Genomic DNA, 72,089 nt, shown 5'->3' on the forward strand with positions numbered 1-72,089 from the left:
CCAGATTCAAGCCTTACGTACCTGGATGAATCCAGACTCTAAAGTACTTGGAGGTCAATAGAGGCAGGGCTGGCCAGCCCAGTCAGATTGCAGGACTTACTTTTCTCAGGCAAAGAACACAAAAATCTCACACAGAGATTTGGCTGTATTATAATCAACAGCCTTAAGGTGTGGAAAGAGGCTGAAAGAATCATGGGAGGTTCCTTTCGATTTCGACACCCCTTTATGGAATAATTTAAACCAAACGTCTGGTAACAAACCATTTACGCAGGTAACATGGAGCTCTCGTGGTGTAAACACTATTTACATTCCAACACCTTCAAACTAAGTTTGTTCTTCCAGCATTCTCAATTTCTTTAAATTTACAACTGAGATCTGCTCTAAAGGCATACGGAGTGCCATGGAGCTCTCCACTTCCGACCCACTCTATGACACATTGGATTGAACCCACTCAAACCTCACGTGGATGCGTATCCAAAATTTACCGTAAACTATTGGAGGCGATCAAAAAACCAATTGCAGTAGAGGCCAAATGGAGTCGAGAGCTTGGTGAATTAGGTTTCCACCCAAATTGGAGTACAGTCTTACTAATTTCAAAGTCATCCACTGGGTCTATGCCACACCCTATCGAAGGTACCAAATGAAGTTACAACCCAATTACTACTGTCAATTTTGCAATGCTAATACTCCGGGCTCATTCCTCCACATGTTTTGGGATTGTCCATCTGTGAAAATCTTTTGGGAACATGTCAACTTGTTTATTTTTTTCGAAAAAAAACACAAAAAAAAGGGAAGGAAGTCCATATAAGGAGTGGGCAGGCGGAGACACGAAATGGGACACAGCTGAAACAAATGGATGACAGTAAATGGAGCAGAAAACAGACGACGGCGTAAGGTTAATTTTCTTAATTGATTCTTAATGTATTCTTAATTGACAATGTGTGTTATCATAAAGACAATCACGTGATTAAAAAATTACCCTTTAGTTTGAATCCTTATTACTATTTGACCACTTTCTGAGTTAAGTGCTTACTAGGAGTCTTTCTCTGTCTCTCACCCAGCAGACAGACAGCCTTTGACCTTAATGTCTCTGCTTTTCCTAGAAGGGGGTAGCTAGCTCTGCTTCTCCTAGAACAGGGGTCGGCAACCCTGGTCCTGGAGAGCCGTAGGGTGTGCTGGCTTTCGTTGTTACTCAGCACTTAATTGATCAATTAATGCAATCGATTGCACAGTTAACTCGCCTCACTTGTTTTCTTGGGTCTGAATTGGTTGAAAAATAAAAACCAGCACACCCTCCGGCTGTCTTACAGCAAGGTCAACAGGGGGTAATCAGAAGAAAAAATACTGATATGCTAGTGGCCAGCTTCATGTGTTTTTGTTTTGGTAAAGCCCCCCTTCTGGGAGAAAGTACTGAAAACTGTATATAAGTCTTACTATGTCTGATTGGTCACAATCAGACATAGTAAGACTTATATACAGTTTTCAGTGGTCACATTGGTAACAAGGAAAAAAAACACTGGGGACTTAGACATAAAACATATAACAGAAAAACACAGAACCCGTTTAAACAGGTCATTTTTAAGAAAGACAATGAAATTCCTGTGTTTATAGAATGCAGTGTACCCCCCCCCCCCCCCCCCCCCCCCCCGCTTAATTTTGCTGAATGCATTAGCTAGCTAACATGGCCACTGTTGTTACCTTGTGGATGTCACAGATTTCTGCAATTTCTCATCTCTAGCTAATGACTGTATGTCTCCAAACACAATTTCTAAATAAATGCTGTTATTCCCCCAGATGAGTCACTGTAGGGAAAATTGCTGACCAATCAGCCCATTTCAGTAAATGGATCCTTAAAGTGGTTAAAAGCAGGCGACTGAAGCCTACCAGTTTTTTGTGCAGGATAAGTACCGTGAACCAGGGATATAACATATACACTCACCGAGCACTTTATTAGGAACATTTTTACTTTATTACACCTACTTATTCATGCGATTATCTAATCAGTGTGGCAGCAGTGCAATGCATACAATCATGTAGATACATTACATTATTGGCATTTGGCAGACGCTCTTATCCAGAGCGACGTACAACAAAGTGCATACCCATAACCAGGGATAAGTTCACTGAAAGACCCTAGAGGGAAGTACAATTTCAACTGCTACCTGTACAACAAAGATAAGGACATGGGCCATTTTTTTTTTTTTTTTTTTTTTTTTTTTGAACAAACAAACAAACAAACAAACAGAGCAAAAGTGACCAAAGTTAAACTATCCAAACACTGCTTACCTAGCCAACTAAAAATACCGATACACAAAGCAAGTCACAGAGACAACAATTAAGGTTCACAGGGAGGTAGGGAGGGATGGGGAGAGGTGCTGCTTGAAGAGGTGTGTCTTCAGCTTGCGCTTGAAGGTGGGGAGAGATTCTATAGTTCTGACCTCAACGGGGAGTTCGTTCCACCACCGTGGAGCCAGAACAGACAGTAGTCGTGAGCGTGAGGTGGAGGTTCTGAGAGGGGGAGGTGCCAAGCGGCCTGTGGAGGCTGAACGAAGAGGTCTGGCAGGGGTGTAGGGTCTGATGATTTTTTGCAGATAAGCTGGGGAAGACCCTTTAACTGCTTGGAAGGCTAGCAACAATGATACAGGTCAGAAGCTTCAGTTAATGTTCACATCACATTGATCTAAGTGACTTTGACCATGGAATGATTGGTGGCAGACAGTGTGGTTTGAATATCTCAGAAACTGCTGATCTCCTGGGATTTTCATGCACTCTAGTCTCTAGAGTTTGCAAAGAATGGTGCAAAAAAAATACAAAAATCAAGAGATCAGAAGTTCTGCTGACAGAAACAACTTGTTAAAGAGAAAGATCAGAGGAGAATGACCAGACTGGTCAAAGCCGACAGGAAGGTGACAGTAATGCAAATAACCACACATTACAACAGTGGTATGCAGAAGAGTATCTCTGAACACACAACACATCAAGTGGATAGGAAAAGTTTAAAAAAATAAGTCTAATAAATACCTAATAAAGTGCTCACTGAATGTACATTTATTGGAAAAGGAATGTTACATTTCTGCATTTTCCAGTTAGCAGAATAGCTAACTTAGCTGGTAATAGCTCTATAGATCAGTGAGTCGCAGTAATCAACCTACATTTATAGCTAACTGAAGGCCTTGGTGTCTGAAGTGAATGCTGACTTCCTATTAGGCAGTACATATTACAAAACCACAAGCCACTTCGGCCCAAAATGGTTCAGTGAATTCCTGTGGTTAACATTCTGCGTAAAAAGTTAAAGAGAGAGCAGTTCAATTTCGCTTTGAGTGCCTCCCGTAGGAAGTGACAGAATGGCCTTTTAAAAACAGTAACCATGGTACAAACACTTGCCAGGCAGGAAATGCCCATCCGTGGCCGCAATGACACATGTCACTTGAAAACCTGAATTTGTAGAACCATATAACATGTAGCTATCGTATCCTATTTCTGTGATTATCGTATTGTATTCTGAACTCTTTATATTGGTGTTAAAGAGCTCCACCTGCTGGCGAGTGTAAATTCATAAGGTTGATTGGTTGAAAGGTTGAAAGGTTGGTTGGGAACGCACATAATTATTGTAGTTAGCTAACGTTAGCAAAGTAAAAATAATAATAATTCTCAACTCCTAACTTTTTCGCAAACCATGATACTTTTGAAGACTTGTATGATGACAAGTTCCCATCCATCCATCCATTATCTGAACCCGCTTATCCTGATCAGGGTCGCAGGGGGGCTGGAGCCTATCCCAGCATACATTGGGCGAAAGGCAGGAATACACCCTGGACAGGTTGCCAGTCTATCTCAGGGCACACACACCATTCACTCACACACTCATACCTATGGGCAATTTAGACTCTCCAATCAGCCTAACATGCATGTCTTTGGACTGTGGGAGGAAACTGGAGTACCCGGAGGAAAGCCACGCAGACACGGGGAGAACATGCAAACTCCGCACAGAGAGGCCCCGGCCGACGGGGATTCGAACCCAGGACCTCCTTGCTGTGAGGCGGCAGTGCTACCCACTGCACCATCCATGCCGTGCCGCCAATGATGTTTTTTTTTTAATATATATATTTTATATATATATGATTATTTGTGGCGGCACGGATGGTGCAGTGGGTAGCACTGCTGCCTCACAGCAAGGAGGTCCTGGGTTCGAATCCCCGTCGGCCGGGGCCTCTCTGTGCGGAGTTTGCATGTTCTCCCCGTGTTTGCGTGGGTTTCCTCCGGGTACTCCGGTTTCCTCCCACAGTCCAAAGACATGCACGTTAGGCTGATTGGAGACTCTAAATTGCCCGTAGGTATGAGTGTGTGAGTGAATGGTGTGTGTGCCCTGCGATAGACTGGCGACCTGTCCAGGGTGTATTCCTGCCTTTCGCCCAATGTACGCTGAGATAGGCTCCAGCCCCCCTGCGACCCTGATCAGGATAAGCGGGTTCAGATAATGGATGGATGGATGGATGGATGATTATTTGTGAGCTTATGTTTTTTTCCAGATGTTGAATACAAAGTAGTCCGAAAATGGGAACGTAAATTACATCACTCCAAGATGACGTATATGGGGGCGTGTCAGCACCAGTAAAATCTGGGTCATTCCGGCACCTATGCTTCCAGATCATAAAGCTACAGCATAGTCCGTAAGTATTTAGACAGTGGAAATATTAGTATTTTTTGGCTCTGTACTCCAGCACATTTCAATTAAAGCAATGAATATGCATATTGCATATTTTTAGGTTTAATTTCAGTGTTTTTACATCCATATTGTGTGAACAATGTCAAAATTGAAGCCATTTTAGGGTACAAAAGTACTTACAAAATTGGCTGCTCAAATGTTTGACAGACAGGTCTGTTAAGTTTTATTGTTAGTTCATGCATAAAATAACTAGGAAAAGGTCTGTCAATGCCAGTAAAGCAGGCCATTAGACTGAAAAATCTAAATAAATCAATCAGAGACATAGCCATGAAATGAGGGGTGTAAAAATCAACTGTTTGTTACACTGTTAAGAAATAAGAACACACTCGTGAGCTCAGCAATGGCAAATGTGTAGTGTATGATAGAAGAATCCTTTGAATGGTGAAGAACAATCATTTTGTTACTGTTTAACATTCTCCAGGATGTAGGCCTAGGCATAGATGTGTCAAAGATGACCATCAAGAGAAGACTACGCTAGCCCAACCTCAGAGGGTTCCCCACAAGATTCAAACCCCTGGCAAGTGTCAGGAATAGAATGGCCAGGTTACAGTTAGCAAATATTTACATTAAAAAAACCTGTAGAGTTCTGCAACAACATGTCTGCTCTGATCCATGTAAACGCTTCACTGTGCAGTGGGACAATGATCCAAAATATACAACCAAAGCAACCAAGGAGTTTTTTCGGCCAAAAAGTGGAATGTTCTTGACTGGACAAGTCATTCACCTGAACTCAGTCCAGATGAGTATGCTGAAGACCAGACTGAAAGCAAATAGCCCCCAAAACAAGCAGAAGCTGAAGAGGTCTTCAGTTTGTGTTAATTTTTCCAATTACTTTTGGTCCCCTAACATTGAGGGTACTATGTATAAAAAGGGCTGTAATTCGTACACGCGTTCACCCAATGTGGTTGTAAAAGTCTAATTAAAGCCTGCACTTTAACCACATATTGAGCACACAGCGAAAACAATTACAATTGTGTCATTGTCCAAATACTTACAGACTATGTTGTAAAAAGGGTTTCTTTCCTTCCTGTTTTCTGTCCTGAAGCAAATTTCACTGGTGTTGTTTTCACAAGCCACATAATACCACTGCAGAAAATTGAAAGCAGCTGAGCCTGTATGCTGAAAACCAGGTACAGATACGATATCCCTATAATTAAAGCAGACTGAGAAAATGAAACAATCAATAAAAAAAACAAACACGTGCTCAGCCCTCTGTCCAAGCTCCTTAAAATGACATGTACAGGAAGCAGGCAAAGAACAGCAGTACTGACTGCCAATGGGGTCATAACATCAAACACCCCGGCAACCTTCTGACAAAGAACACACTGTGGACTGTGTCAGTAACTACGGAAACCAGCACAGGTGATGGTGAACTGAGTCACCCAGCTTCATCACACTCCTTTGCAGCTGTAAATGCTGTGTGTAGGTATTTTCATTTGCATTACCTACAGGAGGAGGATGAGGTCACATAACATTTTTTTACAATATATACAACCAAGCTTGTTTCTTCAAAGGTTGAACATTCATACAAGGCGTGACAAATACAGTCTTGTAAGTGACCTTAACTGGCCTGCAGTCTTAAAATCCTGGTTTTAATTTCCTTTTCTAATTTCTGAAGACGTCTCACTCACAAAACTGAAGGTTATTCAGTTCTTATTCCAGTTAAATACATTATATCTCTCTGCAGTCAAAAGTCCTGGCAATATTTGCAGTTCATTGAGTGCTCTCAAGATGATGGCTGCCATTACAAATGAGATTCAAAATTTTCTGTTTTTCTGCCACTGCAGGAGCAGGATGGGGCTCCAGATCAGGGCTGCAGAGACTCGTTACCTGACAGTAGCAGTGTATGAGTGTAGAAGGGTCTCTGACATGCATAAACACATGCCATCTTGTGCAACAGTGTGGCACCCATGTGATTCCCCTAAGGGAAAAACCATTAGACATGCACAGTAAAGATCAAAACATGGTGACTTCCCTTTTAAATTTATATAGGTTTTGGTGCCATCCGATCATTAGATATTTTTAGGTACAGAACCTGCTAGTGATTACTGTGTGGTGGCAAGAGCTTTTTCATTTAGACTAAATGCATCGTGAAAGCTTTGAGTAAACCACTGAGATGGTCATACACTACTTGTAACTGAGCCACAAAACTGTTTCATATGAATAACATTAGGTCCCACTGTTGTCTTACCAATGGAGTGGCAGAGTTCTGTAGACTCGTTAAAAACATATCCAGTATCTCTGTTTGCCTTATTTAAGGTCTAAGGTACCGTGGACCCTTGATGAGGATGGCATGACTGCCTAATTGATAGGTGTCACAAAATTGTCTGCATCCGCCTATCCTGATCAAGGCTGGGAATGGGATAAAAAGTCATCACAGCAAAGTTTCTGGGTTCAGACTAACTCTGAATCCAGAATACATTTTATATATTTCTGATGACTGCTGTTCATGTAAATAAACAACATTTTCATCAAGTGCTAGGGTAAAACAAAGCAAATTAGTATAAGTATTTGTATTAGCGATTTTAATTGCATCCATCACTGCCTAATGAAGTATGTATTAATAAATAAATGTCCAAGTTTCTATAAAGCAACTATGTCACATATGGTATGGCCGGTACAGTTCTTTACTTTAAACACACAAAAAAAGGTTTTGGGTTTCCAAATAAAGTAATAGCTCACTGGTAATTTCAAGTGAAGTCATGCTTTTCAAATCTCAGAGCTTGTCTTGGAAAGATCAGGATGGAAAATTGGTCTGGCTGTGAAAGATATTGTGGAAATGTAATGTTTCTGTATTTGTTCTGTATGTTTTCATGTTTATTCTTGTTTATGATTCATTTCCCATAGTACCTGGTTTATGTTTTCCCATTACAGTTCTCTATTGTCCTCCCCTGTTATGTCTACGTCTGAATGTTTATCAGTCTAGTCACTCCCCTGTCTGCGTGCCCCACTATTCGGGTGGTTACGGTAGTTTTTCGGGGTTCAACATTTGTTCTATAACTCCGCCTCCCTATGCTATCCCTGATTACTCGTTTAATTTCAGTGAAGTGTTCGCACCTGTCTCTAACTATCACTACGTCTTCTAACTATGCAAATGTCTACTCCCTAATCCGGAGCCGTATGTTTTGCATGTTTTGTTTCGTGCATCCAGTCCGCGTTTTCGTCTCCCTCCCGTTATTATGTTATTACCCTATTATGTTTCCCCACCTGTTGTCCATTTGTTTAGCCCACCTTTTCCTCTGCCCCGCCTAGATTGTCACCTTCCCTCTTGTATTTAAACATCAGTCTCAGTATGCTTCGTTGTCAGAACGTTGATCTTGATAAGTGCCGATTGTTTGTAAGCCTTGTTATAGAGATTCTTGAAAGACACCCCTTTGCCTTGACTTCGACTTTGCTTTTGCCCTGCTGTACCTTCGCCCTGTGATTTTCTGGATTTTGACCTCTCGCTTGTTTTTTCGACTATTCTTTTGCTTTTCGTTTTTGGCTGTGTTTTGGATCTCTTGGCTTGTGACTACTGACATTAAAACTACTCTTTTGGATTATCCTGTGGTCTGCGTCTGGGTTCCCTGGACCGTACATAATAGGAAATGCACTGATTGTGAAATCAGTGCATTTGTGGGTCAGTCTTGAGGTGCCGTTCTCACCACATGATCAAGATGGAATTACAACATCTGGGTCACCATCTCTTGACACACTTGATGTTTGTCAGAACATGGTGGGATTGGCCCAGAACTTGGCCCACACCCCATCACCTGTACACTCAAATCTGACACTAGAGGGTCTGGCCCCTACCTTATATTATACTCTGGTTTAACATGACAAAAGCATTATTCACTATCCTGCTTTATAAACATAGTGTTTCTTAATTGATTGTTAGAGTGTAACTAATACATATGTGCTTTTGATGGCTATATGGTCTTTGAATTTCAAATCTATTAAATCTAATCTAGGAATTGCAGCAACAAACATGCTCAAACCACAACACTTCTCTGTGAACGTGCTGACCTTGAAACGCCATTGGCTGTGGCAGTTAGAACCAATTTTCAACAAATGAGCTTGAATTATTGTACAGCTATACAATGTTTTGGTATAGCTGTGCCGACCTGTCAACTGCATATTTTGAAACCTGAATTTAAGGACTATAATCACAGGCAGAGGGTGAGTCAACATGTCAGTGAGCCTTTTTCAATGATAGGAAGGGATTGGTTTTGTAACAATATTTTAACACAAAAATCTTACCTATTGTACCTTTAAATCCTAGTAGTAAATTGATTTGCTGAGCCAGTTATGAAAATGGTTGCTTCGTTATGGTATTGGTTAAATATGGGTACTGTATGCCATTTTTGGATACTAGTGAGTGTTTCTTATAACCATATAAAAATCTTTTGGCAGTCCAAAGTTGCTTTTTTAGGGTGTTCGTGTTATTATTCAGTTAATGGTCGACATCAGGCCGGGCCTATCAACACAATGTTGGAAAAAAAAACAGATGGCCCCTATTATAATAAACTGCAGCATAAATATAAGTCAAAAAACAAATATCAGGAAGACCACATGGAAAATAAAAGATAAACAGGTGGGCGTTGCCCACCCAGAGATAAGCTTTGTCCACCCATCCAATGAAATCACTGTTATAGGTATTTTTTAATGTTCATAGTATTCTGTAATTTTGTCATTGGTCAACAAAAAATGTACTGCTTTGTTATTGGCCATTTTTAAGGTATGAGTTTTATTTATTTAGAAGTTTATTTCAGGGACAACGTACAAAAAAACATTAGTCTCCGAAGAGAAAAGCTGCATTGCACTAGATTATAGCTTTTGCTATTTTACATCTCCAGTCCCTTGTACATACAATATAAAACAATACAATAAAAACATACTATATAAAACAATACAATATAAACATACAATAACATATTAAAAGAAAACCCTACGGTCAATGAGCCTACTTACACAGCTGCACCTCCTCATCTCTTCTGGCAGACTGTTCCAATAAGTTATTGCTTTTACAGAAAAAGATGACTGTCCAAACACAGTGTAGCGGAACGGTTTAACGCAATCAAGTGCTGACACTGTTCTTGTAGCTCTGATGGAATTTGTAGGACGAATGTGTACAAAGTCGCACAGTGGAGGAGGTGCCAACCCATTAATGATTTTGTAGACCATACATGAGTCTGCTAGTTGTCTAAGGTGTTCAAAGCTCAGTAGCCTGTGTTTCTCGAGTATCTTACAATGGTGGAAGTGCATAGGCTTTTTGTCTAAAGTGTGCTTACTCAGTGCTCCTTCTTTACATTATCATGAAACCATGACACGTCTTCACACATGTGGTACAGACATGGTTAAGTAAACTAACTAACATCCTATAGTGGTTAAGGTACATGACTGGGAGCCACAATAATATCCACACAGCCGTTGAGCAAGGTCCTTAACCCTGCATTGCTCCAGGGGAGGATTTTCTCCTGCTTAGTCTAATCAACTGTAAGTCGCTTTGGATAAAATGTAATGTAATGTAATGAAGCTGGCGGTCGGTAACACACTCCAATGTTAAGACCCTCATCTTCCTCCCCAATGGAGGGCAGCTTGTAGCGTAGTGGTTAAGGTACATGACTGGGAGCCAGTGGTTCAAATCCCGGTCGAGCCACAATAAATGATCCGCACAGCCGTTGGGCCCTTGAGCAAGGCGCTTAACCCCACATTGCTCCCCGGGCACTGCACTGTGGCTGCCCACTGCTCCTAATAACTAGGATGGGTCAAATGCAGAGGCCAAATTACCCCACGGGGTTCAATAAAAGGTATATTATTATTATTATTATTAATAATTTCTGTTACATGAACAGCCACACCCCCACCTCTCTTACTAGATCCGTCCTTGCTAATAAGTTTATACCCCTCTATGTTATATTAATCCCTATCTTCATCCCCAAGCCATGTCTCTGTAATCCCTACAATTTCATAGTCCTCACTAATAATAATTGCCTCAAGTTCCAAAAACCTGTTTTTTGTGCTTCTAGCATTTAAACAAATACATTTCAGTTTGTTGCTTACACATCCTTTCCTGGAGGTGACATTGGCTCAGGAGGTAAGAGCAGTTGTCTGGCAGTCGGAGGGTTGCTGGTTCGATCCCACCCTGAGTGTGTCAGAGTGTCCCTGAGCGAGACACCTAACCCCCAATTGCTCCTGATGAGCTGGTTGGTGCCTTGCATGGCAGCCAATTGCTGCTGGTATGTGTGTGTATATGAATGGGTGAATGAGATGCATCAGTTATACAGTTATACAGCGCTTTGGATAAAGGCAATATATAAATGCCAATCATTTACCATTTACATCCTTTCCTGTTCCCTCACTCCCTGCTGTCCCAAGCCACCATTTTTGCCCTGAAAAGATTTTGTTATCGCTCTCACCATTACATGTAGCCTTTGCCATTTCAGTCCGGGCAGTTTGTACCTCCCTGCCCATTACACTCTCTATCCTCCCTGCCCCCAAAGTCCCTACTTTAAATAATTCTGTGCTACCCTAAGCATATGCTGACCCAGTGGAAAGGTTCCCCTTCGGTTCAGGTGCAGCCTGTAATGGTTGTATAGCTCACCCCTGTCCCAAAAGGAGTCCCAATGCCCCATAAACCTGTACCCCTCTCTCCTACAAAAATGTTGTAGCCACGTGTTAAACCTCCAGATAAAATTCTGCTTCCCTCTGCTTGCATGTGGTACCGGTAGAATTCCGGAATGGACTACCGTGGAGGTTCTGCTCCTAATCTTTTCTGATAATTCCACAAATTTGTCCTACAGAACCTCAAACCAGGCCTTACCTATGTCATTGGTCCCAACATGGACCATGACAACTGGATTCCTCCCTGTTCTGGCCAGGAGCTGGTCTGTGCACTCCAGGATGTCTCCTACCTGGGCACCAGGCAGGCAACACACCGTACGAGACTCCTTTTCGTGGGCACAGATTATGCTGTCTCCACCTCTAATAATTGAGTTCCCCACTATCACTAACTCCCTTTTCCTGGAGGATGTGGCCATCGGGGTGCCCTGAGGCTCATCAATCCTCCCACTCTCAGAGACAGGGGCCGGGTCCAATTCCTGCAAGGGCTGGAATAGGTTGGACACCACCACCTCTGGAGATACAGCTACAGAGTAGTGTGCACGCCTTTTCCCTCCTTGTGCCCTACTGTCACCCAAATCTCTCATCCTGCCTGGTCTGAAGTCTTCCCCCTGCCAGCTGTGGCGTGCACACTAGTTCCCTAAAGGACATACTATGTAGTTCCTGGAACTCTTCCAGTTCAGAGCTATGCAATCGGCCCACAAGCCAGCCCTCCAGATGAAGAATCTTGCTCTGGAGATGCTCAATGAGCAGACAATGGTGACAGGCGAACGACTGAAGGCAATTGCTTTCCTGCAGAGCGATCATTCTGCACCCATCGCATAGCTTTGGGTGCAACGGTAACTTACAGTTTGAGAAAAATAAAGGTTTTGCTAAACACACATGATTGAAGACATAACGAGATAAAAGGAACGTGCAGCTGCCCGAATTGAACTTCAGACAAGCAAATCTGAATCTCTGTATAGTATTGCTTATTATTCAAGTGAAGAATATATCGGTATCATATCTAGTTATGAAACGATACCAGTTTGTTATCGGTAGCAACAAGCAAATTAGTTAGCTTGCCGAATTTACAAATATCCGTTGCTACTGATAGCGAACTGGTATTGTTTTATAACTAGATATGTAGTCTCTGATTGCAATCGTATACAGTTTCAGTGATAGCTTGTCTGGAGTGCAATTTCGGCAGCTACACGCAAACAATGAGAATAAGACCCAACGCCATTGGCTGCGGTAGTTAGAACCAATTTACAAAACAATGAGCTTGAATTATATGTTTTGATACAGAGTGACGGCCTGTCAACTGTATATTTTTAAACCCGAATTTAAGGACTATAAACACAGGCAGAGGGTGAGTCAACATGTCAGTTAGACTTTTTCAACAATAGGAAGGGATTTACAATGGTCTTGTAACTATGTTTTAAGATTTTTAAAATCTTACCTATTGTACCTTTAAACCGGGGGTGCCAATAATTGTGGTACCTGTTTTTTGATGATTTTTAAAAAATTATTATTTGAAAAATGTAAGACTTTGTTTGATTCCATTGAATCATTATTAAAGCACACTACTTTATGCATGTTGTAAAAAAAAGCTTTTGTCAATAATTGTATTACTTTTTAGTTTCCAACACTTTTCGTGCATATTTTTCAATTGTGCCAATAATTCTGGAGCCCACTGCAGATGCTGACTGCTTTGCTTTGGGACTCAATCAAATCCACTCAAACACAAGAGCACTATGAAGTCGGAGCAATGGGGAATCCTCCCAACTGATTTTCCTACAAGTACCTAATAAGCAAGCACCTATCAGAATACAGTCTGTGCCAGTTGTTGGTCCACCAATGTTTCGCAAATTGGCAGGACCGTTTTCAATTAATTTTGCATTCTTTGAACAGCTGATTCTCATCTGGAATGACTTGCCAAAGGGACAACTGTAGTCCCAATTTGCAAAATGCTGGTAGACCAACAGTGTTTTCAGAATAGGGTGACTAAAGTTGATACCTTTGCAGATGTCACCTTATGAAATTCTTTAAAAGTAAAATAGTGAGTTATATAATTGTGTATCTGGAAACCAAAAAAATCTAAAGCGTGATGGTGCCCAGTGGGGCAATACTCAAGGGGAATCTGCATATACATCTGCATGCACATGCTCGCTGTCGGTGTAGGAACCTTGCCTCGCCAGGCAAACAGCTTGCTTTTTTATAAGTCCCATTTCACAGTTATTGTGCAACTGGAAGGAAAGAGGGTTTACCATCAGCAGACACCTAATGAGTTTGGGGTTAAGGAATGACGCAGAAGGAGTAGGAGGCATAAGACCAAAGCAGGTAATGAAGACAATGTGGTTATGCCAAAGGCACTGGAACATTAATGACATGCAGAGCTGCTACACCTCTTCATTCTTACAGAGTCAGTACACACTGTGCCACCAAATTGAATATAAACAGGCCAATTTGACACAAAACACAAAACCAGCTGACACATTGTATACTCGGTGAGTGTAATTACTGCTGACGTACTGGTTATGGACTGGCTATAACATTTCTGGACTTTTCTTAAGCCGTGTGTGGGATGTAGGGATGAGGAAGCCAATTGCACACCCAGGACAACATTTAGAATACACTCACTGATAGTGAGTGGTTCAGGAGGTCAGTATGGGCACTGGGCATTCCCTTGTAGTGAAGACATGCCTTCTACTCATTGTGGAGGAACAGGCCTCAATTCCCCACTGCTCAAATGACAGGATCTGGGAAACCTATTCATTGAAATGGTTTTGCATAACACACATGCAGATATGCACACACAAGCCCATGTGCATCCACACTTGCACACACACCTGCAATACAAACACAAATGCTCTCCACATCGGCATTTCACAGATTTTGCAGATTTTGATCACCTTGGCCCAGTATTTCAAAACTTTTTTGGATAGGATTTCTGTAATCGAATAGGATTAAATGTCAAAATTGGGTACTTAAAAACTAGAAGAAAGAACTAGAAGAAAAATTGGGGTAAGGATTAGAAATCTAATCCTATCTATAATCTATATCAAATGTTTTTGGTTATTTCCAAATTTTAAGGTGAAGACTAGGATCGTTTTCAGAATGAAAATCAGGATAATCTTGATCCCACTAAAAGGGTGGATTCAGGATGGATTCAAAATTGTCCAGTGATTGCACATTTCGCAAACAGAAACCCTTCCCAAACAATATCCATTGTAAATGGACAACATATTTCAAGAAGAATCCCACAAAACTAGTCTAAAGAAACTGGTCTAAAGAAAATGGCGTTTGAAAATATATTCAATCATCTATTCTAAAATAATTGCCGAATGCATAGCTGCAAAAAATAAAAGAAAATGCTAGGCCAGCATCCAGATGGACCAGTTGGGCAGTCAATGAGACACACTGTATTGAACCATTATGTTAACCGGGTGCTGCTCTTTTTTACATCATCAATCTGGTTGCTATTCAAACAATGACTTTACAAGTCAGAGAGTAGGGCAGATTTTATCATGGACATGTGAACTGTGTGAAATTAACATTACATGTTCAGTCCCTGCTTCCTTGCAAATTACGAAAGCTGTGCATTCTCTATTGAGAAGAGAGGTGATGCAAGAAGAGTGCTAAAGCACACTGCAAATAGTACAGTTTTGTACAATTCTTCTCAATGTACACATAATTCACTCACCGTTAGCATAAAAAAACAGCAATACTTTAGAAATAAACATTTAATTCCAGCGTTTCTCCCACAGAGGCAGCACAGCACCACTGCTTGAATTGTCTATGCTGTGCTGTGAGGCAAATTAATACATTTGTTGAAAACATTTGCCTATATTGTCCTGCAAAACATTCTTCCTTTACACTACTATCAGGCTTGTTTGCCATATTATTCATTCATGTCGTTGCGCCGTAGGGTTACTTTTGCTTCACATTAAATAGGCAACGTGAGTGTTATTCGTTCCAGGGAGCGTTATGGGAGTCTCTTACGGTATTGTTCACTAACCAAACTATTCGATACCGATTGGATGACTGGCTTTATTGTACATGTGAATGAGGTGCAACCATGAATATCTGTGAATCAGCTCTATTCAAATTCCAGGAATCAGCTGTGTGTGCATGCGTGCAACAATGACTTGCACCATATTTGTATCCTAAAACCTGGGCGCCGCTGCTGGAAGAAAATCCTAGGGAAAACACCATTCAGGTGTGTCCTTTATTTATTAGAACATAAGTTTACAGCATATGATTTCATAATATTTATTATTGGTCACTAAGGGTACAGACATTGCTATAATGTTGGACCAACATCATATCACTAATAAGAGGTAAAAAAAAAAACTGCATTTCTAGTATTAACTAGATAATAATACCTCTTAAACCTCCCACCTAAACCTCATGCATACATTATACAGCTCGTTCACAACCCCAGACCTGTTGTCCTGCCCACCTACTCAACTACTCAGACCTCTTCACAGCAGTGGCTGATGGGCCAATTCTCATGCCTTGGTCACTTTAAGAATCTGTGACAAACGCTCACAAAACTTTGAAACAAATTTCTCAAAATCCTAATTTTGTAGCTCTGATCTTCTAGTTTCACATTAAAAATAGAGATCTGCGCCATGATATTCTCTTTATCACGTCACACTAAGTCACATACACTCACCGAACACTTCATTAGAAACATTTTACTTTATTACACCTACTGATAAAGTATAATAACATCATGTGATTATCTAATCAGCCAATTGTGTGGCAACAGTGCAATGCATACAATGTACAGTTTAGAAGATTTTTGAAGGGACTGTATATCAGCTGTAAAGAGAACCAATATGTGGCAGCATGCTGGCTCCACCCTGTGCCCATATTAGGACTTCCTCCTCAACGAGCTACCCCCAGAGAGAATCACAGAACCATAACTGTGCTGTGTTTTTCTTTGTGAATTGTGTTTCGATCATCATCTGCATAGGGGAACCCTTATTATGTACTGAACCTCAATTGGCTGCTTACCCCCCTGGCTCCACCCTGTGCCCATATTAGGACTTCCTCCTCAACGAGCTACCCCCAGAGAGAATCACAGAACCATAACTGTGCTGTGTTTTTCTTTGTGAATTGTGTTTCGATCATCATCTGTATAGGGGAACCCTTATTATGTACTGAACCTCAATTGGCTGCTTACCCCCCTGGGCGACCCAACCTGGACTGTTTGAGAGTCCGCTTTCGAGTACCGAATCTGGCTTAAGACCCACAATGATTCTTTTTGATTATGGACTCATGGAAAACTCGCCTTGGCTCTCTCCCCCTCCCCCTTGAGTGTAAACATATGGAAAGAACCAACAACCATGCTTTAGAAAGTGCCCATAGTGATACATGGCTAGGTAACACATTTTTTCTAACTGCAACCATCCGGTGATAAGCAGGGAGCATGTACTGGATGTAGGCAGTGAAGAGGTGCGATTGTGATACATAAGACAGCATTGTTTGTACATAATTACCAAATGGTATTTCAAAGTGATCTTAAATGAAGCAATAGTTTGCTCAGTACAATGTGTTACAGTAATATTGCACTACTTTTGACTTTTGTCTCAATGTGCTTTCCCTGTTTAAATATAAGTCTAAATGTAATATTGTCATGGTTTTCACAGCCTACCTCTGGAAATTCCAGGTTTTACCTTTCTAGACTTAGAGAGGGCGTGCCGGCCACGCATGAGAAATGACCTTCCGCATGTGGAATGCGGGTGTAATCATGGCCGATTGCAGTCAGCTGCGTGGAGAGCTATTTAAGTCTCTTCCTGGCACTGATCTGGGCTTTGGTGTTTCATTTTGACACGTACACTGAGCAGGTATAGAGGTATAGAGGTATAGAGGTATAGAGGTATAGAGGTATAGAGGTATAGAGGTATAGAGGTATAGAGGTATAGAGGTATAGAGGTATAGAGGTATAGAGGTAGTTGAGGACTGAATTGCTTTTAGTCTGGAAAAGCATTCAGTTATCTCTTTAGAAATTAGTTAATAGTATAGGGACCAGTAGTTTGGTTTCTCTTGGGTTGGTTGCTTCCCTTGGACCTTTCCTATTTTGGTTGCTTAAGCCCCTTTCAGTTTAGAGGAGTGAGTGGCGGAGTTTGCCTCTGAGGTTTAGCCCTTTCGAGACTCTGCCATTCAGGAATCTCATTTTTTCCTGACCGTTATAGTTCAGGTCAAATTTTCGGTTGGCAAATCGCCGGGGAGTTTGGTTCCCTTTTTCAGTTATTTTTTCACATGAAACTCACCTGTTTCTTCAGGCATTCTGTGCTAGTTTGCACTTGTCTTGTTTGACCAATTTCTCGGTTTTGTTTCAGTTGGAATTTTGCCAGGTAGTTTCTCTCCTGTTTTTATATTCTGCTCCTAGTGGCCCCACACATTCGTGAGGGGTTCCAAGCTTATTTCAGTGGTTACCCAACTTATCGTTGGGAACTTTGTGATCCGCTCTTGGTCTCCCACCCCCACTCCATTACAAATAAGTTTAAGGATTTATGAATGAAGATGAATTAATCCCATGGTATATAGGTTGTGTGAGGGGAAGGATAAAGTGTTGTAGAACTGTTCCAGAGCAAATCGATGGTCTTCAGTAAAATCACAAAAGTTTACACCAAGCAGGCAGGGGCCATCAAAGTTCAGCAGGGAAAATTTAATTCGCAGGCACATTTTTCCCCCCCCAAAAAAAATCTATTATCAGGCACACGTTCACATCAAAGGCCAGTGTACAATGTGCACCTGAAGAAAAACCGGCACTTTGAAATTAGATGACAGGGTAAGCGCAGTAAGGTCAATAAATGAAGACCCAAAGGAGGAAGTTAGAGCACACATCAGATCCTTACCTGCTGTTGAGGTCCATTACTGCAGAGGAAAAACTCAGTATCAAGGCCAAGTCTGTAACTACTACCATACCAAGACAACTACAACTTCAGGATCTGCTGTACAGAGACAAACACAAATTCAAAAGTCCTAGATTGAAAATGGGCAGCGAGTGAGCAGTTCTTATGGGGATGGGGAGGTCCTTCCACCACTGGGGAGCTAAGGTGGAGAAGCTCCGCAGTCAAGACAAGCGAGAGCCATTCACACCGCTGACAGGATGAGCAAGTCGGCCTATGGCAGCAGAGTGGAGTGGTAGAGTTAGTGTGTAGGGCTGATTTATGCCCTGTAGGTAGGGAAGGGCTGTCTTGTTGGCCTCAAGTCTTCAATGAATGTTTAAAGTAACATTTAATGGAAAATGTACAGTAAAACATGTGTTCAGTAAATACCGCACACAAAATAATGCTTACAATAAGTTAATACTTAGACTAACACTCCTTAGACATTCCTAGCATAGTCCCTTAGTTCATAGAACCGTGGTTACATGAGTACATGTTACTATTTCTATTCAGCTATAGAAGAGGGAAATCCATCTTCCCTTCACAGTTGGTCACTGGATTTACTTTCAAAATTGAACCGTCAAAGATGACAGCACACTGTAAAGTCTGCAACAGAAAGATAGAATGCCTTGAGATCACTTTGAATTATAAGAGACATCTGTAAGAAGTAAGTAAGCTAAGAAATTCAAATATGCTTGTATGATAGACTTACTAAGTGTTGCCAGATGGAAAGTATCTGGCAATTCCCATAGCGATCCATTCAAATGCAAAGTGTTTTAGTATTACTTTTAGGACAACCTGAAAATAAGTTATCCAGACTGATGTTGATAGGTACCAGACATCAGGAAGTCATGGCATGCAAAGCATATGCTACAAAATACTAAATATGACTACTTTCCTTTTCATAACATTGCTGTGACCCAAACTGCTGTAATGTCTATATGGTGAAACCAAAATGTATAAAATGCCCTTTATTCACTTAAAAAAAAAAAAAAAATCTCATTGTGGAATACAGAGGCAAATAAATGATGGGTCTTTGTCCCAAACATTATGGAGGGCACTGTACAGTATGCTAAGATTAACCCCAATAAAAGTTATACAACCTGCATGGATCTTAAAGGTAATGAAAAGGGCGTTGCAGTTTGCTGCAGTTGCACACCGGGGACCGGGGTTCGATTCTCGGTCCTGCCAAAAGCCAAGTTTGGCCGGCTCACGTGGGGCAGCAATAATTGGCTCGCTGCTCCAGAGGGAGGGACTTGGCAGGGTTATTAGATCGCCGCACAATAAGCACCTCGGGCGCCTCGGAATCACGGCAACGGGCACGAGACGAGACGGCTTGAAGAAGGCGTGTCGCTCTCATTTGGGCCGCCGAGGGACGGGGTACGGGCGGTACATCTAATACGACTACCTCCAATTGAATCAGACGAGGTACAATTGGCTACCAAATTGAAAAAAAAAAAAAAAAAAAAAAAAAAGGTAATAAAAAGGAGTAATTTCATTGATATCAATAAATCAAGTGGGCAGAACTAGGACCTTTTCGCCAGATTCATGAAAGGCACATAGACACAGCTTTTTTTCGTATCCATGTGTGCATGTTGATAAATACCAAGTAATTGTACATCAAAGGCACGTTCACAAAATTTGTGATTAGATTAAATTGACCCCTAAAACACCATATGTGGAATTTCGGCTTTTTAAAGAGATAGTCAAGAAATGAGAAACTTCTCCGAAGCAGATATTAAAGTTCTGTTAATGGAAGTACAACAAGCCAAAAACATACAACGATCAGCCATAACATTAAAACAACCAGCTTAAACCATTTTTTCACGATTAAAAATGCTTTAAACTGTATAAACGTATCTATAAACACTTAATAGTGCATTCTTTTGTGATTTACATATCTTGGTACATACTGGTGTTCATAATCATGTCTATCACGGCTATAGAATTTTTCATATGAAAAAAATAATAAAGAAAAATAATGGGATCTATCCAACATAAGTTTCACCACATGCAGTACCATGTAATTCCAACGGAGGGAAGGGGAAGGAGGGTGAAACTGATTTAGGATTAGATGACATGCATTTTTAAATATGGCAGGTCATATTTATTTCTTGTTATATATGAAAAATTCAGGTCCTGGAGCATCTGTTAAGATAGACGTCATTGTGAACAGCAGTATGTACCAAGATATTTAATAAGCTTACAAGACTTCCATTAAACTTTTGAATGCAATTCACTTATCTGCTTATATAAGTACGCATATCATATAGTGAAATATTAAGTGTTTATAGACAAGTGTATACAGCATTTTTAATCATGAAAAACTGGTTTAAGCAGGTGGTTGGCTGATCAGTGTATTTTATTTCCGCAGTGTAAGCAGTGAATTGTCAGAGCTCTGGAAGACAGAAGCCTGGCAATATAGCATAGCTGTTGTAAGCACTTTCTCAAGAAACATGCACTATACAACAGGTAAAAAGACACTGGCACTTTCCTTCCCACAGTGATGTCTCCAAGGCAGTCGTTTCAGCTCCACCAACCATATATTATGTGTACATATGATTACTTCGCTAGCAACTTTTATTTAATGTCTTTTTATGAAATGTATTATTTCAACAAGCTGTTGCCTTCCAGGCTTCATTGAGGGTATATACATTTGGCTGGAGGAATGCATTGGCAAATCATATGCGATGCCTTTATATGGAATCCTACTGGAGGGTGATAGCAATAGCCTTACATTACTGGCATTTGGCAGACGCTCTTATCCAGAGCGACGTACAGTTTATTCAGGATTTGGACTTGTTATAGATAAACCTTTAATTGTACTGGCTTACAGGGCTCTGGTTAACCTAATTTTTAAAATAAAGTTCAATTTTAAATTTGATGCAAGCTGGTTAGAAAGCATTAGGATGAGTAATCCTTTTTGGAGAGATTTTTGGACACTTTAGGCATTAGGCATGTGCTGAAATATGTGAATAAAACACATATGAAGGTACTTTTTCATTGTATCAAATTTATCTGTTTATCTGTAGAAAGATTTGGGGACACTTGAGGATATAATTCCTTAAGGGGTGTTCATCCCCAAACAGTCTTTCTCTTGTACTTTCTAGGCATGGTAGCTTTTTATACAATGTTTAAAATGGGAAATATCAAATCAGTTATATAACACTACATTGAAATACCATTTTATACTTAAGACTTAAATTAACTCCACTGCCTCATAGTGGGCTCACTTAGCCCCACAGCCACCATTTTGGGAAAAAACTGCCAAGCTTAGAAATCCAGGCTAATATTGAACTAAATGATTGACATGGATTTATAGGATATACATGTTTAGACCTGGACAAATTCGTTTTGACGTAAGTCATTATACCTGATATGTAACATTTTTACTTTGACAAGCAAAAAATGGTTAATTGTGAAAAAAACACCACTTTATGTGTGCTTCCTGAATGTATGATCACATGACAACAAATGTTTATAGTTGCCTAGATACAGTGGGTGAGTCAACTCACCCACTGGATCGTCTTACCCCACTCTCCCCTATGTAATGGGGCACCCGTTGTCATGACAGGGTATTTCTGACCGCTTCCAAGATGGCAGTTAGCTGGCAGTAAGCTAACGTTAGCTAAATATCTATGTGTTACCCCAACTAACGTAACATTACACTCTTGAATTCCAGAGTTTGTGGACAAGGCAAAGCAACTAGCTATGCAACTACGTAGGACTAACGCGGTGGCTAGCTATCGACCAGCACAGCTAGCCAGAGCTAACTTATAAGCTTAGCTAAAATCTTTGCTAATAGTTATTGTTCTAATTAGCTAAATATATTTAAAACAGCTAGTTTACTTGCCTAGCTAGCTAGCTATCTACACATCAGGCTTAAGTTGTCCTTCTGGTCTTGGATCTGATTTCCCAAAATAACTGGGGTAACATACTTTACACCACATAATACAGCATATCTGGTTGGTCTGTCCTATTCTAACCATCAGTGTGTCTTGTTGGGTAATTTAGGTATCAATAACTAGCTAGCTCCATGCTTAGCTAACTAGCCTATATCGGCTTGGTGGTAAAGTTACATTAACTTTACTAGCTAATTGCATTAGCTAGCTAGCTAACACTGATAACCTGAAGGTTGGAAGTTCCTCGAAAGACTGCTTTAACTCGGCTCCCATGTCTATGTGACGCCAAAACAGACACCGGGTTTAATAAAATATATTTATTAAACAAACATACAAACACAGAACAGATAAACTAACGGGAAGTTAGTAGGGTAAATTAGTAGTGTGTGTGTGTGTGTGTGTGTGCGTGTGTGCGCGTGTCCTTTGAACAAAGGAAAGGTGAAAGTGGGAGTATTAGTGTTAGCTGGGGAAAGAGAGGCTACTTGCGTAGTTTTACTCTAATTACAAACGCAAAAGACAGCGAATCAATTCACGTATATATGTGGCTAACAAAAATACATTCAAGCGGTAACACAGACAAATAGAAAAACACATTCAGAAGACGACAGCCTTCACGCGGCCTCTCCTGTGAGAAATGGTGCGAGACCAACTCATGAAACTAATGTCGCCAAAGAATCGTCGAGCTGGCAGACCAAGGTACAAGCCGAGGTCAAGACCAAGGCAGAGAACGTCCTCTTCAGGACAGGCGGACACCCCCACCGTCGAAAACCAAGGTCTTTCGGTGCTCCAACTCAACGTCGAGGGCCTTACCATCGCCAAACTCGAAGTCATCAGGCATCTCGCCGATTCCAACAAAGTGGCAGCTGTTCTCCTGCAAGAGACACACTGGGTTTCTGACGACAACCTCAAACTGCCTGGGTTCTTCCTCACCGGATCCATCCACAGCAAGAAGCATGGAATGGCAACCTTTGTCCGGGAAGGATTGAGCTGGTCAGCCACCAGTCAATCTCCACCCGGCTGCAACATTGAGTGGCTGGTCACCAAAATCCAAGAAACATCTGTTGTGAATGTATACAAGCCCCCACCAACTGTGCTGACTGTATCATCACTACCATCTGTGACTCCTCCCGCCATCTATGCAGGTGACTTCAATTGCCAACATACAGAATGGGGCTACAACCACACATCACAGGATGGTGAAGCGCTGAGTGAGTGGGCTTCTAACGCTGAGGCACTGCTGCTCTTCGACCCAAAGGAGCCCCCAAGCTTATTTTCTGCACGCTGGAACTCTCACACCAACCCAGACCTGGCCTTTGCCGTATGCCGCAGTAACGACCTGAAACCGGAGAGACGTGTCTTGGACAGGTTCCCTCGTTCACACCACCGGCCATCCATCATCAAAGTACCATCACTGGTACAGCCGGTAGCTGGAAAAGGTCAGGAGATTGAACTTCAGGAAGGTGAACTGGCGGCAGTTTATGGCGGAAACGGAAAGAAGAACTGCTGGTCTCCTGGACCCAGAAGCAGCTGATGTGGATGCTGCATACGCCGCCTACTGTGAAGTCCTCCTAAGGGCAGCAAAGCACAACATCCCACGTGGCTACAATAAGAACTACATCCCGGGCTGGGATGAGGAGTGCAGCTGCCTGCTGCGCCAACACCAGCAGGCAAGCTCCAGGGAAGAAATGGACGCAACAGCAACAACCCTACTGCAGAAGCTGGACAACACCCGAAGGGGAAGGTGGACTGAAGTAGTGGAAGCTATCGACTTCACCCACTCTAGCCGGAAGGCGTGGCAGACCATCAACCTGCTCTCAGGGAGAAAAACAACCCCCCGCAGGTGTCCAGTGACAGCAGATGCCATTGCTTCCCAGCTCCTGAAAAATGGTTGCTTCCCTGATGCTGACAGAAACGTCACAAGAAACGTCTTCAAGCAGCACCTCTCCCCATCCCTCCCTACCTCCCTGTGAACCTTAATTGTTGTCTCTGTGACTTGCTTTGTGTATCGGTATTTTTAGTTGGCTAGGTAAGCAGTGTTTGGATAGTTAACTTTGGTCACTTTTGCTCTGTTTCTTTGTTTCTTTGTTCTCAAAAAAAAAAAAAAAAAAAAAAAAGGGCCCTCGTCCTTATCTTTGTTGTACAGGTAGCAATTGAAATTGTACTTCCCTCTAGGGTCTTTCAGCGAACTTATCCCTGCTTATGGGTTTGCACTTTGTTGTACGTCGCTCTGGATAAGAGTGTCTGCCAAATGCCAATAATGTAATGTAATGTAATGTCACACGATTGACCTCGTGTGAGGTATCGTCTCACTCAAGGGCAGCCAGCGTCAATGCTAACCTCTCAGGAGACTTCACAGTATCCGAACTAAGTGCAGCAATCAACAAACTGAAGCCGGGCAAGTCATCAGGTCGAGACAATATCCACCCAGAGTTTGTCATACACCAAAGTGAAAGAACATCTTACTGGCTATGCTCGTTCTTCTCATCATGCTTCCGGAGGTCCAAGCTCCCAAAGACCTGGCGCCGTGCTTCCGTCATAGCCTTGCCAAAGCCGAACAAACCCGCCGAAGACCCGAAGTCCTACAGGCCCATCTCTCTGCTCTGTGTCCCATATAAGATCCTGGAGAGGCTTATTCACAGCCGCATTGAGCCAGTGGTGGACCCACAACTCCCACTGGAACAAGCCGGCTTCCGCCGAGGCAGGTCAACAGTGGATCAGGTAACGCTACTCACTCAGGACATCGAGGACAGCTTTCAGGATAACGAAAAAGCTGGAGTAGTATTCCTGGACCTGACAGCCGCCTATGACACTGTGTGGCACCGTGGACTGCATCTGAAACTGTTGAGGACAATCCAGGACCGGCACATGGTGAGGTTCATCATGGAGATGCTATCGAACCGTAGCTTCATCCTACAGACCAGCGATGGCCAGACCAGCAGGCTCAGAAAGTTGAAGAACAGTGTCCCGCAAGGCTCCGTCCTCTCACCAATGTTGTTCAATATATACATTCACGACCTGCCGGATACAACATCTACCAAGTATGGCTATGCGGACGACTTGGCCATCATGCTTCGATGCCCAACATGGAAGGCGATGGAAGATGGCCTCAACCGAGACATGGGCATCCTGGCAGACTACCTCCAGAAGTGGCACCTTCAGCTCAGCATGGGCAAGACAGTGTCTGCAACTTACCACCTTAACAATCGGGAAGCAAGAAGGGAACTGGACGTGCATGTTGGCAACAACCGCCTGGAGTTCCAGCAAGCCCCCAAGTACCTTGGCGTATGCTTGGACCGGACACTGTCCTACAAGCAACACCTGGATGAAGTGAAGGCCAAGACAACAGCAAGGGTCTCGCTCATCCGCCGTCTGGCGGGTTCGACTTGGGGAGCTTCCCCCCAGACCCTACGCATATCCACGCAAGCCCTGGTCTTACCCGTAGCAGAATACTGTGCCCCAGCCTGGAGCAGAAGTCCACATGTGAACAAGGTAGATACTGTCATCAACAGCGCCCTCCGTATAGTTACTGGTTGTCTGAAACCCACCCCTGTGTCCTACCTGCCAGTCCTAGCTGGAATCACCAGCCAGTCTCCGACGGGATGCGGCTACCCTCGCCCTGGCAAGAAAATCCCAGAAGCATGACTGGCACATCCTACACAAAGCCACAACCACACCAGCACCACCATGCAGGCTTAGGTCTCACCATCCCTACAACAAGGCAGCACAGGAGATGCTACAGTCTATCCCTGAGGACTTGTCCAGAGACGCCTGGCTGGCAGCATCCTGGAAACAGACGTGGGAGACGGCTGGGCCCTCCCGCATTCAACGATACATCCGGGACCCAGGAGGCGGTGTAAAAGGAGAAGACATGCCACGCCATCTATGGACCTCACTGAACCGTCTGCGCTCTGGCGTCGGACGCTTCAAGTCATCTCTGAAGAAGTGGGGCCTATCGGACAGTGCGGCATGTGAGTGTGGCGAGCCTGAACAGACTGCCGAGCACATAATCACCGGCTGCCCCCTATACAGCCCACCCTCAGAAGCTGGCCTTTTCGACTTAGGACCAGAGACGAGGGCATGGCTGCATGACACTGAGTTGGCCATCTGACGATATACGAAAGAAGAAGAAGAAGACAATAACAATCAAGAATAAACTAAACACTGGCTATGCCTGAATGTTTGTTGTCTTACTGAGTCCATATGCTGGATCCAAAAGACGTGCTGTCCTTGTAGAAGCGGCGATGGTAATGCAAATGATGTCCTGGAGAGGTGCGCAGAGCTGGGATGTTCCCGTGGACTGCGCGTTGTCGTCTGGTCCGTTCAGTTCTGGAAGGTCGCTGGTCCTTTTTCCGGGTGGAAATGTTTGTTGCTGTTGTTCGTTGGTGAGCTTTGCAGGGGTAAACTGATGTAGCGTTCCGCGTACACCAGTTTCCACTCGCTATAGGCCACTACGTTACCGCGAGGTAACTGGGTGTGTCCGTAGGCCTGGTAGTGCGCTGTGCAGCATTCAGCCTCTGTCCGAGTCTCAGAGCAGATGAGCTGAAGCGAATGGCCAAAAAGGGTGCGTCGAGAAGAAGGGAGAAAGAAAGGGATCCCGAGAACATGTCTTGCTCTTATACGGGAAAGTTTATTGCTCCCGCCATTACGGGATTGGCTGAACTGAGCTAGACGTCATGCGGGGTGGACGTCGCAGAATTGTCCTGTGGGATTGTGGGAGTTGTGGTTCCTACAATAGCAAGCAAGCACCCAATAGATGTAGTATTAGGTCAGGAGAAGTATCCTCTTGGAAGTGGCTTGAGCTACCAGGTAAAGCAGTTCATCTAAAACTGATAAAGATTAGAACTTATTTCTTATCATTTGCAGGGAGACATTTTATTACAGTCACATACATATATTACATACATTTTATTTCATTCACAATAGCTCATTGGTTTATTAACCACAAAGTTTAAAATAAAAACATTCAAATTCAGTAGCTTATCTTAGCAGTGTGGTCATTGTGCTGGAGCCTATGCCTTTATAATGTTCGGCTGGAAATTGGACAACATACAGACTACAAACCATATCTGATTTATGTTTCCGAACCTGACATTAGGGATCCTTCCAGAAACTATTTTATATTTCTTCACTTTGGCGATGGCTCTTTCTACATGTACCCGGTGTTTGGCTATTTTCTTTGTCATCTCAACGTCTGTGACTAGCATTTGACTATTTGATTTGGCAAAGGGAGGAATGTTCAAATTAAGGCCAAGCTCCTTCACATCCTTCTCTATAAGAAACCGTTACCCACCATGAGCCCATCGCCTGCCTTAAGGTAGCCACACTGAAGCAGACCTTTCAGTACAACCTTGATTCCACATTGTCTAAATATCTCTTGGTCAGAGATTGATCGAGTGAAAAGTGATACAAAGATAATGGAGCCGCGAGGATCACAGGCAATCAGACACTTAAGTGTATTGGTAGATTTGTAGTTGGAGTAAGTCTGACTTTGAAGTAACAGTGATGTTGTCTTTTCTGTCTTAATCTCTGTACAATCAAGAATGGCAAAAGTTGTTGGGGAACTCTGCTCTGTAGTTGTCAGGCATGTTTTCTGTTATGCTGTCCCTGTGTGGCCAGATAGACAGGTTGCCTAGCCTGCCATACATGAAATCAATCCATGAATTGAATAAAGTGCTAACGCTTTGCGCTGCAATTTGAAATTTGAAGGCAAGCTCTTTCAGATCAAAGTTTTGCCTCAGCTTCATAAGTGTGAGTAGGAACTGTTGTCGTAAAGGCATGAGGTTGATCTGCTGATCTACTTTGTGGTATGTCACAGGGATAAGTGTTTGTGGATCCGTTGCAGTACTTGGTAACCTGAAAAATGCACACAGTTTATTAAACTCATCATAACTAAAGCATGTGCAGTACTTAAAGTACTCAGACTCACTGCAGTTACATATAGTCTCTGGTGTGAGTGGGTAAGGTGCTTGAGTGGGTGTGGGTGTGGGTGTGGTGTGGGTAAGGTGCTTGATAACTTTGTGTCTTTTCCCTCAGCAAGGCATTTTCTTTTTCGGCGAATTGCCTCTTAAGTCTTTTCACTTCATCTTGGTCCTCGGTGCGATCTTGGTCCTCTGTGTGAACCTGGTCCTCTGTGCAGAAACATAATGATGAAAAGATTAAAAGTAGGCAGTGTTTTTAAAACAGGATGAAAACATAATGTAAAAAATTAAATGTAAATAGCTCCCACTAATGGACAACACTTGGCAAATATCCTCCCAATCAAACTCCACTGATGACCTCCCAGCATTCCCTTTGCCACCCCAGCCAGGCACTTTCACTACTGTCCTCACTAAAGTGCAGATGGAAAGGTTCAATACCATGATGGTCTCCAAGTCTGAGGCAGAGGCGCTTGAGAAAGAGATCAGACAGCAAAGCAGCAACAACATCTGGCATCATGTCCGCTCTACTCGCCTTACTTCAACCTCTTTCAAGAGAATATTCTCTAGGAGAGCAGACTTTGAACAGCTTTGCCACCATTATGCAGAGGAACATCCTGACTAAAGCTATGAGGAGAGGCCTGGAGCTTGAGCCAGCTGCTGCAGCCCAGTATTCAGCCATCACTGGCAGCAAAGTCCAAATGTGTGGATTTGTTGTTAACCCTGACGCCCCCATTTAGGTACATCCCCTGACAGAAGAGTTCAGAGCGGCAAGGACAAAACCTATGGACTTCTGGAAATTAAGTGCCAGATGCAAACCACCTACACCAATTGCCAGTACATTCAAAAGCTTAGTGATGACATCTACAGGCTCCAGCGTACACACAAATATTGTTTTCAGATCATGGGACAGTTGGGGATAACTGGGATGCCATGGTGTGACCTTTTCGTTAAATGCGATGGTGACTATAACCTGGAGCAAATTCATTTTTTCACTTTTTTTAGTACTTTCTACCAACAATGTGCAGTGAGTCCTTACAGTCACATTAACCAAGTCATACCTGTTTCAATGACCATGGACCTCTCCTCCGTTGCAGTGTCCTCCACTAATAAGCCTGATACTGTGGAGATGCCTCTGCAAATACATGTGTGATATCAATTAAAGTGTTTGATGTTACTCTGATGTTGTGTTGTGGCTTTAATGTTTTTCTATAATTTAGTTGTTATTCTCTTACATAACTTTTACCTTTTAGTTGGAAGTCTTCGACATTTGACTGCACTTCCTCTACCACCAGGAACAGCAGAAAGTGGATTTGGGTAGTCGGGACTTGGTTCCCCATTGACAAAGTGCTGAAATAGCAAGGGAAAATATTGTTGGACTGTGGCAACACAGTGAAGGTAGTCACCTAGAAAACGCCACAATAGCTTGTCTGTATCATATTAACGTTAGGTGTTTGGATGGATCATGAATAACAAAGTCAACATCTAGCTGCTAGTCTTGTCATCCAGACTGTGTTTACGTGATAGTTAAGATATCGCTAAGCTTGCTTGCTAGCTACTTGCTAGCACCTTTGATTCTTAATATTTTAGGTTAGTGAACCCAATTTATAGCCTGAAATAACGGAATACCGAATAGTGTAACTTTACTGTAGGGTTAAAGGCAAAACTTACCTTAGAACACAGAAAAGTGTGCCTGTCGATCCTTGAGGGGTTCAGCTGAGAGTGAGGACGTCCACAAAGTTTTATCCACAGGCGACACTTGTCAGGGTTTGATTTTGGTTTGGGGAAGGGGAAAACACGCACACCCCCCTCCAACCTCTCTGGGAAACGAGTATCAGTGTTACAAGTGCCCCAGGCACAACGTTTAACCATAACTATTTTATAGTCCACAAAAACGAGTGTCAAAAAATACGAAAATCTGAGACGCCTGCACTAGAGTCAATGGAGCGCTGTCATGAAAGTGTCGGACCCCTGTCGGAGCTTGTTCTTGGCTGCGCTGTGATTGGCCTGTCTGCATTCTAGGGTGTGGCTTAGTGAAAGGCGAATTAGTTAGACAGACAGTAAATGTGTTCATATAATTAGTACTGTACAATATCTATATTAGTAGTTATTAGTAAGTATAGTGCTATACAACATTAACTAGCGAGAAAGTGGGAAGTAAGGCATACGAGACTGGGAAGGAATCGTTGAAACCAATAAATCCCCGAAACCACCCAAATAGTGCAGCACGCAGACAGGGGAGTGACTTGAGCTCAGAAAACATTCAGACACAGACATCACAGGGGATGAGAGATGCTATGGACTGTAATAGCAGACAATAAACCAGATATGAATAATAAATCCACTCTCCAAGAGGGCCCACATCACCCCGCTGCTAAAAAAGCCGACCGTGGATCCCTCCATCATCCAGAACTACCGCCCGGTATCGCTTCTATCTGAAAGAATAGAACGAGCTGCTTCTAGTCAACTTTCTTCTTTCTTTTCCAAGAACAACCTGCTAGACCCCCATCAATCTGGCTTCAGATCTGGCCACTCGAAGAGACCGTGCTCCTCTCCGTCAATGAATCACTCCATGCTGCACGAGCAGCCTCCCTCTCCTCTGTCCTCATTCTTCTAGATCTCTCTGCTGCCTTTGACACTGTCGATCACTCCATCCTCCTGTCCTCCCTGTCAGCAACAGGGATCTGTGGCACAGCCCTGAACTGGAGTCCTACCTCTCTTGTCACTCCTTCCAGGTTCCCTGGGCTGGTACAGTATCGACACCTCGGCCCCTTGCCACAGGAGTTCCCCAGGGCTCAGTCCTAGGCCCGCTTCTTTTCTCTCTTTACACTCGTTCCCTTGGCCCTGTTATCACTGCACATGGTCTATCCTACCACTGCGATGTGGATGATACTCAACTCTTCATCTCAGTTCCACCATCTGATACACAGGTTTTAGCCTGTATCTCTGCTTGACTCAGACATCCAGTGCTGGATGGACAACCACCATCTAAAGCTCAACCCAAGTAAGACTGAAATGATATTAATTCCTGCTATTACCTCTCCCCATCTAGATCTCTCCATTTCCCTAGGGGATACCTGACTGACACCATCAGCCTGTGCAAGGAACCTCGGTGTAGTGATGGACAGCAGACTGTCCCTCTCCGAGAACATTACGGCGGTGACCCCGTCATGCAGAATCCGCCCCTTTCTCACCACCTACTCGACCCAGCTCCTGGTTCAAGCGATGGTTTTGTCCTGCCTGGACTACTGCAACTCCCTCTTGGCTGGCCTCCCAGCGTCCGCCATCAGACCCCTCCAACTTATCCAGAATGCAGCAGCTCGTCTGGTCTTCAACCTTCCCAAATACTCACACCCCCCTGCTTACTTCCCTCCACTGGCTGCCTGTCATGGCTTGCATCAAATTCAAAACATTGGTGCTAGCCTTCCAAGCAGTTTATGCTTACCTCCAAAAAATCATCAGACCCTACTCCCCTGGTAGACCTCTTCGTTCAGCCTCCACAGGCCGCTTGGCACCTCCCCCTCTCCAAACTTCTACCTCCCACTCACGACTACTGTCTGTTCTGGCTCTACGGTGGTGGAAAGAACTTCCCGTGGAGGTAAGAACAGTAGAATCCCTTGCCATCTTCAAGCGCAAACTGAAGACGCACCTCTTCAAGCTGCACCTCTCACTGTCCCTCCCTACCTCCCTGTAAACCTTAATTGTTGTCTTTCTGTGATGTTTACTTGTGTATTAGGATGTTTAGTTTGGCTAGGCAAGCGGTTTGTTCATACATTTGCGTGTTGCGGTATTACGATTAAGAAATAATAATAATAAAATAAAATAAAAATCATCTGATGATCAAATAGGCCCTGGTCCTTATCTTTGTTGTGCAGGTAGGCAAGCGATTTGTTCATACATTTGCGTGTTGCGGTATTGCAATTAAAAAATAATAATAATAAAATAAAATAAAAATCATCTTATCTTTGTTGTGCAAGTAGCAGTTGAAATTGTACTTACCTCTAGGGTCTTTCAGTGGACTTATCCCTGGTTATGGGTATACACTTTGCACTTTGTTGTACGTCGCTCTGGATAAGAGCATCTGCCAAATGCCATTAATGTAATGTTATGTAATGTAATGTAAATAACAAGAAAAAACACTAAACAAACAGACAAGACTCAGGAACATTACACATACGTTATCAAGGCGATTAAGTTTCTATGCCTGTGTGCCCCAAAATAACGAAAAAGGTTATTTTGGGTGATTCTGTGAATCCTCTGCTCAAGTACTCCAGGATCTCGTTTCCACTTCTCTTTTTCCTTTTAGGCTGACACTCCTCATCTTCTCCCTGCCTTCTATTTGTCTGTCCCACCCTCTCCATTGCCATCTTCCTAGCCTCCTCTGCTTTGGACCTGTTTGTCGCCATTTTCTGGAGCTGCATTCTCTTTTTCTATTACTTCATATATAAGCTCATCAAGCTCCTTCGGGGTTTCTGATGTTCCACAAGTTCTTTCGACTGCACTGTTCCTTGATTTTAATTTGGTCTACAGTAAGGCAAGCCTCTCCCTGACAAATCTCTCATTTACTTTGAACTGAAGTTCTCAGCAGCTGTTCAGAGACTCTGCTATATCAGTCTACACCTTACCATTTTCCATGCTTCCTTTCTTAAACTTGAAGGGCTCCAATACAAGAACAAAGAAGCATATTGTGCTTTTCTGTCCACTCCATCAGGATCTACAACATTAACGTTTGAATGTTAGCCAATTTGTAACTTTGTAACATTCATAGCAGCGTGAGCCAATTAGCGCAAGCTAGCTAAGAACATAGCGCCACAGCTAAAAATGATGTCATGACTTACAATACAGTTTTGGTCACAGGTGATGGGTCTCTAGTGTCAGGAATTCACTAAGTAACCTTAGGCTACATCGACAGAGTCTAACAGAGGTAGTAATAGAAGTTAAATGGTTAACTTACTGTGGTCGCTTGTTTGACGGTAACGTTAAAGCAGTTGTTGCAGATGACATAGCTATGTAGAAATGTATTAAAATGTATTTGTCTTTGACAAAATGCTCAAAATTCATTACACGTATTGTATCACTACATATTCGGAAACGGATATTAATCAAAATATTAATAAAAACAAGAAAACTAACCTGACATAGCATGTAAAATTCACGCAGGTGCAAAAGTTCCGAAATCCATTTCCGGTCACCGTAGCAACCCCCATAGCCGTCGATGCTTAACGTCCTTATTGTTTAAAATACAAATACTGTTTTAGCGGTGTCAGAGTATGCAGAGCTATACTACTTGTCATATCAAAACTACCACAACAAAGAGAGGAAGGCAAACTTGTGTGAGCACATAAGCTGAAAACGATAAATAAAAAAATAAGTAAACAAACAAAGAATAACGAACAATATCTTCCACAACAGACGGACAGTATACGTTAGAATGTGTAGATGCGATGTTGTCACGCACACCAATTTTTTTCTCAGCACACCGAAGTGTTTTTTTCAGGTACACCATCCCAGCGTTTCCCAATAATCTGCCAGCACTTTTCTTCCAGAAAAGAAGTGTAGTGGTCGCAGGCCATTAGGTGGTAGGTGAGGTTAACTCTGTGCCTGGAGATTTGTAGCTCAGAACACTGTTAAACACAATCCAAGTTTCACCGTAGCATTTTTTTGGGGGGATGTGTGGTTCCATGGTGTAATGGTCAGCACTCTGGACTTTGAATCCTGTGATCCCAGTTCAAATCTTGGTGGAGCCTAGGGAAGTGAAGTTAAGGTGAAATATGGTTAATTTCCAAATCCAGCTATTTTCACAATCAACATCCTAGTTTAACATTTGGCACCAAACACAAGCACATCAGCTGTTAAAACCATTCACTTATCCAACATGTAAAATCTATTTATTTGATTTCATTTATTAATTATTATCACAGATTATGAATTCAATTGTTAAATAATTTGATTGGGAGAGCAACCTGTTGGATCAACCTTTATCAAGATGTATAACTCACAAGCAAAGTAAAATTAAGACAATTATCAAGTAACACAGATCCACGTCAAATCTAGAGATGGGTTTAACTACCTGAAAACAATGAAGTTGACAAGACAGACATGGACAAGGAACAGTCTCAAGAGAAATGAATGAAAGAAAATACCGCACGACAGATTGTTTCCTCACAAAATCAGTCTCAAGGAAGCCAAAGTCAATGCTCAAAAACCTGAAAACAGAAATATTCCAAAATGACCAGGGATGAAATGTTAAATGCTAGACCAAGGTACAGGACCTTTCAACTTCCAACTCAAAAGTAAAACTAAAGAAAGACCCTATTTTATCTGGGTGAAGCAGGGGCGTGACATGCCAGTTTCATGCCAGAAATCTTACACAATATATTGCTTACAACACATCTCTTTTTCATGTTTTAGGAGAAATTAACCCTCTCATAGTGAGCATTATGGTGACGTTAAATATTAAGAACTACTTTTGGGAGTGACAGCTATGGCTATTAATGAGGTTTTTTTAGATTATGTGGAGAGACTTGATCAGCCAGTAATTAAATCAAGTTATGAAGACTGCAGTGGCACTCTGGCTTCCACTCTATTCTGGTATGGGCTGATCTAGAATCCCTAAAATAGTGGCTGAAGGTGAATTAATCATTTCTAAGATCTGGAATCTTAATAGTATGAGAGGTGCCAGCAGAAAGTTTGCTTGGCCACCCCCATTGAGACAGACGCACACCTGCTCCTTATCTGCAGCCCACTGTGAGCTGGCCCTTTGAAGTTTCCCATGGCCAAATGGTGAATGAGAAATTAGTTCCCTGAAACATACAAAGACAACTGACCTGCGGCCTGTATCACAAAGGAAGTGTATTGAGTTACCTGGGTAACTGGAAAAACCTGAGTAAAACCTGGAAAATGGAACTTGAAATCCTGCTGTTTTAACAAACTGTTAATGCGTCTCAATTAGGTGTGATTATTTACCCTCTTAAGCAACATTCCGGAGCCACAGAAATGTGATAGTTCAGCCGACAAAGACAGTCACCCTAACACACCGGGAATAGAACCTGGGTGGTGAGAGCGCCGGATCCTAACCACTAGACTACCAGGGACTTGTTGGTGTCTTGATGCATAGTAAACTTGCAGATAGCAGGGCAAAAGCAAATCGGATTGGGGAATTGGCCTCTTATATTTTCCAGTGCAACCAAATTCTCTCTCATCTCTCTGATCTGGGATATAATGCTTCCAATTGAATGTCTTAGTGTTATGATAGTGCTTCAGTGATATCTGGGGTGAGGGGCAGTGTGCATACGTTGCTACAACAAAGTATTCCATGCCTCTAGTATTCCTCATCATAAAAATATTCAACATAAAGACACTGCTCCCTGACCATGTGCATTCTATTCTATTGTAGCCTAAGATCCAAACCAAAAATTTGCTCACAAGTTTACCTCTCTAGCTCATACAAATGGGCATCATAAAATGCTATATAGGAGAAGTAACATTTTTCTTGCCCACCCAAATAATCTAAATGCCCACCCAAAATGACATCCTAGTAACATCTCAACACTGCTTCATAGTGGTTTTATTGATCTTTGGCCTATTTATCTTCAGTAGTTGTTGTTTCTTTGGCTTTGTGTGGATTCTTGCTTGATTGCAGATAGAACCCATAATGCAGCTATATGCCTATATTGTGAAATAATGTATGATGTAGCCTACAATAATACCAAGCAGTGTGAGGAATCCCCCCAAATCGCGAAATGCAAAAGCTTTGTTTTGCTTGATTGCGGGTTGAACGAACAAGCTGATTGTTAAAAATGTTTGTTGACTTGTTATATCTCCCACCTGTACCTGGATAGTATGGCAAGCCGTTTTAACATTTAATCATTTTTCAGTTTCACATTTGATATCAACTGTCAATTGATGTCTGTTTTGTCTATAAGGAATTTGCTAGCTAGCAAAAACGAAAGGGAAGCCCCTTCCTCAGAAGAAGCCAATTCCTGTTGTGCCCATTTAATGGCATTAACAACCAATATTAACATCTCGAGAGTGACAACATTGCACATACATAAATGCAACTTAGCCTGCTTGAACAAACTACTACTTTGGCACAATACCAGGCTATTATAGCTAAGCAATAATAATGGAGATAGCTACCAACACCAACCAAAGATGTGAGTAAAGCAAAATACTGATGTCGGCACTTTTGAAATTTGATATGAAGTTTGGGAAATCTGATATCAAGTTTTTGAAATTCAATATCAAGTTTAATTAAATTTGATATCAAGTTTTTGAAGTTTTATATAAATTTTTGGAACTTTGAAATCAGCTTTCGGAATTTTTCATATCAAATTTTCCGAAAAACTGATATCAGAATTCCAAACCTTCGTATCAAATTTCACAAAAGTTGATATAAATTTTCAAAAACCTGAGATGTAATTTCAACTAAGTTTCATATCAAAACAATTATTAAATGTTAAAATGGCTTGCCATAGGATAGCCTCTTTTGTTTCAGGGGCGGACTTACAGACATTTTTTTAAAATCCTGCGAGTCTCCGTAACTAGGGCAACGATGGTGTTTACACAGAACTTGCCTGTGCCATTCATTTTCCAAAATGCGCACTGTGGGTGTCTTCCTGATGCTTCCTGAGACTTGGCTTAAATTACCCAGGCTAAGACGATTGTTGAGGGTGAGTTTGGTTAGCAGAATAAGGGGGCATAAATGGAAATTGGCAAATGATAGTACAGGAGGTTATTAGGAAGTATATCTGAGAGAGTGATCAGTATGTGGAATAGCTTGCCAGGACATGTTGTAGTGGAGGCAGAAACACTGGAGGGTTTCGAGACCAGGCTTGATACAGTGCTAGATACTATTTAGCTTTTAGGCAAACTAAGCAGTAGGTACATTTTAATGGTAGGAAAAGGCGAGCATTGGTGAGATGATTGGCCTGTTCTTGCCATTATGTTATGTAAAGCCATTGTTTGTCTATCCATCCATCCATCCATCCATCCATCCATCTTCATCCGCTTATCCGGAGTCGGGTCGCGGTGGCAGTAGGCTAAGCTGGGTATTCCAGGCGTCCCTCTCCCCAGCAACGCATTCCAGCTCCTCCTGGGGGATCCCGAGATATATAATCTCTCCAGCGGGTTCTGGGTCTACCTTGGGGTCTCCGCCCAGTTGGACGAGCCTGGAAAACCTCCAAAGGGAGGCGCCCAGGAGGCATCCTGATCAGATGCCCGAACCACCTCAATTGGCTCCTTTCGACGTGAAGGAGCAGCGCCTCTACTCCGAGCTCCCTCCAGATGTCTGATCTCCTCACCCTATCTCTAAGGCTGAGCCCGGCCACCCTACGGAGGAACCTCATTTCGACCGCTTGTATATGCGATCTCGTTCTTTCGGTCACTACCCAAAGCTTGTGACCATAGGTGAGGGTTGGGACGTAGATCGACCGGTAAATCGATAGCTTCGCCTTCCGGCTCAGATCCCTCTTCACCATGACGGTCCGGTGCAACGCCCGCATTACTGCTGATGCTGCACCATTCCACCTGTCGATCTCACGCTCCCTTCTACCCTCACTCGTGAACAAGACCCCGAGATACTTGAGGGAGGGAGCAATCCACTGTTTTCCGGCAGAGAACCATGGCCTCGGACTTGGAGGTGCTGACTCTCATCCCAGCCGCTTTACACTCAGCTGCAAACCGCTCCAGTGCGTGCTCAAGGTCACGGTCCGATGAAGCTAGCAGAACCACGTCGTCAGCAAAAAGCAGAGACGCGATTCTGAGGTCACCAAACCGGACACTCTCCTCACCTCGGCTGCGCCTTGAGATCCTGTCCATGAATATCACAAACAGGACCAGTGACAAGGGGCAACCTTGTCCAACACCCACTGGAAACGTGCTTGACTTTGTGCCGATGATGCGGACACAGCTCTCACTTTGGTTATACAGGGACCGGATGGCTCGTAACAACGGCCCTGGTACCCCATACTCCCACAGTACCCCTCACAGGGTTCCCCGGGGGACATGGTCGAAAGCCGCGACACTGAAGAGGCGTGTCAGCCAAGACAGTCCAACAATGTCCAGAGCCTTCAGCATCTCAGGGCGAATCTCATCCACACCCAGTGACTTGCCACTGAGGAGCTTTTTGACTACCTCAGCAACTTCCGCCAGGGATATAGGTGGCGATTGCCCCGAGTCTTCGGGCTCTGCCTCTTCCGCAGAGGACGTGTTGTTCAGGTTCAGGAGCTCCTCAAAGTGCTCTTTCCACCGCCTGACAATATCCCCAGTCCGGGTCAGCAGTTCTCCTCCCCTGCTGAAAACAGCCTGAGACAAGCCCTGCTTTCCTTTTCTGAGTCGTTGGATGGTTTGCCAGAACTTTCTCGAGGCCAACCGAAAGTCCTTCTCCATAGCCTCCCCGAACTCCTCCCATTCCCGGGTTTTTGCTTCAGCGACTGCCGAAGCCGCAGCCCTTCTGGCCACCCGGTACCTGTCTGCTGCTTCAGGGGACCCCCATGCCAGCCAAGCCCGAAAGGCCTCCTTCTTCAGTTTGACGGCCTCCCTCACTGCTGGTGTCCACCAGCGGGTTCTTGGGTTGCCGCCCCGACAGGCACCAATGACCTTCTGGCCACAGCTCCTGCTTGCCGCCTCTGCAATGGAGGCTTTGAACATGGCCCACTCGGACTCCATGTGCCCAGCCTCCCCCGGGATGCGCGAGAAGTTCCTCCGGAGGTGGGAGTTGAAGACCTCGTGGACGGAGGCCTCCGCCAGACGTTCCCAGTTCACCCTCACTACACGTTTGGGTTTACCGGGTCTGTCCGGCACCCTCCCCGGCCACTTGATCCAACTCACCAGCAGGTGGTGATCAGTTGACAGCTCTGCTCCTCTCTTCACCTGAGTGTCCAAGACATATAGCCGCAGGTCTGATGATACGACCACAAAGTCGATCATCGATCTTTGGCCTAAGGTGCTCTGGTACCAAGTACAAGCTACCCTATGCTCGAACATGGTGTTCATTATGGACAATCCATGACCAGCACAGAAGTCCAATAACAAGATACCGCTCAGGTTAAGATCAGGCAGGCCATTCCTCCCAATCACCCCCTTCCAGGTTTCTCTGTCGTTGCCCACGTGAGCGTTGAAGTCACCCAGCAGAACTATGGAGTCTCCGGGCGGCACCCTTTCCAGGATGCTGCCCGGTGACTCCAAGAAGGCCGGATACTCTGACCTGCCGTTTGGTGCATAAGCACAAACGACAGTCAGAGCTTTCCCCACAGCGACACGTAGTCGCAGAGAGGCGATCCTCTAGTTCCGCGGGTGAAACTCCAACACAGTGGCACTCAGCCGGTGGCTTGTGAGTATCCCCACACCCGCACGGCGCCTCTCACCCTGAGCAACTCCAGAAAATAACAGTCCAGCCCCTCTCCAGGAGTTTGGTTCCGGGACCAGTGCTGTGCGTGGAGGTGAGCCCAACTATATCTAGTTGGTACCGCTCCGCCTCCCGCACTAACTCCGGTTCCTTCCCCACCAGAGAGGTGACATTCCACGTCCCCAGAACCAGTCTGCAACGCCGAGGATCAGCACGTCCGGATCCCCGCCGTCACCCACTGCCCGTTGGGCAAAGCACCCGACTCCCCACCTTCGCCCACTGCCCATTGGGCAAAGCACCCGACTCCGATGCCGACCCCTGCAGGTGGTGAGCCCACAGGGGCGGCGACCCCACGTTACCAGTTCGGCAGAAATGCTATTATCTACGTTTTGTATAGGCTCTCTTGAACATGCATATGTTATCAATGATGATGAATGTTATAGAAGTGACGACTAGCATTTTAGCTAATGACATTACGATTCCAGTGGTGTATAATTTGTTAGGCTTGCATAAAACAACACAAATTTACCCTGTGTAATGAAAGTGTAGCATGTTCTGTTGTGCAAAAACTATTTCTGAGGAAGACAGTGGAAACACCGGTGACATGAGGGTGAGGGCATTTTCAGTGACCCCATTTTATCTCAGTGAGCATCTAAATACATTCTCACATATTTTATTATTATTCAGAATGCTTATAAGTAAGGAGCCAGCGTGCTTTTGAATAATAAATAGCATGTAAAATTATGGAATGTGTTTGACTTCTTGTTGGGGTTAGGTATATGACAAAAACTTCAATAACATTGTACCTCAATGAATATATTAGTACACAAGATGGTATTATTGCGATTATTACATGAGTTTTATGACCTGTTGAGGATAGCTGTGAGGAAAGGGAGTTTGGGGCAGAGAGGTAGGGGAGGGTGACAGGTGAGGGGAAGTACACTTTTTTCAGGATAAAAGGTGTTGTATAGTTTAGTAAGCAAAATACAGTATTTTACACCTCATAAGATCATTTAGTTTCCATGTGTCCTTTCGGAGACTCCAGATGTTCTTTTTGAAAGGGGATTTGTCCAGGTTATAGGCTTCTGTTTCTAAACCCACCAGCCACAGCTAGAATAATCTGTATCCAGTCAAAAACAGAAAAGATTTTCAGTGAGAAAAAAAGCTTCCACTTTCCCTGTTTCAGCTTCTGTAACGTAGTAACATTAGTAACTCCAAAATGGTTACCTTTCAGAAGATTACCTTTCATAGGATTATGCCTCTAGTTCAAGAATAGTAATTCTTATTTTGGATATGTCATTTTTAAGCTTGTGTCAATAAAAGGGGCTTAAGGGGTTAAATGTAGATGGACAATAATTGTCCTTACGTGGAATTGTAATGTGATGAAAAGCCACAAAGACAGTCAGTTTAACACACATTTTACCAACATTCCATTAAAGATAAGAGCTGGACATCAATGGCACCGAAAAACAGACAGATTTACATTTATGTGATTATATCTGTAAACCAAACTAGATAGATATTTCATCCCACTAACTGCTGTCTCTAAACCCGTTGTTTCAAACCTGGCACCTCTCCTGCCAACAATTTACTGACACTGCAGTAATGAAATGAGCCTGTGCAATGTTTTCTGGCCAAGCTCGCCATCTGGTGAGTGTTTTATGAAATGGCACCAATGACCCTAAAAGTAATTCACAGTCCATGTTTTTAGTAAGCACCAATCAAACCAAGCAAAATGCGTACTGAACAACAATATATTGAAAATGTTATGCCATATACATTATGGGGCGACACTGCACAGGCAGTAAGAGCAGTTGTCTGGTAGTTGGAGGGTTGCCAGTTCGATCCCATCCTGGGTGTATCAAAGTGTGCTTGAGCAAGACACTTAACCCCCAAATGAAAACTCCTCTTATTAAATGCTGTATTAAAAGCAAACGCATTCACTCAAGAATCACAGAAGTAATGCATAGATGCATACACCGATAAAAAATATGATTGAAACTAATCTGTATGAATATGCTTGGAAGGTAAATCACACCATCTGGTCTGAAAATATTTCCCCACACTAGATTTAATAGGAGTGACTGCTTACAACTTTATATTCCTCACACTTCAATTTAAAGTTTAAACTAATGAGTGCCATTTGATTCATAATTAACATTACAACAATATAGTCTACCTGCTCAACAATTTCACCAACTGTTCCAAGAAAGCCTTTTTATATCACAGGCATATTTTCAGCAGTTACAACATTTTTTCATTCCAGACAAACTTGGAATGAAATGGGAGAAACCAGCAAATCATGACAAACAAAATCTTCACAAATATACAACTAATTTCTCACACAGGTATTTTAATTAAATTAACACTTGCATTTTTAAACACAAACATTTACATCTTTAACATTAACAGCATTTCAAGCCCACACCATGGGGTAACTCATGTGAGGAACTACATTTCACATCATGTGTAAATTGCCATCACTCCCTTTTGCAGACCACTCAGTTCAGCTTTATGCAAAGACCAGGTATTGAGTGTAAAGTAAAGCCAGAGACATTGCTATGGTCTATTTTTACCTTATATTTTTCCTTTTGATTTTGCTATGACAGTATTAGTTCCTTCCATGTGCTAACATTAAATACAGTACTGTCATTAATACAATAATTTATCTGACATCACAGTCACTTAGGTGTCAAAATATACAATAATTTGAATAATTACAGATGTATACAATTTTGTCTTCATCCATCTAGTTAACACCTCAATGGAACAAACACAATGGATGATTCTGCTTCCTGGCCCAACAGAGCGCAGCCATGTTGAAAGCGCTTTGGCTCTATGTAGATCTCCCATGGCATTGAAACCAGGAATGAGATGCCTCAAAAGGAATGGACAATAATCCCAGGAATGCAGTGTGACTGAGGTTAAGACAACTTTTCACAAAATGTAATTATGAAATAAGTCAAGCAACAGTATTTTTCTGCACAACAACTGCTTAATTCTGTATCCATGGCGACAGAAATATTTACACTTACCTAGACACAAACACACATACTTTACAACAGCATTCTCTTTCTGAAACAGCTGTCGTCATTTAAACTTGTTGATTTACCATACACAAACTTCATAATCAATATGCCACAGTTAAATAATATGATTGAGGACACATTAATATAGAGAAAACGTATTAAGATCATATCCTATATTGCAGTCAGAGGCAGCTTCCATTTTTCCAGCTGGGACCCCAATGAAAGCCACATACTCTGACTAGACAAGAAACTGAAACGACAACCGACAATGCCAAACCAAGCCATATTTAATCTATAATTTCTGTACAATAAATGGGCCTATAAAGTGAAGTTACTAAAAGTCTGAAAAAGAGACTGAATGCAGGCTGCTGGGTTTAAACAATAGAATGGGGCAGGAGCCTTCAGTCCAGGCGGATCTTCTGATTGGTCATCCTGTAGATGATGCTGTCATAGCCAGGGTCCATGTTCCACAGGTTGTAGGCGATGGCGATGACAGCCAGGGCCAGTGCGATCATCAGCCACAGCACGATGTTGAAGATCACCGCATACTCAAAGTTGTACTGGTATGCCAGGTTGTACTGGTTCCGTGGGTTGACCTATGAGGGACAGGAGAGAGAGTTCAGCATGCTTTAATGCTTTCCCATTTATGCAAGTCCACTTTGTTTTTCTGACATAATAACAGTGTTTCAGTGCTACTCGTTTGTCCCAAGAAAATGCATCCAAAAAGCAGCTTGTATAGCAGTGTTATGTTCACACAATTTGTAGATGTGAACTAATTCATTTGAGCAAATGGGCGTTTTAACAGTTGACACACTTGTGTTCAGTATTTCAGAGTGCTGGACATTTAAATGAGGGTGTTGATGGTTAAAACTGCTGGATTCCTAAATTGCCGTTTTAAACGCATTTTACATAATCCTCGCTTCCCCGACAGAAATGACAATGATACTGAGGTTGGAATCTGTGCAACTTTTTCCTTGAGCACAGCAGTGTCAGGTTGCTGGTGCCATACAAAATATTTCCTACCAATCAGTCATTACTTTTTTTTTACAAATAATTGGGGAACACATATCTGGAATATGCATATCTGCAAATATAATGTTACTGTACAAGCTGCACAGGAGGTTCTTGCTTTAGACAATGACCATGGTCATACACTAGCACCATTGAAATGTTTGGAAATAGGGAATCATTTTGATGTTTTTGAAATAAATATAAGATATTTATATTCACTAAGGTAACAAATTCATTAAAAATGCAGCCAAGACATTGATAATGTTACAAATTAATATTACCTCCCGAAAGAAGTTTTTAAATTATATCCCTACATATCACTTCAAAGCCTTATCTTCAGCAGCCATTACACCAGTGTACTAACTAGGGGGGAGAGAGAGCACTGCAGTATCTGTATCTGTATTCAGTCAACAAACTATATTTGTATCCGTATCTCTACCGGTAAATGGGCATGACTTAACCCGGAAGTGGGCGGAGTTTCATCCTGCAGCTGTTTGATCAGTCACAACACTGTGTGGTTACTTCTGACTTTCACTTTTTACAAAAAAAATTGTCTATCATTTCTGTAATCCATCTAGAGATTTGAAATTCAAAATTAAAGTCAGATGAATTTTTTATAATTGTTGGGAAAAATAAAAAACATCAGGCCAAAAGGCCCCAGAGTGGCAAGAATAAGAAAGCCAAAGGAAGTCACAGGGTGAAAGGCATATAGGCTAAAACTGGCACAGCTGAGGAACGAGAGAGCAAACTACTTGAAGAACAGCAAAAGAATTGACTCTGCCAGTGTATTTGAGCACAAGAGTAAAATAGTGGTGTTTTTTTTATTTATAAATAAAACCTCTTATGAAGTATACAGTCAGCTCCAGAATTACTGGCACCCTTTATAAAAAATGCTGCATACAATAAACACAGATAATCGTATGCCAAGTCATTTTCTTTATTAAATGAACCAAAGGTCCTGCCATTAAATCATTCCACTTTTAATGTGCAAATAACCTTCAAACTCATGCAACCGGTTCCTTTAGAATGTTATATCACAACTAAAAACCTACATCAACTACCTTTTAATCATCACAAGCCTGTGCCCTTTTCTCTTATTTTATCAATTCTGCTTGGCCCCAGTTGAACTTCTGAGACCTTAATTCTCTCTCATTGAAAATTATCAGATTAAATTCTAAGATACAGTTGTGTTCAAGCAAATAGCAGTGCGTTAAAAAAGTGAAAAGTGAAAATATTTTTAAATATCTTTTAGTCCTGCGTTATTCTTTTACAAGAAGCAAAGAAAAGGAATTAATCTGTTAAAAAAGTGGCAGTGTCAACATTTTTCTCTTCAAACTGTATAAACGGAATCATTTTTTCAAGATTTAACTTGGGGTGACCAAGTCCTTCACGGATTACCTATATACTCAATACTCAAATAAAATGTGACAGTCACTTTAACCTTGTTTCATTTCAAATCCAATGTATTGGAGCACAGAGACAAAAAAAGAAACTTTACCACTGTCCAAATACACACAGACTGCACTACATTCCAGTCCCTCATGGCCTAGTCACATAGCGCTGCCACTTGTGTAACTTAGTATTAAAATTAGCAGTCTGAAACTGCAGGTCTAAATTCTATATTTTCATAATTAGCTATTTTTCTGTTCACCTTATTTTGGCTGGAAGATTTGCGTTTCTATGAGGCATGTTTGTATCTTTCAGAAATTTGAACTCTGGAACTGGTTTCTGGCAGTTTGGTCAGTATGTATACTAAAAATCTATACACTTTGTTTCATACCATTTCATCAGTCTAAATTCTTATTTTGTGAAATTCAGTGGCTAAATATAGTCTATGATTAATGCTTTAGGAAAAAAATTTTTGTCCTGTATTGAAGAGGATTACCTTGCACATCACACAATCACCTCTATTGTGATACCATCATTTCGTGGGCAACCTACCATGATAGTATTGCATCGTAAGTTACTCTGCGATTCCCACCCCTAACAGCCAACAGAATTTGTTTATTTCATTGTCATTTCTGATTTGATATTGGCTATAATTAGCAAGGATTGAATAACACTTATGCATTACCAAACAAGCCATAGGTGACCAACATTATTCCCAGATCAATAATAACTTAACATTGATCCAATCCATTTTTCCTCACTGTCAGAGGAGTGTTTTTTTTTTTTTTTTTTTTTTTTTTTTTTAAATTAATTTAAGAAAACGAGACCCTCACAAACTACGATGGACCGGAGGTACTCACTTCCTTGGACTCCAGGATGGAACGGGACTTCCTGGTGAGGGGTGCCTCGAAGGTCTTCACTGTCACCACCTCTATCAGCGCGTTACCCCCGTAAATACTGGAGACATCATCCGCAAACTGCAGCACAGGAACACAGAACCATCACTTAAATAGGCACAACAAAGTGTAACCAAGTGTTAGCCAGCAGCCATGCCATCATGCACCCTGTATCTGCCAAATGCATAAAGCTAAGAAGGTTTGGGCTTGGTTAGTACATGGATGGGAGACCTAAGTTGCTGCTGGAAGTGGTATTGGTGAGCTAGTAGGGAGCAATATTCCCTCTGGTAAAATTATCCCCATTGTTCCAGCGCAGTGATGGAGACGCTGTGCTATAGGAGACGCCATCTTTCAGATGGAATCTTAAACCTGAATCACTGTGGTCATTGAAGATCACGACACTTCTCACAAAGAGTAGGGCAGTGCTCCTGAACTCCACGTCCTGCAGGCTGCAGTGCCTGTAGGCATTTTCTTCAACCATGTGCTACACCACCTGATTCCACCAATTATCTTATTATCTGAACCAAGCAGGTAAAATAATGAGTGGTGTAGCGCATGGTTGGAGCAAATGCCTGCAGGATTTGGAGTTGAGTATCGCAGGAGTTGGTGGTTCCACAATGTCCTGGCTAAATTCCTAACCTGGCTCTTTCAACCTGCCACATCGTCATCCCCTGATTCAGTTGGCAAAACATTGCTCTCTCCCTCTCAACCACAGACGGTGCGTGATGAGTGTCACAAAATGGCAGCCATGCGTCACCCAAGTGGGTGCTACACATTAGTGGTGATTAAGGCATAGTAAAGCACCATCTAAAAATCTAAAAAGCATGCCATGCAGATGACAAAGCAAGCTGCACCAACGCAATTATCTATCCATCTATCATACTGTGTCATCTGACGTCTACTCCATGTTTTGAAGTGGGGTAGACGTCACGTGTGATGATGTGCTGCAGTGTACCCTGGCATGGCCCCACCCCCCTCACCTTCTGCAGCACGCTGGCCAGGATTTTGACGGCATCGGTGAACTGAGGGGAGTCTGTGCCATAGCGGCGGCTAATCTCCTCCAGCCCTGCTAGCTCCAGGGAGAAAAGGTCTGGGGAGTGGTCCTTCGCAAGGTGTTTGTGCCTCAGCAGCTGTAGGTATTGCAGGAAATGTACTACATTCAACAGATTAAATTCCCTCCATCTGCTCACTACCCAGTGCTGTTTACAGAGACATGATCGCAATCTTAATCCCTCACTTTTACATGATCAATAGAGCTAGTGAGCTACAAATATATTTGTGTATAGTTTCTATCGTAGGCAGTTACGTGCATTAGGTTATAGTAAGTATTACTGTATAGTTCATAATTTCTTGAATGCAGATTAGAACTTTGGATAACAGAATTAAACAGAGTACATTACCTGACTAAATATTTAACAAAATTTCAGCCAAAAAGTACAGCCAATACAGATAAAAAAATAAAATTAAAATAAAAACATATACATACATACATACATACACACAGTACTGTGCAAAAGTTTTAGGCAGGTGTGAAAAAATGCTGTAAAATAATGCTTTCAAAAATAGAGATGTTAATAGTTTATTTTTATCAATTAACAAAATGCATAAGAAGTGAATGAACAGAAGAAAAATCCAAATCAAATCAATATTCGGTGTGCCCACCCTTTGCCTTCAAAACAGCATCAATTCTTCTAAGTGTACTTGCACAGTTTTTGAAGGAACTCGGCAGGTAGGTTGTTCCAAACATCTTGGAGAACTAGCCACAGTTCTTCTGTGGATTTAGGCAGCCTCAAATGCTTCTGTCTCTTCAGGTATTCCTAGACAGACGCGATGATGTTGAGATCAAGGCTCTGTGGGGGCCATACCATCACTTCCAGGACTCCTTGTTCTTCTTTATGCTGAAGATAGTTCTTAATGACATTGGCTATATGTTTGGGGTCGTTGTCCTGCTGCAGAATAAATTTGGGTCCAATCAGATGCCTCCCTGATGGTATTGCATGATGGATAAGTATCTGCCTGTACTTCTCAGCATTGAGGAGACAATTAATTCTGACCAAATCCCCAACTCAATTTGCAGAAATGCAGCCCCAAACTTGCAACGAACCTCCACCATGCTTCACTGTTGTCTGCAGACAATCATTCGTGCACCACTCTCCAGCCCTTTGGGCAAACAAGCTGCCTTCTGCTACAGCCAAATATTTCAGAACCTGCTGCCATTTTTCTGCACCTTCAGTTCCTGTGTTTTCGTGCATAGTTGAGCTGCTTGGCCTTGTTTCCATGTCGGAGGTATGGCTTTTTGGACGCAATTCTTCTATGAAGACCACTTCTGACCAGACTTCTCCGCACAGTAGATGGGTCCCACTGGTTTCTACCAATTCAGAGCTGATAGCACTGCTGGACATCTTCCGATTGCGAAGGTAGGATAAGCATGATGTGTCTTTCATCTGCTGGCCGATGATGTGTCTTTCATTTCCTTGGCCGACCACTGCGTTTACGGTCCTCAAGATTTCCTGTTTCTTTGTGCTTCTTCAACTGAGCTTGGACAGCACATCTGGAAACCCCCATCTGCTTTTAAATTTCTGCCTGGGAGAGACCTTGCTGATACAATATAACTACCTTGTGTCTTGTTGCTGTGCTCAGTCTTGCCATGGTGTATGACTTCTGACATTAAACTGTCTTCAGCAATCTCACATTGGAAGCAGAGTTTGGCTGTTCCTCACACAGTTTTAACCATCCTACACAGCTGTTTTTGTTTAGTTAATGATTGTGTTTCAACCTACATATTAAATTGATGATCATTAGCCCCCGTTTGGTATAATTGGTTAATCACACACCTGACTATATGCCTACAAAATATATTAAATATGTCCAATCTTGGTTCAAATAAGCAAGGCTGGAAAACCAAATGCTAATCAGTGCTCATTGAGTGATATTTTGTATGAGTGACAATCTGGTAAGGAGTAATATAGTGTCACACAGATGTCAAAATATAGAACTATTTATCTAAACATCAAGCCAGTGTTGCACAGAAGTTTACCTACATTACTAAAATAAGCAACTAGAGATGTGCATTTCCTAAAGAAAATTGCAGTAAATCGGTGGACTATTGCTGCTAATACTTCGGTGTTTAAATATTTGTATTAACAAACTGGTGGACAGGTGTACCCGGAAGGGTATACAGGCAGTTTCATGGTTGGTACCCCAGAATGTGACGTCAAGGCTTTAAATGCCAAAACCACACCTAAACATTTACTGAAAGGTTATTTTTATGCATAAAATTGTCTTTATAGTCTCTTGGGTAAATACATTTCAACATACCACCATCAGTTCATGAATTTCTTTTAAAAATACCAATTAAAAAAGGGTAATTTCCCAATGGCCTATGCATACGATAGCTGATTATCACCCGTATTGGGTTGTGGGACGGTGACTTGTTGAACCAATCAAAATGTTTCAGATTGTTCACAACAAAGCACAACTATTGGTCATTTTTAGGTTTCACAACTCCTCGCTCTCCCATCACTACCATACGGTGTTAAAGAATGTACAACTGTGAGGAACCTTACCAGGGCAGCGATGTCATGCAGCACCTGCACCTCCGACAGGAAGAGTAGGTCAGCCTGCAGAGAAAGAGCACCAGTTAAGGAGAGGATCTGTAAGACAGCACCCGGCCAGAGCTCCACCATGCACTCTGCCTGACCTAAGCGGACTAAACACAGAAGCAACCCTGATGCACCAAAATTAATTCAAAATCTAGGTAACCTAGAACTGCACCTGGCCAGTTCCTCTTGGACAGAAAACAAACTGCTATGGCTGACTATAAATGCATGAATCCCTTGGCATTAATCACTTAACAGGTATGTAATTCAGGCACTTAAAAATTGTCGTTTAAAAACGATTCCAAAAGTCTTCTACCTCACATTTCTCACCAACCCAGATTCCATACAACTTAATCAGCATAGCACAGTCATAAAACTACATGGGGGTGACAATTAATTTGGCTCCATCTGACCTCATTGTTCCTGCTGAGGGAGCTGAGGGGCAGGGAGGGGAGCACAGAACCATCCTGGGAGAGGCGTCCCCGAATTTGCTGCAAAGTGACAGGAAGGTCCTCAAACACCGTGTTGGCTTTGCCCACCATGTACAGCCTCTGCAGGGAGAGATTCCACACAAACTCAAATGAGTTAAATCAACAATGATAAAGCACAATCTACTCTGACATATTACATTTGGTCTTTATTGGACTCTATCAACCCTTAGAATTAACAGTCAACAAACACAAATAAAACAGACATTTTAGCAAGGGCATTGATGCAGAACAACTTACAATGCATGCAAAACAATACAGGCACTACAGAAAACTATTACATAATGTTAAAAATAAGCATAGATGGGCACAAGAGGGAGTTTTGAATCATTTATACAGGATTTTGTGTGTATTTGGACAGTGGTACAGTTTCTTTTTTGTCTCTGTGCTCCAGCACATTGGATTTGAAATTAAACACTGGAATGATACCAAGCTAAATTAGTGTCTAGTATCTCCATCCATTGAGCCCCATTCATTCTGCTGAGTTTAACCCAGTTTTAGCGCTCAGTCGCCCCCTGACAGTGAAACCTGTTATTTCCTGATAGCATATCTCTGTACTACAACATCTCTGGTAGTATTCTCTCCACTCTGATTCTTGTCCACTGGCATTGCTTTACTTAGGTCAGGCCCACATTTGTAGTAAGACCTACCTCCTCACTGGGAGCTAGCTGCAGCACAACAGGGGTGTCGTCTGGAAAGAGTGCATGCATGGTGTTTGCTACGCTGTCCAAGGTGAAGGGCACAGGCTGTAAAAACATGACACAAAAACAGGAATTAGGTCTGTAGCAATGTGCAAATGCGAGAACTATGCCTTCGCAAAAGAATGATGTCTTTCCAACGGTATAAAATCCTTAGAGGCAACATCCACTTAAGTACTGAATAATTTGGTTATTGGATACTCACATTTAATTATTCATGTAGTTTATTTGTATGTTTTTTAGTGTATGTACATGCTGAAACTCAAACATATTCCATTTTACAAAACATTAAGGTAAGTTTACCAAGTACGCCTAAAATCTAACATTTATGCTCAAAGATGATGATGACTCCAATTTAAATCAAATAAGGTTATTAAAGGTACAATATGTAATTTCGGACTCCTAACGATAGAGAGCCAAGAGAGGAATTGCAGCAACAAACACCCACAAACCACAACATGCACTGTTTTGGAAAGTTGACAATGACAAACGCGACAGCAGTCTTTCTGTAGTATTCTAGTAAGAAAATGTTCGCCAAACAGGTGACTTTATGAAATGTTGACTTTAGTGTGCTGCACAACACTATTTATACGTTTTGTCTTTTTGAAGTTTTCACTTTAGCTAACCAACTATATTATGAGCAAAGGATGCAAATGCAACTTATAGTTTGAGACAAATAAAGGTTTAGCTAAACACGCATGATTGAACATGTAAAGAGATAAAAGGAATGTACAGCTGCCCAAAGTGCACTCCAGACAAGCAATGACTGATACTCTATACACTACTGCTTATTATCCAATCGAAGAATATGTATCTAGTTATAAAACGATACCAGTTAATCATCGGTAGCAACAAGCAAATGAGCTAGCTATTAGTTAGCTTGCCAAATTTACAAATATCCACCTGAGGCTTGTGCAACTATGCTCGCAACGCTCACAACTATGTTCATATTGCCTCAGGTGGATATTTGTAAATTCGTCAGGCTAACTATGGCTAACTAGATATGTAGTCTTCGCCTGGATAATAAGAATATAGTATACAGAGTTTCAGTGATAGCTTGTCTTGAGTGCAATTTGGGCAGCTACACACGAACAATCCGAATAAGCCCCTGAATTGGCTGTGGCAATTTTCAACCAATGAACTTGAATTTTTGTACAGCTGTACAATGTTTTGGTAGAGTGACGGCCCGTCAACTGTATATTTTGAAACCAGAATTTAAGGACTAGAAACACAGGCAGTCAACATGTCAGTGAGCCTTTTTCAATGATATGAAGGGATTTACTATGGTCTTGTGACTATGTTTTAATACACAAATCTTACCTATTGTACCTTTAATGTTCGGTTCAAAAATGATTTATAAATCTCCTGAAGCACAAATATGGACCAAAAACACATTCTCTAAATCTTTTCTTTTAACAAGAAGAACAAGGCATGGTTGCCCTTTATCCACATTTGCATTGACTATAGTACCATTGGCACCATTGGCATACAAAAACTGAAAGATGGTGGTAAAAAAGTGGGATGATTTGCCTATCAATCTCTCAAAGTCAATAAATCTTATTTGAATGATTTGGCTTCCTCAGTTTTTGTTTAATTTTCAATATATACCTATAACTCCTAACATACTTAAAAATATTAAATTCAATTATATTATCATTTATATGGGCTAATAAAGTGCATAGATTGCAGAATCATGTTACATACCCAAATACCCAATCCTGAAGATGGTCTAAATATACCAATTTTTCAATTAATGAATTTAAATATTTGTATTAACAAACTGGTGGACAGGTGTACCCGGAAGGGTAAACAGGCAGTTTCATGGTTGGTACCCCAGAATGTGACGTCAAATTTATTTTTTTACATACATTGTCAAAATTCTAGTAGAATTTGAGTTCAAATGAGAGATTAAGCTCTCATTTTAGGTTTTGGAGTAATTGATGGACTTTTTAGTGCTCTAGTGTAAGAAATATGAAATGATATGATGTAAAAAGTTCAGATAAGGCTAAATGTATACCTACCATACCAATTAAGTGTATAAATGTTCTAAATGCCCACCTTGTAAATGATAGAAAACATTTATTTTAGAATGTTTATTTTAATTTGTAAAATAAAACATTGTAAAGATCAAAAAGTGTCCATCAAATGTCCACCCCTTAAACCTTTTTCCAAAAGTTGGCAAAAACCATGCTGTGGGGGCAGGGTCAACACCAAAGGGGGAATTAGGGGGCCTACAATAGATAGATGTATGCAAAGGAAGCTCCATTACCAGTTGATGAGAATCTTTGCAAGTGGTGGAAAAACTGTCACCCTGCGCAGCTAGTGCAAGTTTGCTCAACATTGCCATTAAGGCGTGGTTTTTGCTAAACAGGTCACTTTAATTAAAAATAGGCACCACTTTATTCGAAACAAGTGGATTGTGTTGTTTTAGCAAATAATCGCTGAAATGACTGTGCCAATGTAGGCTGCCAAACTGAAGCGGTTTCACTACAATATCACGACAATATCGCTTTTAGTGGTTCGTTCAGAATCTGTACTGCTAAAAGCATATGCTTTTCTTCCAAGAGGTGGCAAATGCTAGCTGTTCCACCCATAAATATTCGGAATGTGCTGCATTATTCGTACTTTATGTTCTTGTTGTGGCAGTATCCTAGATTTGATTACATGGATATGCAATAGCCAATCAAATGTCTAATCTGCCCTATTCTGGTGTAGTCTCCACATTTTTAAGTGAATTTCAAACAGTTTTAACATAAGCTACAAAATTTCACATGATAAATCACATTTCAAATGAATGAAGGAGCATTCATGTCAAACTATTGTGAAATACCAACACCTATTCCACAGTATCCAACAAAACAACCATGCTTCATCTAAGTGTACTGCTTGTTTGTTATAACGCACGTTGTTCACTGTATTTCTGTACATTGCTTGCGCCAAGTTGTGGAGACATATCTGCATTTAAAAGCACAAAACTCTTGAAATGTTGAATTGTGAACTGAACATGTCAGGCTGATTAACTGCACTGCAAAAGGAAGAAAGGGAGGAGAAGCTCCGTGTGGCTGAGATACTGACATTTTCCAAGGGGTAGGACGCTACGTTGTGGGGAAGGTCCAGGTTATCCACTCCTCGCACCACCAGCAGGACATTGGCCTTGGGCCTCTGGAACAGGGAGCCCATCTGCATAGCTGGCCAGCCCAGCTCCTGCAGAAGATACATACACACAAACAGTTACACACTATTCCAGAGTTACGCAACAGGCTGAGACAGGCTGGCACAGCAACTATAATTGCAATTATAACATACATCCTGCACAGAGAATCCCATGGTTAGAGCCACCAGGTCAGGGATCTTTTCTCCAGAAATCGGCCACTGTCCCTCATGGTAGGAGACATACTGGGGTGCCTTCAGCACTGTCAGACGGTCCCCAAAAATGCCTGCAATAAAGTCAAAAGTTCAAACGATTTTTCTCAGACAGTTTACAAGCAAACAGGAACCAAATGAGGCATACGCTCCATCAATGGTGGTCATATTAGTACTGCTGGTGAGCGTTTGCGTGCATCAAGCGCTCCAACATTCCAAGCAATCATTTGCTTGCACGTTAGGCCCCGTAACTCACTGCTGCCAATGTCGCACAATTGTGTTAACTGAAACCACAAAATATCGGTTAGGTCTTCTTTACTGTAATCAACAGAGTAACTATGATTCAGTGACTGACGAGACCTTGCAATCACATGATGGCTGTCCTTATGTCCTGGCAAAAGAGGAAGTGATCTTTATATAACGTAGCATTCATATAAATGTAATTCATAGCTACAGTCAAAAACAAATTAAATGCAGCTGTTGAAGTACTCTTGAAGTAACATTATGCGATGTAATCAAAGTAGCTACCAAGACAGACACATTTTAGGAACCGTACGTTAACGTTACGGCGACTTCTCGACCAACCACTCCCAAGATGCATAGCTATCTAGCTAACTGGTCAATGCAATTCGTTCGTTAGCGATCACTAGCCAGGTCGAAGGACGTTTGTCATGGTCGTCAACCCAATCATCAAACCAGCTAACGTTATAGAGCAGTGGCAAACGTTTGCTAACTTCCTACCGTAAATTACGTGCTAACTAACGCTAAGGTTGCGAGCTTTTTCTGTCAATGACAGTAGCTCAAGCTAGTTTATCGTCATCAACATATCGCACGGGCCAACTTGTTAGCCAACACTCGCTTATCGGCCAATATCAGACAGGTAGCAACGCGGATTACTTATCGATGAAAAATTAGATGAATTAACTAACCTGCCGTGAAAGCGGCAAAAAAAACAAATACCGACACAAATGAGCGATTCATTTTCTTATGCTCGGCGTAGATGTCTTCCTTTCAAGCAGAAACCTCGAGCAGATCAGCTGACATTCGAGCTGCGAGGCATTATGGGAAGACATGACAGACCGTTTCCAAATATCACGTGATCTGTGTATCATTCGGGTCCGTGCATCATTCGTTAGTTCCTTATCCTAGCCCAACCGGCAACCCTGGTCCTGGAGAGCCGCAGGGTGTGCTGGCTTTCGTTGTTACTTGGCATTAATTGATCAATGAAAGCCGTTGATTGCAGTTAACTCACCTCACCTGGTTTCTTGGGTCTGAATCGGTTGCTTATTTTAAGGTGGAGACGAAAGCCAGCACACCCTGCGGCTCTCCAGGACCAGGGTTGCCGACCCCTGTCCTAGCCGAAACGAGAACTTGTTTTTTGTTTGTTACTTCTTGTCTAAAAGAAGCGATGAAATAATTCATTTTCAGGCATGAAACCAAATTTATTGACCAAAGTTGATTATTTGATTTGCAGTCTGGGCGGGCCTAAAATGCTAAAATGCTGATCGCCCCTCATTGGTCAACATGCAAACCACATTTTCACGTTATATCATTATTGGTTGCCTAATATTATTACAAATCTGTGGGAAAGACTGGCAAATGTGGACTATGCGAGGTCGCGCCGAGTCCCACTCAACTAATACAATCGACTTCGCTTGCAGTGCCAGTCGCTATCATCGTCATTACATTACGTGGCATTTAGCAGACGCTCTTATCCAGAGCGACGTACAACGGAAGTGCAGATCGTCAGTGCTACTTACCTAAATAAAGTGATACAATGTATCAGTGTCCAATTGCTGCTATTGGATTACTCTCACAGTTATTTATGCTTACTGTTATTTAGTTCACAGAGAATAGTGGATGACATTTAAAGAGACAACGACTTAGTCATTCGTTGTTGTAACCAAATGTATTAATTAACTCACAGCTGTCATAACAATAGAGAGTAAAGAGATGGGTTTTGGATGCAAGGTAGCCTACTATCTGATTATTACCAATATTAGTATTAGTATATACAGTGCATTCAGAAAGAATTCAGACAACTTCACTTTCCAACATTTTGTTACGTTACAGCCTTATTCTAAAATGGATTAAATAATTTTCTCATCAATCTACACACCATACCGAATAAAGACAAAGCGAAAACAGGTTTAGACATTTTTTCACATTTATTAAAAATAAAAAACTGAAAGATCACTGAAATTACCATGTTCATGTTCATCATGGCAGGGAGTTTTACCTGTGCCTGCAGAACAGGCTGTCAGAATACAGACTCAATCAGCAAAGGCAGGCAGCCATGTCTCCAAACACAATCAACAGGTGAGGTTTAGTCCAAGCCACTGGGCTACATTATAGGCTACTTTAATTTATTTCTCTCACGGCCACATTTCCCAGAGCCTCCTTAGCGTTACACGTGCGTCGTGAGGTCTTTGTTATGTGATCGGCCAATACAGACTCTTAAAAAGCCGCCGTAGCTCAGAAACTTGTTCAATTTAACTTTACTTTTATGAAGTGTATAGCCTATTCATTTCTCATTTTAAGGTTGGTGCTCAGTATATAATTAATTAATACAAAATGTATCTTTGACACTAACATGTGATATGCAGGTATTACAGATAAGACCAGGTTGTCAAAACTGAGGAACGCAGTCCAAGCCTCTCAGCTACTGCAACATTCAAGACCCAATTAGTCGAGTTCAGGGGTCGGCAACCCTGGTCCTGGAGAGCCGCAGGGTGTGCTGGCTTTCATTGTTACTTGGCATTAATTGATCAATGAAAGCCGTTGATTGCACAGTTAACTCACCTCACCTGGTTTCTTGGGTCTGAATCGGTTGCTTATTTTAAGGTGGAGACGAAAGCCAGCACACCCTGCGGCCCTCCAGGACCAGGGTTGCCGACCCCTGGTCTAGTTGGAAGAAGGCCCCCCCAAAATATACTTCTAATCCAGGGGTCGGAGGGGTGTGCTGGCAAACCAAACAAAAAACAAACAAAAAAACGTGGGACATCCAGACAACTTTTTAACATAGCTCATAATTTTCTTTTTACAATCTAGAAACACGGATTAGAACAGGGGTCGGCAACCCTGGTCCTGGAGAGCCGCAGGGTGTGCTGGCTTTCGTCTCCACCTTAAAATAAGCAACCGATTCAGACCCAAGAAACCAGGTGAGGTGAGTTAACTGTGCAATCAACGGCTTTCATTGATCAATTAATGCCAAGTAACAACGAAAGCCAGCACACCCTGCGGCTCTCCAGGACCAGGGTTGCCGACCCCTGTTCTAATCCGTGTTTCTAGATTGGAAAAAGAAAATTATGAGCTATGTTAAAAAGTTGTCTGGATGTCCCACGTTTTTTTGTTTGTTTTTGTTTCAGCCAATATTGCAGATAACTGAATGAATAAGGTGCCTAGACCCATATTTTGAGGGTGAAAGATCATAATAAAACTTAAACTTCTAAAAGTGATGTGCTTTCCTATTGGCCATTTTGAAGGAGTGGGTGTGCTTAGTCGGTGCACCTCCTTTATCACCAAACCACAACACTTGTTCACACATGCAGGAAATTAAAACTGTTACTACCTTTGATTCTTGTTCATTCTTTTCTCTAGTTCTTATAAGTTATATTCTTGTACAGTTTCACAGTTGAGCTTATGTTTTACATACACTCACCAAGCACTTTATTAGGAACATTTTAGCTTTATTACACCTACTTATTCATTTGATTATCTAATCAGCCAATTGTGTGGCAGCAGTGCAATGCATACAATCACGTAGATAGTTATGGCTATAGTGAGAAACTAGTTATTTAAGTATACTGCTATGACACCCTTCCAGGGTTCCAACATCAATTGAGAAATTGCGTTGAGACTTTGAATAGAAAATTACATTTCTGGTTGCAATAGTCTGTGAGTGACAGTGTTTCTTTTCGCACTTAAAATGGGTCATCATTAATTGTTTTTGATGATATTTGTGCTAGTAATGAGCTGGGATGTCAAGTCTCACACACGCTCTCACGTTTCAGCTTCAGCTACTTTCACAAAGTCATGCCCAACTCTCAAAGTTGACATCTTTTCTGACTATATGGCTTCAAACTGTACTGTCATGTTAAATGCTTAGAGTTGGTCACGTTAAATCCACCATAACTAGGCTAGGCAGCTAAGCTAGCTAATATTAGCTTAATGAGTGTGTCGCCTCCCCCAAATAACTATAAAATGAGATAATTAATTGGATGAATTAGTAAATTAATCTCGAAATTCATTACTTATAAACTTCAACGTGTCTGCCTCCTGCATTGTCAAGACTAGCTAATTAGAAATACCAGCTAGCATGACCTGCTGACAAATGTGATTAAACATTCATTAAATAACTTACTTTAAATATTCATGAGATTTTCTCTGTCAGCATGTCATCTAGTTTTAAGGTCACACTTTTCGAAGTTGAACCGTTGATGACACAGTTCTGTGTGTGCAGTCAGAGAATATGGCCTGAGGAACTTCCTTTTTATTCCAACGAAAATGTGTAACGTTAAACCTTTTATTACACCTCGGTGGTCTATATACCCAAGCCCTGAAAATGTAATGCTACAGAAAACGTTACTTAAACTACATTTTCCAGTGGTGTTGATGCAATAAACAACAATAAATCCAATATTTAGAAAAATTTACTTCGAAAACTGTTTCGAGAAACGCCATGTTGTTAAAAAGTTAAGCCCTGGAATTATACTCACCTGACTCATTGAAGCCCTATCAAGTAAATCACCTGGCTCTGGGCCTTAGTAATCTTCTTTTTAAAAAGCAACAACGAATAATCTAAAAGGGTACCCAAACTTTTGCACAGGGCCCTTATCATTTTTTGAAATCATTTATTATTTATTTATGAAAATAAAAATCAAAGTTTTAAATTTTCAGAAAGGCAGATATCCCAAGTTGACAACTGATTTCAGGGAGATTCAGAGGGTGTTTTATGGAGAGACATGTCATGGACACAGCAATCCAACTGGGGACTCAATCTCAATCTCAATGAAACAAAAGCTTCTCCAATATACTTATTATCTCTTATTATTACTCGTATAACCCTATTTACCACAGCTCTTGATTATGCGATAAGTCAAAATACACAAATGTTTTTATGTGGCAGCTGAATTCTGCATACCCCTGCTGCTTGACCCTTACAATGACACAGGAAATTTCAGAATTATGAGTAATAAGCCTATTTCCTACCTATACCTAGCATCTATGTTGTCAGTCACATTTTGTTGTCTGTGCACTTTGCATATCGTCTCCCCTGTATGCTAATGCTAAGACTTTGATTTACTTGCTTTCAGCATAATGAAACATTAAATAATAGAATTTATCATAGCTTCCCATTAATGGCATTTGGCAGATGCTCTTATCCAGAGCAACGTACAAGTGCAAAGTTCATACCCATAACCTAGAAGTTGTATGAATAAAATAATAAATTCATAACCAAGAACTAATACAGCTTATTGAACAAGGCTGCCTGTCATGGCTCGCATCAAATTCAAAACATTGGTGCTAGCCTTCCAAGCAGTTAAGGGGTCTTCCCCAGCTTACCTACAAAAAATCATCAGACCCTACACCCCTGCCAGACCTCTTCGTTCAGCCTCCACAGGCCGCTTGGCCACCTCCCCCTCTCCGAACCTCCACCTCACGCTCACGACTACTGTCTGTTCTGGCTCCACGGTGGTGGAACGAACTCCCCGTTGAGGTCAGAACTGTACAATCTCTCCCCACCTTCAAGTGCAAACTGAAGACGCATCTCTTCAAGCAGCACCTCTCCCCATCCCTCCCTACCTCCCTGTGATCCTTAGAGCAGTATTTGGATAGTTAAGTTTGGTCACTTTTGCTTTGTTGTTTGTTTATTTGTTGAGAGAAAAAAAAAAAAAAAAAAAAGAAATAGGCCCTGGTCCTTATCTTTGTTGTACGGGTAGCAATTGAAATTGTACTTCCCTCTAGGGTCTTTCAGCGCACTTAGCCCTGGTTATGGGTATGCACTTTGTTGTACGTCGCTCTGGATAAGAGTGTCTGCCAAATGCCAATAATGTAATGTAATGTAAAAGTGGTTAACCTCGCAGGACATGACAGGAAAGGAAAACTATGGAAACATGTATTTATTTATTTTATGTACTGTATGCTGCAGGCATGTATGAAACGAGTGGACAGATATTGGAGTTTATTATGTTTTCAGCGTCACCATGAGCATTTAAAAATGTGCCTGTTCAAGAGAGAAATACAGTATCTGCAGGGTTTGCTTCGTTTTGCAATGTGCAGTTTTAGTAATTATTGGAGCAAATGACTTACTTTTTGTTAGCTAGCAGTGGTGTAATGCTTCGATATCTTTTACAGTCATTCATCCTCCCCTGCTGGGCGATTGAAAAGTTTGTGTTGGAGTATATTTTGGAGTAGCCTATATTTTCACTAGCAGTGGATTTACCTGTGGGTTTTTCCATTTCAATGAACGAACTGTGTGCAGTGCGCATATTTCAATTTTCGAATCCTACCCTTAGCATGATCTGATTGGTCTTTGATGATAATTGGTCGTAGGATTGAAGAATGGGGAGCCATGAAAACACGGATCCTACTGGAGCCTGCACGTAACCGACGGAGTGCAAGTTGAATTTGCAGCCTACAGTTGGCAACTTTTTAAGTATTTCAATTCAAGGAGTATAAATTCTGGGGAATAAATAGCTTAACGGTGCAACGTGAATCCGGGAGATTCTCACTTCTCTCCGGGAGTCCAGGAGAGAGTACTTACTTCCGGGAGACTCCCAGAAGTTCCGGGAGACTTTGGATGCCTGCAGAAATGTCTCATGTTTAACTCTGTACCATTTAGAGTTCAGGTTTGCTTTCGATCACATACAGACTCATTGTAACAGACATTTAAACCAGGAGTGCCCAATTTTTGCACCCCACTGTAGCCTACCTCTTTTTAAATAATGGTGCTTTGTTTCTCCAAATACATTTTCAAAAATTGTCAATTGTCAATATGATTAACAATATGATCTGAGGACATCCAAAACCAGTACAAAATAAACCAATTACAACAGTCCTTCCATTTTTGATAATGTAAGGTTTCGTGTTTTTCATGTTCTGTATTCTGCCTCTGTTAGCGTTTTCGTGTTTTTGGTACCTCCGTGCACACCGTCTCCCTGTCAATTCATTCATTCGTTTCACCTGTTTTACTTCCTGATTGTTTCCCCACCTGATTCCCATTCCCTCTCGTTACCTGTGTATAAAAAAAATCCTGTTTGTGCAGTTAGTTGCCAGGTTGTTATGTGTTTATTCTCCTGCATACTCGTATTGATACCTGTTTTGACCTGTTTCGTCCCCGACCATCGAATTTAGCTTATTCCTTCTGTCTTGTTCTGACCCGTAGTTTTTCGACCGGTTTCTGTTTATTGACTTTCGTTTCTGGATTGTGGTTCTGTTTAATTTAACCCGTTTGTTTTCGACCCATTGCCTGTGACCGCGACTATTCTTTGGATTATCCTCAATACATCTGTTTGCTGGAGATCTGACCCTTTGCCTGGACTATCACTTACGAACTGCCTTATCCCTGCTATAACTGTTTGCTGGGTAGGGGTCCTACCCTGAGAAAATAAAGACCTTATTTTCTAAAGAACTTTCGTTGTGGTCTCGCAATTGGATCCCCCGTTCTGAGTGCCTGATAGATAAGACATAACCCTTGAGAGACAGATCCCTTGACAACCACATATTAAATGTCTTTTTACCTAATGTAGGATTATGATTCAGATCCAAATTTTTTTTCAGATTATTATTTATTTTATTATTAATAGATTATTATTATTTATTTATTTTAATCTCAACATTGAAATATCCTTAATCGGAATTTCCATCCGATCCATAGGCCCTCCTTCATCGCACATAATTCACTTTTTAATATTTAAGAAAAGGCCTGATACTGATGAAAATGTTTCAAGACAATGAACCACTTTTGTAATTTCATCTTCATCCTGTTGAAGAATTGTGGTGTCATCCACTAATTGACAGCATTTTAGTTCTTTCCCCATTATCTGACTGCCTGTAAAATAATATTCTTTAACATGCAAAGTCATTGTTTGCATAATTTACAAAATGGTGCAATCGAATCCCACCCTTCCACCCTGCCTCTCTACTCTATACATTTGGGTCATACTTTCCCCCACCAAGGTAGGCCTAACCATTGACCTCCCCCCTCTTAGGGCCATTAGAATCTGAGCCAGCCCTGATCGACCCCAAACTGGGAAATAGGGGAGACCGGAGATGGTTGTCACACTTTTTACTCACTTGTGACTCAATTTCAGCATTTGAACAGCTGAGGTTAGAGCCTGAGCTAGTTTGTTTTATTGGCGTGTCTTAATCACTGATATTGGTTTGCTACCTGTTAGTGATTGATCAATTGTTTGGATAACACAGGAATTTGTAAATTAAATTAAATTAGTTGTGATTTGGTATTCCTTTCAAGCAATCTTAGCCAATTGAAATAGGTGTCCTCAGAGTGATGCTCCGTCCCAGTTTGTTATGTTTTACTCCATCCCAGTCTGCTTTCTCCCTTGAAGACACCCCCTGCAACATGGGCCTGCATGGCGCCAGAACCCCTTCAACCTCTGCTACCCCCGCTGACCCCCTGTGAGGACTTTGTGATCACAGGGGGACTATGAAACTGCCAGTCTGCCACTCGGAAGGCTGACTTCATCCCCGCATATGCCTCCCTCCAGTCCCTACAATTATTTGCCCTAACTGAGACCTGGATCACACCTGACATCACTGCCACTCCTGCTGCCCTCTCATTCTCCTTCTCTCACACTCCCCGACCATCCGGCTGCGGTGGTGGTACTGGTTTGTTAATTTCCCCCTCATGGAAATTCTCTGTTCTCCCCCTCTCTGACCTTTCCATGTCCACTTTTGAACACCATTCTGTTGCCTACTAACCTTTTTATTGCAGTTGTCTATCGTCCTCCAGGGCCCCTGGGAAGTTTCCTTGATGAGCTAGACACCCTTCTCAGCTCCTTCCCTGAGGATGGCACCCAACTGATTCTCCTCTGACTTCAACATCCACCTTGAAACCTCCCAGGCTGCTGCCTTCCTACCACTTCTCTACTCCTTCGACCTCTCCCTGCAACACTCTCCTCCAATCCTCAGCCGCTTCCTTTGCCAGCACTGTCACTGCCTCTCTCCCCCCTCTCAAATCCTTCTCCAAACTCCCCACTGACTCTGCGTCTGCCACCTTCATTTCATCTCTCTCCTCTGCCTTTGACTCTCTCTCTCCCCTTGTCTCAAAGCCACCTCACACGTCCCCTCCCAGTCCTTGGATATCTGACACCCTATACACCTCCAGGGCCAGCCTCCGCGCAGCGGAGAGGAAGTGGGGAAAATCCAGAGACCCATCAGATCTCACAACCTACCAGTCTCTCCTGGCGGCATTCTCTTCTGCTGTCACTGCCGCCAAAGTAAAATACTATCAAACACAAATTCACAACTCCACTTCTAACCCCTGGAAACTATTTTCTATTTTCTCCTCTCTCCTCAGCACGCCGCCTTGTCCACCTCAGTCCTCCTTCGCTGCTGATGACTTTGCAGACTTTTTCAATGAGAAGGTCACAGACATCTGCAGATCCTTTGCAACCACTGCCCCCTCTCTGTGCCCCTGCCCCCCTCTAGGCCCATCCCTTCCTTTTCCACTTTCTCTCCCCTTACAGACTCTGATGTTTCTTAACTCCTGCTCTCCCACTGCCCGACAACCTGTGCCCTTGACCCTATCCCCTCTTCTCTCCTCCAGACTATCACACCGGACATTCTCCCATTTGTCACCTCCCTTGTCAACTCCCTGTCTTCTGGCTGTTTTTCATTGTCCTCTAAGAGGGCCCACATCACCCTGCTGCTAAAAAAGTCTACCCTGGATCCTTCCATCATCCAGAACTACCGCCCGGTATCTCTTCTTCCTTTTCTATTTCTTCTTTCTTTTCTAAAAACAACCTGCTAGACCCCCATCAATCTGGCTTCAGACCTGGCCACTCGACAGAGACCACACTCGACGGAGACCGTCACTCCATGCCGCACGAGCAGCCTCCCTCTCCTCTGTCCTCATTCTTCTAGATCTCTCTGTTGTTCCCCAGGGCTCAGTCCTTGGCCTGCTTCTTTTTTACACTTGTTCCTTTGGCCCTGTTATCACTGCACATGGTCTTTCCTACCACTGCTATGTGGACGATACCTAACTCTTCATCTCATTCCCACCATCTGACACACAGGTTTCAGCCTATATCTCTGCTTGCCTGAGCGACATCCAGAGCTGGATGGACAACCACCATCTAAAGCTCAACCCAGGCAAGACTGAAATGATATTCATTCCTGCTATTACCTCTCCCCATCTGGATCTCTCCATTTCCCGAGGGGATACCTCACTGACACCATCACCCTGTGCAAGGAACCTCGGCGTGGTGATGGACAGCAGACTGTCCCTCTCTGAGAACATTGCGGCGGTGACCCGGTCATGCAGGTTCTCCCTATACAATATCCGGAGAATCCGCCCCTTTCTCACCCCATACTCAACCCAGCTCCTGGTCCAAGCGATGCTTTTGTCCTGCCTGGACTACTGCAACTCTCTCTTGGCTGGCCTCCCAGCGTCCGCCATCCAACTTATCCAGACTCTGCAGCAGCTCGTCTGGTCTTCAACCTTCCTAAACACTTGCATGTCACCCCCCTGCTTACTTCCCTCCACTGGCTGCCTGTCATGTCTTGCATCAAATTCAAAACATTGGTGCTAGCCTTCAGAGCAGTTAAGGGGTCAGCTCCAGCTTACCTCCAAAACTCATCAGACCCTACACCCCTGCCAGACCTCTTTGTTTGGCCACCACAGGCTGCTTGGCGCCTCTCCCTCTCCAAACTTCCACCTCCCGTTCACGACTACTTTCTGTTCTGGCTCCTCGGTGGTGGAACGAACTCCCCATGGAGGTCAGAACAGCAGAATCTCTTGCCATCTTCAAGCTTCAAGCGCAGACTGAAGACTCACCTCTTCAAGCTGCACCTTTCCCTGTCCATCCCTGCCTCCCTGTAAACCTTAATTGTTGTCTTTACCTATGATATTTACTTGTGTATTAGAATGTTTTATTTGGCTAGGTAAGCATTGTTTGGCTAGGTAAGCAGTTCATACATTGTTCATGCATTTGCTTGTTGCGGTACTACGATAAAATAAAAAAAAGATATACATTTAAAAAAAAAATATGTTTTCTTCGTTGTGCAGGTAGCAGTTGAAATTGTTCTTTTGACCAAGGCCGACTGGGAGTAGAGAGGGGTAGAAGCAGCCCTTGAGGATGCTGACGCAGGTCTTTGCTTCGGACACAGGTAGCACATGCTGCAACAAAGTCCTTAACCTCCCTGTCCATTTCTGGCCACCAAAAGCGTCGCCTTTGGGGACCCGGATGGGCAGTGAGGTGTGAGGAGTGGCCCCACTGGAGAACTTCAGACCGTGCTCTTCTAGGAACAAACAATTTCCCAGCTGGTGCAGGGCCAGGTGAAGAGCCTGTCTGACAACCATCTTGATTCCCCAATGGACGGGTGCAATGATCCTTGTAGGTGGGATAACTGGTCCTATGTCTTCTTCCCAGTTTTCAGACATAAACTGCACATGGGCTATCCTACCACTGCTACGCGGACGATACCCAACTCTTCGTCTCGTTCCCGCCGTCTGATACGCAAGTTTCAGCCCGTATCTCTGCTTGCCTGAGGGACATCCAGAGGTGGATGGACAACCACCATCTAAAGCTCAACCCAGGCAAGACTGAAATTATATTCATCCCTGCTAAAACCTCTCCCCATCTGGATCTCTCCATTTCCCTCGGGGATACCACACTCACGCCGTCACCCAGTGCAAGGAACCTCGGCGTGGTGATGGACAGCAGACTGTCCCTCTCCGAGAACATTGTGGCGGTGACCCGGTCATGCAGGTTCTTCCTATACAACATACGGAGAATCCTCCCCTTTTTCACCCCCTACTCGACCCAGCTCCTGGTCCAAGCGATGGTTCTGTCCCGCCTGGACTACTGCAATTCCCTCTTGGCTGGCCTCCCAGCGTCCGCCATCAGACCCCTCCAACTCATCCAGAATGCAGCAGCTCGTCTGGTCTTCAACCTTCCCAAATACTCACACGTCACCCCCCTGCTTACTTCCCTCCACTGGCTGCCTGTCATGGCTCGCATCAAATTCAAAACATTGGTGCTAGCCTTCCAAGCAGTTAAAGGGTCTTCCCCAGCTTATCTACAAAAAATCATCAGACCCTACACCCCTGCCAGACCTCTTCGTTCAGCGTCCACAGGCCGCTTGGCACCTCCCCCTCTCCGAACCTCCACATCACGCTCACGACTACTGTCTGGTTATGGGTATGCACTTTGTTGTACGTCGCTCTGGATAAGAGCGTCTGCCAAATGCCAAAAATGTAATGTAAAAGAGGGCATCGGGTTTCCCGTTCTTGGAACCAGGTCGATAGGACAATGTGAAGTCGAAATAACCGAAGAATAATGCCCACCGAGCTTGCCGAGGATTCAGGCGTTTGGCCTGCTGGAGGTACTCCAGGTTCCGGTGGTCCGTCCAAACCAAGAAAGGATGCTGGGCCCCTTCCAGCCGGTGCTGCCACTCTTCAAGAGCCATCTTAACCGCCAGCAGCTCCCGGTCCCCTACATCATACCTCGCCTCAGTGGATGTAAGGCGATGCGAAAAGAAGGCGCATGGGTGTATTTTCTTATCAGTTGAGCGCTGAGACAACACAGCTCCAACACCCACACTGGAGGCATCCACCTCTCCAATAAATGGCAGAGAGGGATTAGGCAATGTCAATATAGGTGCTGATGAGAAGCGCTCCTTGAGAGTTCGGAATGCCTGGTCTGCCTCAGGAGTCCATGCAAAAGGGTACCTGTTTTTTTTTTGTAAGGGCAGAAATAGGAGCAGCCACAGAACTAAAACCTCTAAAGAACCTCCGGTAGAAGTTTGCAAACCCAAGGAATTGCTGGACTCATTTCACATTTCACATTTCAGTCTCGCACAGCCTTCGTTTTCCATGGATCCATCAGCACCTGACCCTGTTTGATGGTAAAACCAAGGAATGACACCTCATTAACATGAAACTCACATTTCTCTTGTTTAACAAACAGATGATTTCTCTGTAGAACCTGACGCACATGCTGGAAATGCTCGTGAAGTGACCTGGAAAAAATCAAAATGTCATCTTTACATTACATTACATTACATTACATTACGTGGCATTTAGCAGACGCTCTTATCCAGAGCAACGCACAACAAAGTGTGAATCAAACACAAGAACAAGTGCAAAAGTGGACCTGAGAGGACAGTACTTTTCCGAGTCCTAGTGTAAACATACAGAAATTCAGAACCCTTGAAGAGTACAATCAACTTTCAAACTAGCATACCACAGCTGGCAGCTAGAATACAACAATCCAACAGCGAATAAAAATAACAATACCTATACAAGTAACGATATCTATACATAAGTGCCATTACGGTTACATTGGACAGAAACAGTGGGGGTGAGAGAAGGGGAGGGAGGTAGAGGGGCTAGGGGGATGGAGAAGGAAATGAAGTGGTGATCGGACTTGTGTAAAGGGGTAACAGTGGGGTTAGAAGAGGAGCAGTTCCTCAGAAAGATCAGGTCGAGAAGGTTTCCAGCCTTGTGAGTTGGGGGAGAGTGCTGCAGAGAGAGGTCAAAGGAGTGAAGTAGTGGTAAGAAGCCAGCAGACTGGGAGGCTTCCAGGTGGATGTTGAAATCTCCCAGGAGGATAAGTGGGGTGCCATCCTCAGGGAATGAGCTGAGTAGAGTGTCAAGCTCATCAAGGAAACTTCCCAGGGCACCTGGAGGACGATAAACAACAACAATATAAAGTTTAACAGGGCGAGTAATTGAGACAGCGTTGCATTCAAATGTGGATAGGGATAGGTCAGTGAGGGAAATGGCAGAGAATTTCCACGAAGGGGAGATCAGCAAGCCAGTGCCACCTCCACGGCCAGAGGGACAGGGGGTGTGTGAGAGGATGAGAGGGCAGCGGGGGTGGCAGTGTTCTCTGGTGTAATCCAGGTCTCGGTGAGGGCAAGGAACTGTAGGGACAGGAGGGAGGCATAACCAGTAATGAAGTCAGCCTTCCGTGTGGCAGACTGGCAGTTCCATAGCCCCCCTGCAACTGTGAAGGGCCGCGTCGCTGGAAGCGCGTTCTGAAGGGGAGAGAGCAGACCATAATGGGGTCGCTCTGAGGACGCCTATATAAACTGCTAATTACTAATGCAAACTAGCGATCTAAAAATTATCCTAACAATTGCAGCGTCCAAAGTGTCTAAATGATTCTGATCACCTAATCAGAATAACAGAACCGAGCGAAACTGTCGGCGGCTTGTGAAAAACACACGAGATTTGCTAACTAATAACAGAAAATGCAACACACCTGGTCTAACTAACGCAGTCATTTGACAACAAATCTACAACTGCTGATAGACTAACAAGGTTTCCTTATTACCTACTGCTCACACGCAAAAAACATAGAAACAATACTTAAGTTCCCTGGAGGTCTTCAAGTACACACGGCTAGTGGAATAAATGCACTTCTCTGTCGATTTGCAAACAATTCCACTGTTATATAGCGTCGCTCTGAGCACGCCTATATAAGAAGGCGTGTCGCTCTCCCGTTGGCCGCCAAGGGACGGGGTGTGGGCGGTGTATCTAATACTAGCTCTAATTGAATCAGACGGGGTCCAATTGGCTACCAAATTGGGAGAAAAAAGGGAAAAAATCGGATAAAAATATTTAAAAAACAAAAAAAAAAATTATCTTAACAATTGCAGCGTCCAAAGTATCTAACTGATTCATCTAGATAAACAAACACAAAATGATGAATCATGTCACGCGAAACATCGTTTATCAGGGCCTGAAAAACAGCTGGGGCATTTGTGAGTCCAAAAGGCATTAGTTGGTATTCATAGTGCCCCAAGGGAGTGTTGAAGGCTGTTTTCCACTCATCACCTTGTCTGATGCGGATGAGGTGATAAGCATTGCAAAGGTCCAACGGTGGCCCCTTGTAGGAGATCAAAAGCAGTGGAGATCAATGGGACTGGATATCGGTTGCGTATAGTGATTTTGTTAATACCCCTGTAGTCTATACATGGACGCAATCCACCATCTTTTTTCCCCACAAAGAAAAACCCTGCACCCGCAGGAGATGTGGAAGAGCGTATAAAACCAGTGGAGAGGGCATCTTTGATGTAATCATCCATGGCCTTTCTTTCAGGCAAGGAGAGAGAGAAGATCCGGCCACGTGGGGGACTGGATCCTGGCAAGACTTCTATGGAACAATCGTATGGGGTGGAAGTGTGCAGTGTGCAGGCCCTTTGTTTGCTAAACACTTCCTTCAGATCGAGATACACTGTGGGAACATTGCTCAGCTCAGATGGATCTGGAGACTTGGACACAGGGGAAGGGCTTGTAAAGAGGCAGGTGGCATGGCAAGTAGGACCCCACTCTAGGATGGACCCTGTCTCTGCCAGGCTCGTCCAATCTGCATAGGTTCGGTGGTCTCAGTGGAGGCAGGAGGGTTCCAGGAGAGTAATGGAGGTGTGGACCGGCTCTGGACGCTGGGCGGTTGCTGGACGCTGGTCTGGTCCCTTCGAAGCTCTTGTAGACGATTATCCAGACGTATGGACTGGGAGGTGAGGCACTCAAGATCATTAGGGCATTCCGTTACAGCTAAACAGTCTTTCAAAGAGTCAGACAAGCCATTTAAAAAAGTGGAGACAAGAGCAGTTTCATTCCAGCCACTTTCTGCGGCCAAAGTACGGAAATAAATGGCATAATCAGAAAAAAAGGTCCTTCCCTTGGCGGAGAAGCAAGAGTTTCTTAGCAGCCTCTTGGTCAAAAATCCACAGCATCTGGTTAGTGAACAGAGTTATATCAGAGCATTCTGGACCCTGTCTCTGCCAGATTGCTGTGGCCCAGGCTAGTGCCTTGTCAGTCAATAACGTGATTACATAAGTGATTTTAGACCTAGCAGAGGGGAACGCAGTGGGCTGCAGCTCAAAAGTCAACTGGCATTGTGTTAAGAACCCACGACAACCCCCAGAGTTACCATTATATCGTTGAGGAGCAGGTAGACGGGGCTCAGTGCTAGGGTGTAGAGGTGCTGGTTGAGGTGGGGCCGGAGGATCTGGGGGTGAGGGCTGCCCACCTGGGTCCGGAGGGTTTTGGATTGGGCCCAGGATTCTGCACTGACTGGATGAGCTGCTGAAGAAGGTGGTCATGGCGGGTAGGAGTCTGTTGCTGGAGAGTAAGTGCTTGCCCATGAGTATCTATAGTATTACAAAAACTATTGAGCGCTGCCATGATCTTTTGAAACTCAGAAACAGCCACATTGACACTACTAGTTTCACCTGCAGATACTTCCGCTGGGTCAGACATGGTTGAGTTCTGTCATGGTCAGGTCTAGAATCCGGGTCTCCGGATTCAACAGCAGGTTAAGTTCAAAAATTTTTTTCACAAAAATTCAAAGTTCAAAAAGCTCAGAAGACATAGAACAAAAATCCAAAAGCTAAAGTTCAGTCCGTAGAACCAAAAAGGCAAAAATCATCTGACCAAAATAATCCGGGTACAGAGAATAACAAAAAAAATAAATCCAGGTAAGGCAAACAAATCCACAGGGCAATCCAAGTATCACAGAGTACAACAGTCCAGGGTCAAAAAACAGGTGAGGCAATCAGTGAAGACTCAACAAAGACAGAGTGAAAAGAACAGGCTTAAATACTTGAGAACAAATCACATGACTGAATAACAGATGAGTCTAACAAGATAATTAGGCAGTGAAACAAAATCAGGTTCAGTGACATCTAGTGGACAACAACCAAAAGTTCAACATTGTGACACATACAGAAAATGTGCAAAACAAAAGTGAAAGAGAAAAAGTTTTATAAATAAAAAGAGAAAATATATGCTCATTAAAGAGACCCAACAGGGGAATCATATGGGTTTCACCCAGAGTGGAAGGAGTTACACTGAACATGGAGCTGGATACAGGATCCGTCTTGTCGGTGATCTCCAACAAAGACTTCCGGGCACACTTCTCACACCTGCAATTACAGTCCATGACTGTGATGCTGAAAACATACGGGGGAGCGGATAACACCGATGGGAGTGGTCACCGTGAATACGGGGGAGAGGATAACACCGATGGGAGTGGTCACCGTGAATGTCAAATATGGTAACCAAAAGTGTGTGCTGTCCCTGTATGTAATTGAAAAAGGAGGTGCACCCCTGTTTGGACGTGAGTGGTCCGTGAAGTGCAACTAGACTGGCAGTCAATCAAAGAGATGCAATCAGTAACAGACAGTGGAAAACAGAGCAGTTGCTCTACATTTGAAAGACTGAACCAAATACTCACAAGCGCTGGAGAAGTCTTCCAGGAGGGCATTGGAACTTTAAAGCACATGAAAGCACAGATTGTGTTGGAAGATAATGCGGTCCCCAAATTTCACAAGGCTCGCCCGGTATCATACGCCCTTCACCCCAAAGTGGAGAATGAGCTCCAAAGCCTGGAAAACGAAGGCATTCTATCCAAAGTTGACTGGTCTTAGTGGGCGACGCCTATAGTTCCTGGAGTGAAGGGAAATGGCTCAGTACGCATCTGTGGAGATTTTAAAGTAACCGTTAATCCGGTCCTGAAAACTGAACAATACCCCTTACCACGTATTGATGATCTTTGCAGCTCTGGGCCAGGGTAAGCGGTTTTCCAAGATTGATCTCGCACAGGCGTATAGACAGATGGAAATGGACGAGTGTTCCAAAAAGTATCTGACGATCAACACCACGAAAGGTCTCTATTAGTACAACCGCTTGGTGTTCGGTATAGCTTCAGCACCAGCTATATGGCAAAAAGCAATGGAACAAGTTCTGCAAGGCATACCAAACACACAGTGCTGTCTGGACGACATTGTTATTACAGGAGACAATGACGATTCACATCTTGAAAATCTGGAAAAAGTTCTCAAGAGATTAGGAGACTTTGGATTAAGGGCCAACAAAGCCAAGTGTAAGTTTTTCCAGGATTCTATTGAATATTGCGGTCATGCAATTGACAAAAATGGGCTGCATAAGTGCAAGGACAAAGTTGATGCAGTTCCAAAGGCACCACCACCGGTGGAACATTACTCAACTATGCTCTTTTTTGGGCTTGGTAAATTATTACCAAAAA

General features: G+C 42.8%; 1 protein-coding gene across 2 annotated transcripts; it reads right to left on the bottom strand.

Moving 5' to 3' along the window:
- Positions 1 to 41,707: 41,707 nt before the first annotated feature.
- Positions 41,708 to 55,122, bottom strand: atp6ap2 (ATPase H+ transporting accessory protein 2). 2 transcript variants are annotated; one of them, XM_061236387.1, is made up of 9 exons: positions 55,100 to 55,122; positions 53,791 to 53,921; positions 53,560 to 53,688; positions 50,437 to 50,532; positions 49,712 to 49,849; positions 49,266 to 49,319; positions 46,680 to 46,829; positions 45,664 to 45,780; positions 41,708 to 42,999 (listed from the first exon to the last, which is right to left on the bottom strand). In XM_061236387.1, the coding sequence occupies exons 2-9, from the start codon at positions 53,809 to 53,811 to the stop codon at positions 42,805 to 42,807; spliced, it is 900 nt and encodes a 299-aa protein (XP_061092371.1). In that variant the 5' UTR covers positions 53,812 to 53,921; positions 55,100 to 55,122; the 3' UTR covers positions 41,708 to 42,804. The 2 variants fall into 2 exon arrangements, with proteins under 2 accessions (XP_061092371.1, XP_061092370.1); XM_061236386.1 differs by lacking the exon at positions 55,100 to 55,122 and adding an exon at positions 54,777 to 54,963.
- Positions 55,123 to 72,089: the final 16,967 nt, after the last annotated feature.

This window comes from Conger conger, chromosome 3 (genome assembly GCF_963514075.1).
Source record: "Conger conger chromosome 3, fConCon1.1, whole genome shotgun sequence".
Classification (NCBI taxonomy): Eukaryota; Metazoa; Chordata; class Actinopteri; order Anguilliformes; family Congridae; genus Conger; species Conger conger.

Coding starts and splice junctions, on each gene's coding strand:
- atp6ap2 (XM_061236386.1), bottom strand. CDS start 54,828: ATGAATCGCTCATTTGTGTCGGTATTTGTTTTTTTTGCCGCTTTCACG. Junction 49,850..50,436: donor AGCTAGCTCCCAGTGAGGAG/GTAGGTCTTACT, acceptor CTCTCCCTGCAG/AGGCTGTACATGGTGGGCAA. Junction 45,781..46,679: donor TGGCCAGCGTGCTGCAGAAG/GTGAGGGGGGTG, acceptor CCTGTGCTGCAG/TTTGCGGATGATGTCTCCAG.